We start from the raw sequence: 70,156 nt of genomic DNA, 5'->3' as shown, positions 1-70,156 counted from the left end.
ATGTATGGTGCTATAGCTCCACCTAGACCCTTCTCTGGGGATTCTATCAAGAACTTTTCCACCTTCTATGGGTGCTAACAGGAGCATTTTTATTCCAAGAGTTTTATCTAGAACCCGCACACGGAGTTCTACCAAGTACCTTTTTTATGTTATGGTACAAAGAACCCTTGACAAGAACCTCAGGCCTTCAAGAAGAACCTTTTTAAAACCTTTGTTTCTAAGAATGTACTGTAGATGGTCTTTTGTTTTGTTTTATGAATAGGAAAAAAGAAATTTCTAAAAAACTAACAGCATTTGGTGACCCTCCTGCAGTAACTCTGAGGCCCACCTACGGGCCACAGACCCTCTGTTTAAGACCCATGCTGTAAATCAAACAAGCTATTTGACAGAACTTACACTGAATGCAATAAAATGTAGCATCATGCTACTTATTTCTACATTTTCAGACAGCCTTTATGGTGCATTGTCATGAATTGGAAATATGATTACTGATAGTACTTATGAAGCATTTAGCTGACGTGTTTTTCATGCTGTGTTGTAGTATGAGCGGAGAGGTGTTGTATGTCGAGACGCTGTGAACGACTGTGACATCCCAGAGACCTGCACCGGAGACTCCAGTCAGGTAGAGTCAACTCTTTGTAACACTGGAATGATCAAGATCAACCAGAGAATCCAAAACAGGACGATTTTTTTTTTTTCTTCTGTTGCAGTGTCCTCATAATGTCCACAAGCTGGACGGCTACCTGTGTGATAACAGTCAGGTGAGGGATTGTTTGTGGCATGTTTTCTAGTCTGCAGCTCACTCTGGTGTGTACTTAATTATTGTTGTCTCATGTCTTCAGGGCCGCTGTTACGGAGGACGATGCAGGACTCGTGATGGACAGTGTCGGGGACTCTGGGGTTATAGTAAGTATCATTCACTTTGCACCTGGAACTGGTATATTATATAGTCATATTACTGTATATGCATTTTTTTTAAAGATTTTATTGAGAACTCTCATTATATACAAGAAACACTATCTATAACGACAAAACAAAGACCCAAAATCTTAAGGACAACGAGGCAAAAACAGAACAGAAAGAAGACTAAGAACACCGACACACATCTGCTCCACATTAACGCACAAGTACAACATCTGTATCTATCCAACCAACTAAGAATGCGTTAAATATAAATAAACATTAAACATTTATCCCTCCTCACAACAATCTGTCAGACAATAAATCAATAAATAAAATAAAACAAAACATTTATCTTTATTTCTTATGAAATTCCAACAATCAGTCCATCTTAAATTAATAGAATTTCACTTTATATCCTGGTTCCACAAGTGTATTCTAGATTGCAGCAAAGCGTTTAGTGATTGTGATGTCTTTAAACTTTACCTGTTAATATATTATCTGTTTCTGAATCAAATATAATGTCTTCTAAATTGCTCTGCTGTCCAAATGAATGTAAATCAAAAGTTTGTAATAAACTTGTAAGTTGCATATATTTGAAAAATTCTTGATTAGACGGTTCCATATTTTTTTGTCCAAGAAATAAATTAGTTTCAGTTTTATCTGAATTTGTAGTCTCATTCTTTGTGTGACAGTCTAATTTGTGTCTTTGTTTTCCTTCCCAGATTCAGCAGACAGGTTTTGTTATGAGAAGCTGAATGCTGAAGGAACAGAGAAAGGCAACTGTGGTCCAGGTCCTGAAGGCCAGGGCTGGCTGCAGTGCAACAAGCCGTGAGTCACACCATCCTGATTCCCTTTGCTGATATTTTCATAAAAGGATGAGAGTGTGTTGACTTTGCTTTTTTGTGCAAAAAAAATGGCATCTCAACTGCACTTTCCCCGGACATTCTTATCATTTTTTTTTCCTGTATAGGGATGTTCTATGCGGCTTCCTCTTCTGTGCCAATGTGACAATGAAGCCAAAGTTCGGAGACCTGCAGGGTGAGGTGACCAGCTTCACCCTCTACCACCAGAACAAGTACCTGGACTGCAGGTAAGCGGGTCACATCCATCTGACTAACAAGACCATGAAGATTAGAATACTTTGGCCCTAAATGTTCAACTCTGCTCCCTCACATGTCTGACATGTACGGATGCTTCACTCAGGGGTGGCCATGCTCTGCTGGAAGACGGCTCAGACCTGGGCTATGTGGAGGACGGCACTCCCTGTGGTCCCAACATGATGTGTTTGGAGCGACGCTGCCTCCCTGTGGCGGCGTTCAACCTCAGCAGCTGTTCAGGATCCAACTTTGGACGGATCTGTTCTGACCACGGGGTATAAAAATTCCCTGCAAACACTGACTTAGTGATTTGCAGGTTAAAAACCTCTAGACATTTAAAAGTTTTTCAGACACATGGGTTACATGCTCAGTGGACATGTTATTAGGTACACCTGCGCAGCATCCTTGCCATGACATCTATCTTTACGAAGCTCATAGTATTCTGTTTTTGGGAACATTGTCGAATGTGTAAATTCAGTTATATGTTTATTACGGAGGTCATAATTAAAGGAGGTGGTGTACTGGATTGCATTATTCGGTTGGTTGGCAGAAAACCATAGTTTTTGTTTGAAAAATGTCCTTTTTTGTAATCTATGGTGACTAGATCTCAATGTGAAACGGGTGCCTAAATAAAGGTAGACCTTTTGATTTAAATGTGGCCCAGTTTTAACCTGTATTCATAGAGGTCTTTTAACCTGCAAACAACCAAATCCATGCCGGCTACACATTGATTTTAACATCCTTCTCTGCTCGTCTCTTTCTTTTAGCAGCTGTTGCACTTGATTTTCATCTCTCTCTCTTGTAGACCTGCAGTAATGAGGTGAAGTGTATCTGTGACAGGGACTACACAGGCAAGGACTGCAGTGTCTTTGATCCCATCCCTGAGCCAACAGTCCCGACGGGCCCAGAGAAGAAAGGTCCATAGCAGCATCCCTCAGCCTGCCCACGTCTCTCTTTTCTGTCTGCCTCTCATAATCCCCCTCATAGTCTTTACCCATCATCACTGTAGTTTCTGTGTGTACCGAAGTGGAGCACAACATGTTGTCCTCAAACACGGAGAGTAGTTCACCTGATTATTTGATCAAGAACATCAATATTTAAATGGAGTGTTTATTTGTACCCGGGTATGAATAAGTGCACAGCAACAATTAGGTTATTCACACACAACCCTCTTATTTTAGCTATAAGGAGCGACAAATTCACTGTTGATGACTGCAGTTGTTAAATGGGCTAAATGTTTTTTTCTGATGAATACTGGGATTCAAGAGCAAAACTTCTTGGTTAGGTTACAAAACAGAACTACTTAGTTAGGTTTAGGGAATAAAACTACGTGGTTAGGTTTAGAGAAATATCGTGGTTTGTCTCTGCCATGAGGGTGTACATAGCCACATTGACTATTTACACCTTGGGTGCAAATAGCATTGTTGGCTACAGACACCTAGGTGTTAGCCTCTGCCTTGCTAGGCTGTATACACCCGGGTGTACGTAGCCACATTGGCAGATTGGCTATTCTAACCCGGGTGCAAATAGTATCACCTATATTTACACCACAGTGTTTTCCTTCCTGCTGAGTTTGGTGTCAGTGTTGGAAGAGGGTGGGTGTGTGCTGAGACACCTTTATCCATTAGAGCATATGTGCATGTACAGTATGTTGTGTATGTATATGTGTGTGTGTGTGTGTGTGTGTGTGTGTGTGTGTGTGTGTGTGTGTGTGTGTGTATGTATGTATGGTGGTATTGTATGTCTTGCAGACACCGTCATCTTCAAGTGTCTTCCTTACTTTCTTGCAGTCTGCCAATGACACAGAGCAATAGAGCAGCTGCTCTCATAGGGCCAGTAAGCCACCCTGAGCAGGAGGGTGTCCAGCTGAAAGAGCAGGAGAGGGGGAATGAGAACAAAGTAATAAAACTCTCTCTCCTTTGTTTTTTTTTTCTTTTTTTGGTAACTGTTGTCTCCCTGACCTCCCTCGCTCACCTGCCCGTTCTCCCACCTCCACCCCACGTGCTGGTTTCCTCCTCTTTCCCTCCATCTCTCTCTCTGTCCGCAGGTATCTTACCATCTGCCTCTTTCTCTCTGTCTCTCTAGTTGATGTTGTTGTACAGTGTTGATGCTGTCCTCTGACGTGTGTTTTTTAGTGGTGTTGTTTTGTTTCTGCCCCTCCTCCTCCCCTTCCTCCTCCTCCTCCTCCTCCGCACCCTTCCTCCCTCCTCCTTCCTCTGCGCAGGTCCCAGTGGCACCAATATCATAATAGGGTCCATCGCAGGTGCTATTCTCCTGGCAGCTATAGTCCTAGGGGGAACAGGATGGGGATTTAAGTAAGAGTTCTGGCATGCCTTTGTGTACCTGTCTGCTTCTACCTAAAGGAACCCCCGCCCCTGCCACTCTCACCCATCTGAAATAAATGCCCGTTTGCAACTCGGGGGAGGGGAAATGGGCAGTCGAGTCTGTGCTCGACAGTGCTAATGCTCGGACTATTCTTGGCGTTAAAATCAAAACATCAAACAGTTTTCCTTTTTCTTTTTTTTGGATCGAATCATTAACCCTTCTGCACCTTTCCTCCCCCTCCTTCTACCACAAACACAGCCTGTTATGGTACTGACAGGGCAGGACCAAGATGTTTATCTGCCAGGAACCTCTGCACTACAAGTCCACTAGATTAATTGTCTTTTTATAATTATGAGTAATGGTTACAGTGGATTACCATAAACCCTTTTTTAATATGTTCTACCTTTGGTGCTCTTTTAGCCTGCATTATCCTGTTGGCAGCATCCTAACCCCAAATGGCCCTGCTGAAGAGCTTCTTCTGCACTGTTCCACCTGTGCATGCTTGCTATTGTTCACTCCTTATACCCTGACCTAAAAGGACTGCTCCTACTTTTCTCGCAGTTAGATTTGTGAGGTATTTGTGGATGATAAAAAGTGAAAAGCAAGCTTTATAGCATGTGGTGTGTAGTCAGTCCTTTTAGGGCCAGAGGTAAGTGTCTGTGCATGTGTGCATGTGTGCATGAGCTGTGAGCAGGAAGTTTTCTCTTCCTAGCTGGAGTTTCTGATGCAGTGCCTTATGGTGCTGAGAGGGTCAGTGCCATGACTACTGTAGAACTGCTGCATGAGATATCATCACTATAATCTGGCAAGAAAGGTTTTTGCAGAGGACTGTTGGATGAATAATGGATTGAATGATTCATTGTTTGATTAATGTTTTTGTTCTAAAATCTGACAGCATTGTGATTAAATCTCAATCAACAAGTACAGCCAGTCCAACACGAAAGAAAATAATTCAAATATTGATTCAGATGTCCACATTTCACATTAAAGTCTGAAGTGTATGCTAGTTTTTAACAGGTGAACCTTCATTAAGCCCCGCCCACCTCAGTGACTGTTTTTACGTCACAGTGACAACAGTGGAAGATTTTATATCCAAATTTGCAGAGTTTAGGAAAACTAGGTTTAAACTGAGGTTTAAACAGGAAAATGCAACAAAAAAGACTGACAAACACTGACAGTGAGCATCACTGGTTTGCTATGAAGGGGATTTCTTCAGACAGTATCCTCTCAAATTTGGGGTCTGTGGTCTAATTTGCACTATAGTAGGGGTCCTTGGCATGAAAAAGATAGGAAACATACACTTTATTCAACAGCGATGCATCATATTTTATAAGATCATAACATGTTTGCACTATTTGAGAATTCACAGTATGTTATTTTAGCAGAAATTCATATATTTAGATATATATGCTACATTCTGGAATAGCCTTAAAATATTGAGATATTTTTCATAAGCTGTGTCACCCAGGCTTAGTCACTACGTTTTTATGGTGTTACAACCTCAAAACCTGTGTGCTACATTGGCTGGAGGTTCTTTCAGACAGGCAGGAGCTCAGGAACATCCCGAATCGATCAGAACATGAGAAAACAAGAAACTACTACTACAAACACCATCACACACTTCTAGTGGGTCACAAGTGATGATTTAGAGAGATTATGTTTATATGAATCTATGCATAGTTTCTTAGGAAAGTGTTGCATATTATACCTTTATTTAATAACCTTGTGCAGTTATGCTGTTTGTCCTTTAAAGTTCATGCAAGTTCTAATGTGAGAAAAGCAGTTACATAATATGCTTATAAAAATATTGTAAAAGTTAGTCATTAGTTATTTATTGTGCTACTTTTCCTGTTGTGTTTGATATGTCTTAACATGTCGTCTTTTCTCCCGATGCGTGCTCATGGGATGCAGGAACATTCGAAGAGGAAGGTATAACCTCGCAGGACCTCAACTCTGTGATGTGCTGTCTGTGGAGAAGCGTCCCAAAACATGCCATCTCATCCCTGTCCAAATTCCCTCAGCATGGCTGCTTACTCGTCCATCCACCATCTGGAGTTCATCCCCACAGAGCTCCATGCTCACCATGTGTTTCCCTGCTCTTTTTGCTTGAATGCGTCATCCCATTTCAATTCCTGCTAAAAAAGAAAAACTCTGGTGTCCCATAAAATTCCCTTTAAAACTGCAGTGTGGGAATTTTGTCTCCCCCTTCTGGCAGTGAAAGTAATTATACAACACTGTCATTGTGCTTATGAATTAGAAGAAGGCATACGTTTTTAATCCCTCTTTGGGAAATCGTCTGTACTGAACTGCAGTTTTAAAATTGTAACAGCTCCTTCCATTTCTCAAACATCTTCATCTGCAACAGCCTGCATTTGTTTGTTTTTTATTCCTAACAATCTCCGTTTTCACTTCTCTTTCAGATCTGGTGGAGGATAAGATGCCTGTCTGTCTTTCTGTCTCTGTGTCCTGTCTACTCCTCTGTCTTCCTCCTCGCACTGTGTCGTTTCCACATCGGAGAAGAGGGGAACTAAAAAAAAAAAAAAAAAGTCTTCCACTCCCGTCCCAAAATCTCTCCAAACCTCTTCCGATTATCGGTTCCCACTCCACGCACCCGTCTGCCCCTTTTCGTCTGTCCTCCCGCCTGGCTCCGTCCTCCCCATGGGCCTGTGGAGCCCCTCTCACCATACCAGCCAAATCATACTAGTGTTGGCTGCTGCCAGCAGGTCGCTGAGGATTGTGCCCAGGCCACGCCTAGAGCGAGCAGGTGGCTCTCGCTGTGGGAGACACCGGGATCTTCCTCCAGTCTGGTGGCTCTGAGAATGTGCTTTGGTGTCTGTGTACCTCCTTTTCTCACATCTTGGACAGTCTGATGAAGAACATATCACCGGTGGACCAATTTAATAAGAGACACGTCTTTCCAATGCCTGCCTGCCTGCACAGAAAACTAAAGTGGCCACCAGCTGAGTCAGTTATACGTTGGACTAGTGCACAGACTGGCTGAAATCACGTAAAAGGAACTGAATAGCTTCCTTTTTTGAAAGGAGAAGGACCTGAGGCAGTTCCTCTAAGGCTAGGCCTCATCTAGGTGCATTTCAAAGCAGACATTTGTGTATTTTTAATCTACAGTGTTTGGCAACTGAGAAGACACCGCACATAGGACTGTCGATAGCATGTTTTCCAAAGAGAGACTGGGGACGGACCAAGGATTAGATAAAACAACGGCTCAAAAAAAACAAAAAAAAAACAGTTTATGTTCATTGTTATTTCCCCCCAAACACCCCCTCCCCCAACAAGTTTTCAGGTACAACAATGGAAGCTAGGTGTAATGGTTTTGGGATCATTTTAAACCACTGAACTTTGAAGCAGCAGAGACCGTAACTTCGTGTTTTCAAACCACAGACTGACCAACATACATTCCACACTCTCCGTCTGTGTGCGTGCTCACTACTTTCAGGCCCAAAGTTTGTACGCTTAGGAGGTTTAACCCCAACCCCGTGTCTGTTCACGAGTGAATGTATGAGATTTTTAAAGAAAGGACGAATGTATGCGTGTTTACATTAGTGTTAGGGGCAGTTGTGTCCATGTACACCTTAACACTCCTCCTATCACAGGTAGATAGGCAGGTTTTTACCTCTAGAAAATCATCTTTCTACAAACTGTTGTGCACTGCAGCCGTGGTACCATAAAGGCAACACATTAATAAAGAATTCAACAGTTTTTATGTCATGTATCTACAGAAAACGAGCACTAGCCAACTGTATGCACACCTATTTGTAAATATGTGCAAGATATATTGAATGTTAAAATGCACCGTATGAAGATTTATTTAAAAGCTATGTTAAAATAATGATCTGTTTCAGTCTCTTGACACAACCTGCATCTGCAAATCTCTCCTGTAGTCCCGCGCTGTCCATGCATCTTTAAATGTGGTGTAGCAGCTAAGCTAGCTGCCTCGCATCTCTCGTATCATTCCAGCTATCACTTAAATGTCATGAATCTTTTGTACATTTGTTGATAGCCCCGAGCCCTGGGTGAACGCCTCAGCCCAGAGGCTTCGTAATGACCCCCCACCCCCCCCAAGCTGTAAATGAGATTAAAGAGATCTAGTCCGGGGTCTAGGAGGCAGCTTGTCTGAAACTATATGCGTGTATGAGGTCAGTTTGGTTGATTTGAGCTTTGCACTATGGCGGATGCACTATTGTTATTATTACAATATGTACAGAGTTGGTATCAAGTACAATCTGTTTGATTTTGAAGTTTAGGTGAGAAAAAAAAAGAGAAAATAAGATGCATCTTATCCCATATTTTTAAAATCTATCTTTTTGAACTGAGACAAAAAGAAAGAAATGAACTAAAGGCTTGTAGTTGAATTGAAATGGAAGGAAAATAAAATACTAAAACATGAAATCACACCTCCTACTCTCACATCTCACCGCCCTCCTGTTTTGGTTTTTATTATTTTTTATGGTTTTAATAGATGGTTAGACCTGGGAGTTTTATGCTTTGGTTTTCTGTTTCTGACAGAAAACATTCAGCTTCTGACATTTTCTAAATATCAGAGTCGTATGAATAGTATGTTAGCCAGTTAAAAAGAAGCAGGAGGAGATTTTTATTCAGATCATTTTAATTTTGATGTTATTTTGTGGTCATTATGGCAGAAACACCACTGGTTTTTGTCCACAGGGGTCTCCAAAATCAACAAAATATAAAAGTTCATTGTAGTAGCTTTGAGAACATCTGAAACAAAAAGTTTTGGCCTGGATAATCTTTCTAAGTTCCTTATTTTTTTTAACTGTGAAATGAGTAAAACTGTTTCACCAGATGAAAACAAGTTTTGCCAGGATCATTTGTTAAACTTACATTTTGTCATGTGTAGAAAAAGTGAAAAAAGTTTTGCCAGGATAACTTTTATATGTACCTTTGCTTAATTTTTCTTCTTTTTTTCTACTATTTTTGTGCTTTTATTCTTTATTTTACGGGACATCTTGAAAGACAGGAAATGGGGAGAGAGTGGGGGAATAACACACAGCAAAGGGTCGCAGGCTGGAATTAAACACAGCCGAGGACTCTGTCTCTGCACAAGGGCTGCACGTTCTACCAAATGAGCTGCTTTTCTCTATTCATCTGTGAAAACATATGAAAAAAAGTTTCCTTTAATATACATTTCAGCCACAAGGGGCTGAAGTGCAGCCCCCATGATCTAAATGAGACTAAAATCATCCATGTGATCTTCCAGGTGATTTTTAAATTCCCACACACTCTAAATCCAAAGTATTATTTGAAGCAAGTTATGCAACGTTGCTGTCATGTGTTTCTTTTGGCCAGACATGTATTTTAATATGTGCCAAAAAGAAAGATTATCCACGCAAAACCCTTTTTCATCTGCTCTTAACTCACAAACCCCCGGAGAGAAAACAATTTAGATCAGACTTTTGACTTTTTTTTCCCCCCTCTCTTTTTCCTCTCAGGATGTCTGTAAAGACAGGACTTAAGGGCAGAATCTATATCAGCATTGTTACCTTGAATTATGTAGGGGTACTGCAGTCTGAGGTTGTGACTGCTAATTATTTTTATTATCAATTAAGGTATCAGTCTCCTATTAGACGGTGCAGTCAAACGAGCAAAAATGAATCTGTTTCTGTTTCCAAATTAACATCTTCAAATTGATTATTTTGCCTGACCATCAATTTATTGTTACACCTCCTGCATTTTTTAGGATCATGTTGGTATTAAGTGACAAAAAACAAAAAAAGTATATTAAAATATTACTTTAATTTTGAGCAAATTATTGTAACAACAACCCAAGTGGTGGTTGACTAATCTTTCAGCATAAGAAACGCTACATGTCAGCTTCCTTACACCGTGGCACAGAGGCATTCAGCTTTCATTAAATAAAAACTAAACAAAAACTGTAGAAAAGTCATTAACAAGTATTGGCACACAGGCCAATGATCATTAATAAAAAATAACAGTTTTAACAGGCTGATGACAGCCAAGACAGAATATGTCAATCTTTGATGTTGATCAACATGACGGAGATGTTTGTCTGTTTATTCCTCAGCTGGGTGAAAAATACACAGCTGTGTGAGAGTTGTGCTTTTTCTGTTCAATACTGTTGAGGAATGTCTGTCCATAGGGAGGTCAACATCCTTTGGTATGTTGTCATGAGAGGTGGGACAGAACTGGATGGGAGGACGGATGTCAGTCTGCAACCTCGCCGGTGTCCCACTTCGTTTTGGGTTCTTGCCACCACTCGGCCAGGAAGGACTCCTCGTAGTCTCCCATGCCCTCAAACTCGGTGTCAGGATGCTCCAATTTAGAGGAGTCTTCTGGACTTACCACGTCCTTAAAGGTAACACAAAACATGCAGTCAACAGTTAGCAAGCATTTTCTACAACCCCACTTCCAAAAACAGTTGGGACGTTCAAAAGAATATGGGTTGAAGAGGATTTCCAAATCATTGCATTTGGTTTTTATTTACATTTTACACGGCATCCCATCTTTTTTAGAATTGGGGTTTTATCTTTCTTCCACTTCATCTGGCAGAACTGATACTTTTCCCCTCTTACGCCTGTAAATCTGTCACTCGTGCACCCTGTAATTCAGCCTGAACTCTCGCACAGTCCTCCTCCCCACCTCTCAGGTCCAGGCAGTGTGTAGAGGTGGGAGGGGCTGACCTGAGTTAAATAGATGTGGCACAGTCTCAGTGGCCAACACCTCCCAGCCACATACCACACGGTGCTGGCGGAAAACACAGCCCCCTCCTGCTCTCTCTTCCGCAGCCTGCATCCACTCTGTCTCTCCCTTTCATCCTCTGAGACTTTTTCTTGAGCTCCACTTTCCATAACCTCAACGGCAGCTTGCTCTTCGTCTGCTAGTGACTCGTCAAAAGTAAAGATTTATGTCCCCAAACAGAATATTTTGATGAACTGAAGAAAAGAATGAACTAGATCGGCCAATTTAGTTGTTGTTGAGCCAATTTAAAGTGTCAGTTCACAAAAACAGTCGTGTCTGGTCATGCAGGCAGTTTAGCTTTATCTCCTGAGGTTTTGAGATGTCTGTCTCTGAAACCTCTGCCACCACCTCAGCACAATTGAGATTGTGGAATTTTGTTTGTGCAGTTCAAAAAAGATCTCAGGCATGGATATCTGAAAACTTCATCAGATAAAATCAGCATAGCTACTGCAGATACCACTACCTGGAGAAAGTAAAAAAAAAAATGTCTCTAATTTGGGTGAACCAGTCCTTTAATCTGTTCAGAACATGTCATTTCTCTACCTAGAGGATTATAGCAATAATGATGCTATGATCTATTGTTTGTTTAAGGACATCGCTGTGTGCACAGATGATTAAGGTTCAGGGTTAGGTTTACAGTAGAGTAACTCAGTAAGAGTCCTCCACTAACTTTAAGAGAGACGGCAATTTTTGAAAAAGAAGAAATAACAGTCTTCCTTTTTACAAAATAAAAGCATAAATCATAAGAAATAAAATGCACCTTTGCTCAATTTAATGCACAGTTTTGCTGCTGCAGCCTGATTTGGTCTGATGTGACCAGCAGCTAGTAACGGCAGACGTTAGCTGATGCTTGCAGACTTTTGGGGCTTTTCTATTGGTACTTTTTGGCCAAGCCAAGTCAAACTGTGTCAGGCCGATTTGCATTTCCATTACCACTTTTAATGCGCTGAGCTGTGCATGCCCGAGGTGGACCTGCTCTGGAGTGGAGCCACACATTTTCACTCTGCTTCCCAAACAGTAGCGTCTTACCTCATCATCTGTTTGTAGGTAGTTTAGTGCAAACTCCAGCATCTCTTTCTGCTTGGTTGTCTCGTTAAAATACTTCAGAGCCTCCTGAAAAAACAAATGTGACATCAGCTCTTGTGTTGTTGACCCGAGCCACAGGCGAGAACAAACCAACATCTAACCGTTTTACAGCTCTGCGCTAAGCAACAAATTTGGCCAGTTTGTCCTTTTTTGTTTACTGCTTTTTTTTTTTTGCCTCTCACTCTGGAAGTCTTAAAGTATTTACAGCTGTACCTTCAGAAGCCAGAGACGTTTATGGTACAGAGCTGGTACACTTCCGCTGCTGCCAACTCGACACCAAGCAAAAAACACTGGAACACAAGTCTGTCTTCATGACAGTATATGGGTTTCTAATTACCACCCTGAAACTGTGTTAATGTTGACGCCAAGACCGCTTTGTGCTATAGTTTTCCTGCTTTGGTTTAGTACAGCCAGTGTGAACTTTCTGCTGCCTCTAAACCAGAGGTTTTAAAATCATTTTAGGTCATGGGTCACCCCGATTTCATCTCAAGTGGGCCAGATCAATAAAAACATTGCATAAAAATCTATAAATAAGAAGTAAACATTCCGATTTTCAAAAAAGATGATGAACTTCCTTCAATTTTCTTAAGGAAAATAAGTGCAATTGTGAGGAACAGCAGTGCATTTCATTGAAACATTGGAATTAATGACTTCTTTGTGATTTTCACACTTTGTGGAGTTATCCAGTGGGCCAGATGGGACTCTTTGGTGGGACAATTCTGGCCCGTGGGCTGTATGTTTGACACCTCTGCCCTAAACAATACAAACTACATACACTGAGCTCAAGGTTCAACAGCATTTCCCCAGTTCCTTATTTTCGACCTTTCCTTAATTACAAAGTCATTGTTTTGGGCGTCTGTGGGTGGATGTTTAACTGTATGAAGCACTTTGTTCTACATTTTGTTTGGATGAAAAGTGCTCTACAAATAAAATCTGACTGACTGATTGAAAACAGAGGATAACGAAGTAACAAAGGGTCTGTTTCACTCACAGGCCGAGGCTGAAAGTCGTTTTCCTTGAGCCCCCACTGTTCCCGGTAGAAGCGATAGTACGCAACATTTTGCGTCATCACCTGGTCTTTCGGGTCGAACAGCATGTAACTGGCTGCACACGGAGCAGCGTTCTTTACATCATTCACTGTGAGGGATCAAAAAAACATGTTAAAAAAAGTATTAAACACACTGCTGTCACAAGCCTGAATTCAGTGCAGGACAGTCATTATCATAGTTATTACATTTGTAATAGGAAAACTGAAGGTAGTGGTACATGGTGGCTACAAACTTCTCCACGATGAAGCCTCCGACGCTCGGTGTCAGGTTCTCTTCACATTTCACCTTACATTTCAGAACATCAGTGTAGAGATCTGAGGGAGAAAGTGAGCAGAAAAACTATTATTTTCTTATCTAAAACATAACTGAAACTGCTCTTAAAGGGAAAGTTCTTGTTTTTTTTTTGAAGTGGGGTTGAATGAGGTCTTATCCATAGTCAGTGTATCACCTACAGTAGACGGAGGTCGGCACGCCGCCAATTTGGAGAAGCAGCAGGAGTGCCGGAGTGGGAAGCTAAGCAAGGTAATGCTGTGGACAGGGTCAGCAGCAAAACATATTTTGGCCACCTAAAAAAAAGACTCGCCTATGAAAACCAATATCATTTTAAGTGGATGCAATATTTAGAATATTTTCACCACTTTACCTTGGCGTCAAACACGCTTTACAATCAGCACATTGCTTACCTTCCTACACTGGTACTCCTGCTACTTCTTCAAACAGGGAGTGTGCAGACTGTCTAGTTACAGTATAAGTACCTCATACAACCCCACAAAATACAAACTACTCATTTAAATGTCTCTCTTCTTACCTGCCAGCGTGGGATAGAAGTCTTTGAACTCTAAGATCTCGTACGAGCCCTCACAGCCTGCTAAGCAGTTACTGTATATTTCAAAGTACTGTGTGATGGCCTGCTCCATGTTTCGGGCGCTGCTGCTGAAGTCGCCACTGTTGTAAAGTGTCACACTCTTCAGGAAAACACTCTGGAGAACAAACAGATTAGACAGAGTTTAAGCAAAGCAAGTCAAATTTTATCTATACAGCCCAATATCAGAAATTGCTTCAGTGGGCTTTACAACTGTCTATAGATTGTGCACCATCCATTGTCCTCAGAGAGAACCACAGAGGAGCGATCTCCCTCCTGTGGACAGATGTGCAAGCATGCATTTAATCTGCAGACCGGATAACGACAACAGTGTTAATGTACGAACTTCATACGGCTGCTCCTCGTGGTCGACGAGATATTCCTCCACATCAAACAGCGTCTTGTAGTAGTTCATGTTCTTGGTCAGATGGGGATCAGTTGGGTTCTTCTTGAGGAACGTGTGGGCCGCTGCCACAGCCTTCTCCAGGTTGTTGAGCTGAGGAAGGAGAGATAGCTTTACAATGAATATCATCACAGTTTGAAAATATGAAACGCCATCTCTGTCGCTGCCATCAGGGGCTTTTGAAAACAGCAGATCCTGTTAGTGGAGAATGTGACCTTTGACCCCTCCAGCAACTACAAACAGATGTGGATCACTGATGTGAAAAGACCAATTGTTGCTGAGTCAGTGAACGGAAAATGAATGTGATGCTGTACGCAGAAATCAGTGACGGGGTGTAGGTAACTACATGTAGGTCAGTTACTTGTTTAACTACAATTTGCAGTCGTTGATGGTAGTTTAACAACATTCAAATCTCAGTAGCTTTTCAAGTAGTTAAGTACCTTAGGTCATATAATTTAGGTAGTTAATTACAAACTACATTTTCATAGTATTTTCATGAAGTTTTTGCCATACAGGATGGCACAACGCCACAGCTCATCAGCCAGTGTCAGTTCAGTTGTACCTCTTTGTATCTTTGAGGTTTGTCGTGATGTACTTTGATTACTTTTGATGTAGTTGAACTATTTTTTGATAGTAGTTTGACCGGACAAAGTTGCAGCCCTGTGATTGTTTTAAAGTAGTTTCTCCAGCACTTGCATAAATGTTGAAATAATAAAAGGCAAAGGCAGGTATATAAGGAAGTCTGGCCCAAAAAGATGAACTGAATGTAAGAAATACAGTCCACAGTCCATTTCTCTCCTCAAAGGAGGGGACGGATGGTCCGGTGTCCTTAAATGAAACCAGTCAGTAAAATCATTCATAAAGCCTGCTTTAAAGCATGTATGTTGATGAGTCTTTTTTTTCCCTTGTGAGGAACCTCAGTCCTCATCATCCCGTCTGACAGAGAAGAATAAGGGGATTGTTATCTCGGGGAACACTGGAAGAGACGTGGCACATGCTCAACTCCTGCTTAGTCGGCAGGAGGGCGCAACAAAGCAGCAGGGAAATTATACTGCACATGTAGCAGGCTACAAATTTCCTCCTGGTGAGTTAAACAATCTGTGTCGAGGAACAGACGACAGATACTTTTGTTGCGTGATTGCGCCCGTTACGCACAGTTAAGGTAATCCTAAATCTGTTCCCAATGAGATTCCAACGGCCAAATCCCACTTTCATGCCCTGAAATAACTTTGTTTTGCACTTCTACCACGTTCACTTTGAGTCTGTGGTGGGGTTAGAGTGACAATGCTGGATTAAAGTGAGTTGTTTAAGTATATTTGATGTTAAACACATGTAGCCTTCGCTCTCACCTGGTAGTGTGCATACTGAATGTACCGATACGGCACCCTTTTCTCGAACGTTTCCAGTAAATCCCTCCGTGGGTACGCGAGGTTAAACACTGGAAACTCCGCTTTGCACTTTTTAAGGCACGCAGCCCTCAGCAAGATGTGGCGCATGACGCGCAGGCTGTTATCAATGAGCAGGGTGTCGTTGCTGCTGCCCCGGCTCACGGAGCTGCAGTTGCGGCTGCAGAACGCCTCGCTGTCCCGCAGCAGCCGGTGGAGCCGCAGGCTGAGCTCCAGGAACTTGATGCTCTCGGCCCAGTTCTGCGCCGCGTACTGCTCCAGCGCGTAGCTGTACGCGGAGTCCAGCGGCATGATGTCCTTCTGAGGGAAACTTCTGAAGCTGTACTTCTCATACTGAGCCTCCACCAGGGCCGCCGGGAGCAGAAGGGCCAAACACAGGCTGCTCAGGAGCATCATGACGTCCTCCACCGGCTCCTCCAGCGGGAGACTGTCCGTGTTTTGAATGGATCAGGAGGACTTCCTCTTTCTTTACCAGGGAAGGCTCATGTCTGCCCGCACGTAGGCTGTGAAGACCGCATAAAGTTACACGCTGAAAACAAGAACTTCCTGCCAGAACTTGCAAAATAAAAGCCCATGTGCTATGGATTTTTTTAAGGGACATTTATCTTCATCCTAAAATCAAATTTATATATTTTCTCCTAGTCTGCTGCGCTATTTACCCATGTAGATCAGGGCTTTCAACATTTTTCAACAAAAGCACACACTGTGTTGACAGAAGCGGTGGTGTTTTCTCCGCCATATCCACAAAATATAACATCAAACATAAATTAATCTTTACAAAATTCTCCTCCTGTTTCTTTTTTTAGCCAGCTAACATTACTCACTGCATTCCTGCCTAGAAAAATGTAAACACCGACTCTTAATCTGATTTCAACAAGCATCTGACAGCCATTAAGAATAACTAAATAGAAATATTTTCCAATATCGTCTCATTTGCTTATGTAGGCCTTATAAAGGCATCAGTAACAAACTGCTTCATAATCAGTTAAAAGCTCCTTGTAGTATCTTTAATTAGCTCAAGTAAGTTTTTATATGCAAAAAGATTTTTATCCTGGTGTGAAAAATGGCTGTCATGTATGTATGTAGTAGACACAATTGTGTTAAATAAATAAATAAATAAATATACATATAGATAAATAAGCCAAACATTTCCACGTTCCACGTTCAAAATGCCAGATAGGCTTGTTTTTCTTGTTTATAATAATTACTGTTACTGTTATCTGCAGCTGACAAATGCAACTCTCGACAATTACCGTGAAGGAGGAAGTCCGTACTTCCGGTATAAATGGTGGTAACTCTTACTAACTTGGCAGAGACGTCACAGTCTGAGTTTGGACATCAGGAAAGACGAAGAAAGGGTCCAGTAGCTTTCGTCAGAATTTTCCAGGGTCATAACACCCAACAGATCCAGGAGCCAGAATTTAACGCATGAACAGGGAGTTTAGTTTCTTATCATCTAATAATCTCATCAAATCTTCCCCCAGCTTTGAATCTGTAGGCAGATAAAACTTCTGAATAGTTGTCTGAAGGGCTCTTGTATTTTCAGCTGGGTTCTGATTTTTATCTACATTCCAAGGAAACTGACAAGCTGAGACATGAGCTTAAAAATCCATTTGTGTTGTTGACTCACATCAGATCAGAACAGTGTGTGATAACTGACACTTTTCACATTCGTAGCGTTTAAAAACCCTGAATGCTCCTCTGATAGTTCAGGCACATTGTAATTTGCTGCTCATCTTTTACGTGAGTGAAATCATGGGCCCATGCAGGCCTCTGAGCCAGGCAGCATTACACGTTTGCAGAATTCCATTAAAAAGTGGGTGGGGGCCCAGGGACCACTCGTGCTCCTCCTCCTCCTCCTGCTGCTGCTGCACTCTGGAGTGCATGATCCAAAAGATGCGTCAAGTACGACGGAGAGAGACGGAACAGGGCCGGAAGTTTTGTTGAGTTCCTTTTTGAATAGAATAAAAGCACAAAAGAAGTGCACAGAATATTTTCTATTGCATTTTTTTGTTTTCAGTTCATGTAATGTTTTTTTTTCTTTTCTTTTCTTTTCTTTTCTTTTTTTTTAATATTGCTGAATAACATTTAGTCCCACCTACTGGAGGGAAAGCAAACATCTCTGGCTGATATCAAAAATTCAGAAAGACACACCAACACAATCTAGATGGATAAATAGGACAACAGGTAAGAGGAAAATGTGTAGTTTTGATTTTGGAATGAACAGTCCCTTTAAAGTTTCAGTATGATACCTATTCTACAGCTTTAACTTAATTTCATTCCCCAGTTTTGTTTTATTTTTTTTGTCAAAATAATATGGATGAATAGCACTACAGTTATCAGGAAAAAATAAAAAAATATGTATTTTTCTTTATTTTGGGATGAATTGTTCCTTTAAACATCATCCTTGCTATGGTCAGTCTCTTCATTGTCCGTGGTTTATCCCAGATCTCTTATTTGTCGTTTCCTCGATTCTCGCTCGAGTTTTTCTGCTGTTTGCCAGGTTTCTGCTCATCTGCGGATCAGACGTGCCAGATAATAAAAATTGACCTTATGGTTAATAGCGGATGGATCGCGAGTGGAAGCGTCTTTCCCCCAGAAGAGAAGCCGTGCGCAATTGCGCACTTGGCACAGGGGATGCGCGCAGGGAAACGTCTGTGGCAACTTCTTATTCATTAAGGTAAATAAGTAAAACAAACAAACAAAAACAAACAAAACGCACAGATGTGCAGACAACACACAGTAAAGAAACTGCCTGAATGTTCTGTCCGTAAATCTGAGAAAAATAATTTATTCGGGTTGTGGCAGGATGTCTTTGCGTACAGGAATATTCGGATGAAATCGGAGCCGAAAGGACTTATGGATGCAATTTAAGAGAACGGGGTCGTACTCCAAGTTATTTCAGACGGCTTTTGTTTTATTTTGTAATTATAACCGGAAGTAGTCTGTCTCCTTCTCGCAGCCTTGACATGGCTCCACCGTCCCGGACTTGTTGCGGTGCTCCTCTCTCCACTTCAGCCGCATCACCTAGCTGGCAGACGGCTGCGAGCTTTCCGCAGTTCGTGTAACAACTTTCCCAGATGGAGCTGACGTTGCGTTCGGTTTTCTTTCTCCTTCATGTGGTCACGGTGAAGTGCAGTCCGGGGCCGTTGGTGGATGTTGTTGTCGACCGTTACGATGTGCCGAAAGTTTGTCCTCGAGAAGTGCAGACAGAAGATTTTGTCCGTTATCATTTTAACGGCAGCTTCCATGTAGACGGGAAAAAGTTTGACTCCAGGTGAAGTTACGCTTAAATACACCGTTTAATGTCGGTTAAAGTGTTTTTTTTCACAGCTTAAACGATGTGTCTTTGTTTCTACAGTGATGTTTGTCTTTCTGCTTGAAGAGCTAGAGAAACAATACACCTCACGTGCAAACCGCGTAATTATAACTTTAGCATTCAGCCTGTACTTTTAAGCCAGCGGTTGCGGAAATGATGTTTCCAGCGTTGCAAAGTGCAGTAGCAATATTGTGTCTGTACAATAACGTTATTTAATATAATGTAGACACTACAACAAAGTGCAGGAATCCTACAACAGATGGATTCAGGCTCACAGATGATTTAATGCAGCTGAGTTAACATATGGCTCTGCAGACGTGTCAATCATATGGACACTCTTACGTGTTTAACAACGTGCTTTTGCAGTGATTTAGTATCCAAAAATTATTTGCAAGTAGAGAAAAAAGCTGCGTTGTTTTTAGAGAAAAAAGCTGCGTTTTTTCTCTGGTGAGGGTGCATTTTGTTGCCATATTTTCCAAATTACATGTAAACTATAATTCAGGCAAATTCCAGTTTATTTCCATGTTTGTATGAAACATGGAGTGAAGGCTTTGATGTAATTTAATAAAAGGTATTAAGTGGATTTTTTTTAAAATCTCTATGCTGACATGTATAGTTCCAGTGGATAAATTTTGAACCAGAAACAGCTGCCTTCACTCAAAGAATATTTTTTACAGAGGTCTGATAGAGAGCAGAACATTATGATGTCACAGTGAAGTTAACCTTTGACCTTTTGGATACGAAATGTCATCTTATCTTATTGTGTGAAATTCTGTTAAAAATAAGTGTATGGTATGTCCAAAAAATGTGTTTTGTGAGGTCACAGTGATGTTGACTTTTAACCCCCCAAATCTAATTATTTCATCTTTGCGTCCAAGTGGACGATTGTGTCAGGTATAATGAAATTCCTTACAGGCGTTTCTGAGATATCACAAGAATGGGACAGACGTGAGGTCATAGTGACAGTTTGTCTTTTAGTTCAAGTGGACATCTGTACCAAACTTAAAGAAATTCCCTCCAGGCATCCCTGAGATATCACATTCAGCAGTGGGACGGACCTGAGGTCACAGTGACATTGAACTTGGACTGCTAAAATCTAATCAGTTCAGAAACAGGGATCATTGTTCTGTTTTTTTACCACTAAGTCTTTGAACAGCTTCGTCCTTTAAAGTGAGTTATTGTGCTGTAATGTGTTATGTGATTTTCTTTTTGTTGAAACTGATTTGGTCTCGAAAAAAGTATTGTTCAGGAACCCATATGAAGGCCAAGGTATTGGTAGTGATATTAAGAATTTTTAAACGATTCCCAGCCCTGTCCTCACCTCTGATGCGCTGTCATCCACCTCTCCTTCACTGTCTGCAGTCACGATCGAGGCAAAGCCTTCATCAGCCAGGTGGGCCTGGGCAGACTCATCACAGGGATGGACCGCGGTCTTCAGGGCATGTGTGTCAATGAACGCAGGAAGATCACGATCCCTCCACACCTGGCCTACGGAAGCATCGGAACAGGTGCAGATTAACGTGACAGCAAGTGACAGCACTTTGTTGGATACATTACCTGTCCTGGTTTACGCCAATCTGTGCTGTCTGTCCGACAGGTGGCGTGATTCCTCCTGACGCGGTGTTGGTGTATGACGTTCTCCTGCTGGACATATGGAATGCTGAGGACAAGGTCCAGATACGCACGCTCAGCAAATCTGCGAGATGCAACCGCACCACTGTGGCGTCAGATTTTGTCCGTTACCACTACAACGGCACCCTGCTGTCCGGCGTGGCCTTTGACTCCAGGTGAGGCTGCGCCGAGGTGTAGTGAGGTGTTAACATTCAGGTGCGTCCTGTCCATTTTTGTGATTTTAAACAACTTTGAATTGTGCTTCATTTAGCTACTCGAGGAACGCAACCTATGACACCTACCTGGGACAGGGTTACCTCATCAAAGGCATGGAAGAGGGTCTTCTGGGCATGTGTGTTGGGGAGAGAAGGATCGTCATCGTCCCACCATTCCTGGGATACGGAGAGAACGGCTCTGGTAATTACTAGTACTGAAGTATGATTAAGTTCAGTATCAAATTCATTCCCAGCTCTCACACACTTAGTTCATTCAACTTAAGCTTATTGAACTTTAATGTTTTCTTAAGTTTGCTTAACTCAAATGGTTGTACAAGACAAATTTGAAATACTTTTCACTTAACTCAAATTTTTAAGGCAGCAGGGGAACTTGCATTTTAAAGTTATCCAGCTTAAAATGATTCACAGAATGAGCATATTATATAAACATGACGTATAGAAAAGTAATGTCATGTCATACCTGACTCTGTCTCTGCAAGTCATTGCACGTTGAAAACTCCATACCACACTATTCTGAATGAAAAAAGCTCTGCCTGGCAGGTAGGAAACTAATCCCAAAGGTCAGAGTAGGCTTTGAAAAATGCTCCACATTAATGTAAAGAAAATTTGACTGGTGTGGACCTGAAACTACAAGTCTTCTTTTCTTTCCTAACAGGGACTAAGGTCCCTCCTCAGGCTACACTGGTGTTTGAGGTTCTGCTGGTGGATGTGTTCAACCCTAAAGATGATCTGATTGTGGAGGTGAAGGAGGTGCCTGAAGGTTGCACCCGCAGGACGGTGACCGGAGATTACATCCGCTATCACTACAACGGTACCTTCCAGGATGGCACGGCCTTTGACTCGAGGTAAACCTGCGATTTCTCCGTTCTCAGAAAGCAATAAAATGTAAGCTAAATTAACTTTGAGGCCCAGTTCACACCTGGTGTTAACAGATCCTGAGTGATCAGATCAGAAGTGGACAGCTCTGAACACGGGTGTGAACATACTCAGGATGTATTTGAGCTCTGATTGCTCAGACCACATTCATGATGGTTTGGGCTGCATGTGACCACATTCTTTTTGCGGCGCATGCGCAATATAGCCTGACATTGAAGGACCGCCTACACAGCTGATGCCCTTTAAGTCCAAGATTTGGTTCACTAAAATGCAAATTACGTGTCTGGGCACTCTTAAACCACTCTTTCACACATGCACTGCAACCCTGCAATTATCCACATACTACCCAGAAGAGCTGTATGTGTGAACACAAATGTCTTCATTTTTTGACCCAGATTGAACCCTGCCAGCTCCCTCGACCTAAATCTGGGTGAGCTGCATGTGTGAATAGAGCAGCTCAGTGTCCGGAGCAACGAGAGGGTGTGTTGATGACGTTGCACGGTTTGCAGCGGCTTGTCTGTATATCAGCTCTTTCATTACTGATCAATATCAGCCTACATTAGTCTAATATTTTGAGGTCTTTTTAATGTATTTGTTCATAATCTTTGATGTAAAAACATCAGATTACAGTCAGAGAAAGTGAGTGTGCGTCCTGCAAAGCAGCGCACCATGAAGTGTCTCTCCTGCTGCGCAGGCAGACCAGAGTCAGCTGATCTCTGACCATCGCAGTTTATTAAATTTGAGACTTGGTTTGTATTGATGTCCTTCTCCTCCTCCTCCTCGCTCTGCTAGTGCCACCCTTCACCTAAACTATACAAAGTATTTCCAACGTGTGTGAACACATCTGATGCAGACAATCTCTTAATGCGTGCTGCATCTGTGAAAGGTCACATTCGGTCAATATCCTTCCCCGACTTTTCCTGGTATAGTTCAGAGTGCATTTGTGAAAATGGCTTTACATTCAGCGAATGTTTGTGAACACACAGGTGACTACAATATCCTCAGAATCCCTGAGAAGACTGCGCTATTTTGGGAGTTGCTGAGTGAGGAAGAACTTATTTACTTACTTACTTACTCTGGACTTAGTGATAAGTGACTGCCTGCCAGAATCCATTAACATATTGGCCAATTTAACCAGTATAAAGACCTCTACAAGACTGTACATGACTCATAAACAAACACTTATTCAATGAACATTTGGCATTAATTTGAACTCTAAAGTGAAATGGGCAAACAAAAACAGTTATTTCAGCTTAGAATAGAAATTTCAAAGGGGGACACTGTGGCTGTAGTGTTGTCAGAGATGTGAATATTTCAACTTAACATGTTTCCTTGATCTCTGATGACGTATTGTGGAATTACAGATTTCTCTTTTAACACTTCCTACGTCAGCTACCAGCGAAACAGCACCTACAACACGTATATTGGTATGGGATACGTGATCCGAGGGATAGACAAAGCTCTGCAGGGTCTGTGCATGGGAGAGAAGAGAAGGGTTACGGTCCCTCCTCACATGGCGTACGGCGAGGAAGGAGTTGGTGAGTTTGAAGACATGCATTTAGGAACACTCAGATGACTCTTTGAATTTTCCACCAAACCACTACGTCTCGTTTATGTTTACAACACACCCTGTTTATTTTCTTCTCTCCCGCTGTAGGAGACCTCATTCCTGGCTCTGCTGTGCTGGTCTTCGACATTCACGTCATCGATTTCCACAACCCAGAGGACCCCGTCGATATTAAAGTTACCCACAAGCCTCAGGAATGCAACGGGACCAGTGAAGCTGACGATTTGATTCACTATCGTTATAATTGCTCCTTGATGGACGGCACCCTGCTGTACTCCTCGTGAGCACCCTCTGCTGTTCACTTTGCTACACTGCATCCTCCTCCTCCTGGTTCATGCATGTAATCATTGCCGGCTCCTCGTCTGACACACTTCAGGGCTCTTGGAACTGCATACCATTTACTGAGCCATGAGAACAGCACGCATGCCTGCATGGTTTGAACTTTTAATACATGAAAACGTTTTATTTTTTAGGAACTGAAATTAAATGATAACAGGTTACGTGTTGATTTCCAGGGACCAATTTGATTCACCTTCCATCACGACTCTCGGAACAAACAGCGTGATTGAGGGTCTGGAGAAAGGTTTGAGTGGCATGTGTGTGGGCGAGAGGAGAGAGGTGGTCATCCCACCACACTGGGGACACGGTGAAAATGGAGGTCAGTCACTGGAGCAGCTTAGATCACACCCTGCTGTGCACACTTTTTTTTTTTTTCTACCCCGAATCATGAATCATGTTTTCTTCCCTCTGTCTCGGTGTCTCCAGCCGGAATGGTTCCCAAGAGTGCGGTGCTCTTCTTTGAGCTGGAGTTAGTGGAGCTGCAGAAGGGTGTGCCTGAAGGCTACATGTTTATTTGGCTGGGAGATGTCCCGGAACATCTCTTCCCTGCTATGGACCTCAACGGTGACAAAGAGGTCCCTCTAGAGGAGGTAAGCAGACAAGCTAGGGATGTGGACACATATCGCCTTGATGTCAGTTAAGGCCCCTGAAATATCATGTCATTGTCCTTAGAATCGACATAACATCGTATCGTGATGAAACTTGTGATTTACACTACTTTTAGCTCCAGGTGAAGTAGTTTTTCCTATAAGAGATCTCACAGCAATTGCCAGAGGGATGAAAAACAAGATCCTGTAAGTCATAATGAGAAACATTAGCAAAATAATGAGTTATGCCTCTTTTACACCAAAATTAGTATGTACAGTATGTTTTTTTTAAACACGGCTAAACCAACTAAAAATAGGTGATTGACTCATTTCCCGTCATCAGTCTGTATTTCTGTTTTTTTTTCTTAAGTGTCCTGGAAAACCTCATGTCTGTGCAGGAGAGGAGTTTTTATAAGTCTGTGTGTGTTCAGCTCTCAGTATTTTTGTAGCTTGTAACTGAATCTCTGGTTTGAAGTTTAGTTTCTCTCTGTTGTTGCTGTTTGTGCTTTCAGGTATCTGCTTTATTTTACAGTTTCATGTTCGCTTTCTGCTGCATAGGAGTCGTGTTAAGTTACTGCTGATGAAAACCACATTTCCACCAACATGTCTGAATTTTTCTGCTTCATCAACAAAATAACTGGGGACTGTAATTGTGAAGAATTAATGGAAAAGGGTCACAGTAGTTCCAAGCCTTTATTGCCTCCACCGAAAAAGGGGCGAAATCAGAAATTAGTGTCTACCTGTATGTTTTTAACAGTGCAACTATATCTCATATTTTCTCCAGTTTTCAGAATTCATCATGCTCCAAGTTAAAGAGGGCAAAGGTCGTCTTCGGCCGGGGGTGGATGCCGACAGCATCATTAAGGACATGTTTAATAACCAGGACCACAATGCAGATGGGAAGATCACAGAAGATGAACTGAAACTTGAGGCGGACGAGGAGCCTGAACAAGTGAGACGAGACGAGTTGTAAAACGGGACACATGCAGTATTACAGCGATGGTAAGGAATGAGCTGGCAGTGGCTGGGGTTATACCGTCATCTTTGCAACTGTTGTGCAACTATTTTGAAAATGTTTCCCAGAGTGAAACACTGTCGAGCTTTTAGGGAGTCCGTTTGCTTTGTTAGTCTGTTAGAATATAGAAATACCGTCTCACACCTGTAGCGGTAGAGCCAGTCAGTTTAACAACACTGACAGCACAAGAAAACAACTGTACGTTGTGCACACGAAACAGGTGTTTTATAATGTGAAGGGAAGAAAAGTGTTCTGTAGTGAAATTGTGTTCAGTTGGAAAAGGCACATTTTAGCTCAAACATTAACTACCTTAGAAGGCATCTGGGCTGGGCCCTTCTTCCAGAGTGTAACGGTTTATAGAAATTAATAGTCAGTACAGTGCCTCATATAAAATGATGAAAAACCACTGGTTGTACAGTATATTTGGAAGTGAAAATCTATTATAAAAATGATATTTCAACTGTGTTGTGGTATATAAAATAAACTGTTTTAGAATAAAATTAAACACCTACTTTATTTCCTCTACACTGTCCATGTACAGACCTGTTCCTGAATACGAATGAAACATGATGATCAGACAGAGATGAAACCGCATTTTATTTCAGACAAGTTGGAACATATGAAGAGGTAATGAGTTTGCACAAAAGACGACAAAAAAAATGCATGACTGACTGTATCTGGCACATTGTTTTTTTTTTGGAAACTTTTGTTTGTTGCAGTGTAGGATCTTTGAGACTTTTTCTTTTTCAAAATCACACAGGTCAAATAACCACGTTGTAAAACTTGTGAGGTAGCAGTACTTAGAAATCATTGGACCTCTGCCATACTTTAAAAAATGTATGTATGTATTTTTAATTTTTGTTTTTTTTTATTTTGTGTGCCTATTTATTTTATTTTAAAGCTACTAAATTATATTTTGCATCTTTTTAACTGTCTAACCTGTTACTCACTGTAACATTGCCTGGGAAAATTCAAACATAGGCTCATTTTTATCTGATTTAGAAGAGAATCCGACATGGTGGTGGATATTTAAAACTTCTATATACAGATAGCTGATCTTCTCGCTGCTGGTCTCGTTTGTTTATGTATGTATGAATGTAAAGGCATCAGAGTGAAACAGTTAGTATCATAATCAGTTAAAAACATCTTATAGTAGCTTTAAAATCAGGTGTGGCTATCATGTCATAACTTAGTAGCACTGTCGTGTTACGCAAGAAAAACAATAGTTTCCATAAAAAATAACGCATATAGTTTGATTTACAGTATGACTACAAACTGGAAGACTTGACACTGTAATAAAATGTTAAACATTTTAAAAAATCTTCAAGTTAAAAAGTAGCTGGATATTAGTTTTATTGTAAGAGGCTGGACATCAGTTTGAGACTAAATGCAGAGTCAAGTGCTGTTTATATTGTGCGTTTTTTTTTTTCCCTTTATCATTACATCCTATATGAAGACCAAAACTGTCTGACAACACCAATCTTCCTCCCTAACAAACACCCACTTTACATGCTGCACAGTGCAAATCTGGCTTCCCTCACATACAGTAAAAGGTCCAAAAGTAAAAGTTTAACCACGAACAGCAGAGGAAGGCCGATGGACAAAGATATAAAAGTGTGACGAGGTGTCGTGAGCTGCGACTGTCCACTGGACTTGTGAGAGGTTATCTTAAAATAAAAAATGCTGACACATTCTTAGTTGGTTGTCAAAAAGCCTTTAACTGGCTATTTTCTGAGCAGGGGCCGCCTCAGCTGAAGCACCGGAGTGTCCGAAACCGAACGGCCAGTGGAATCATCCAGTCTCAGTTCACTTGTTGCCAGTGAGGTAGAGCAGTACGGCGTTAGGGACGTCCAACGTCTCATCTTTTATCAACACTATGTCATACGAGTCCAAGTAAGATTGCTTCCTCTCCTCCACCTGAGAAGAAAAGCAGATGAAAAGTGAAATTAAAACATGAGTATTTAATGGTAAAAACTATGAGCATACTATTCTCCTCCTCAGGTTTCTTAAATGTGAATATTTTTGGTTTCTTTCCTCCTTTATGACAGTAAACTGAAGCTCTTTGGGCTGTGAGCAAAACAAGACATTTGAAGATGTTGCCTTGGGTTTTGGGAAACACTGATTGGCATTTTATACACCAAACAACTAATCTATTAATCAAGAAAATGATCAAAAGATTATGTGTTAATTATTGTTAATTGCAGGCCTATTCAAGATACCTACAACTATGACTGTACTAGTGAAAACTAAATTTAAAATGTCTAAAAATGTATCCATAATGTAATTTTGTTTATCCAAACATACACTGTGACCAGGAAAAATGTCATTACAGGTATCCAGAAATTGTATTATGTAAAAAGAAAAATGCAATTTCAGATCTCCACAAATGTATCGAGGTTATCTGTTGGAATGTTTTTTCATTTGAATTTAGTAAAAACTGGGTTGTAGATATGTTTTTCCATGGTTAGAATACTGCAGATATCCAGAAAGTGTCATAATTTGTTGAAGAAAGAATGATGCTGTGTATATCTTAAAGGTTCTTTTTGACAATGAAGAACTGAATTACAGATATTGGCTCTCTGACTGAATAGCTTTTCTGATGAAAAAATAATAAGTCAGAGAGAACGTGATTTCTTTTGTCTTTCGCACAAAATGAAGACAACTCAGGTGAAGCCCGTGGCCAACAGTTTCAATGAGCGTCGACTTGAAAACGATAAATTGATGAAAAAAATGAAAAGGATTTTTATTGAAATTAAAGTTATTGGTCTTGTAATTGAGTGTTATATTGGCTCGGCCAGTTGTGTACCAAGTCGATCTGATTTAATGTGATGAAGTAATGAACTTGTCATTTACCACAGCCTTGAAAGTGCTTGAAAAGGTACCTGTATTTGATTTTGGAAAAGTTGTGGGAACCTTGAATATATAGCCAGTCTAGATGCTTGCCACATGAATTCAGGTTCTTACACTCATCTCAGGGCAGCAGGTACTGAATATTGTTACCCAGTCATGTTGATGAACATGAGAATGTGTGTATTTTCTTTACCTTGTCATTGAGGAACCCAATCTTGAGGATATTCTCCATGTCCTGCACCCCGTCAGCCATGGTCAGATCTCCTAGAGAGTCTCCCAGCAGAAGCACGTTAGGCCGTGTCCGTAGCTCCTGGAAATGGCCGGTGTTGAGCAGCGCTCCTTCCCTCTTGTTGTAGATGTGGATCAGCTCTCCTTTGAAAGCCTTCAGCACGCCCTGCACCAGCAAATCAAGAGACAAACATTATTTCCATCCCTGCAGAGGGGATCAAATCATAGTTCTGGGTGTGGCTACTCACAGACTCATCGAAGTCCATGTAGTTGGAGAAGACTTTGACGTTGGGGTGGAAGACGCCTGCCTGGCGAATAACCTCTTCTAAGATGTCTCCTATTCCAGCAGAGAAAATGAGCAGGGGGATGCTGTGCTCATGCAGGTGGTTAAAGAAGAGCTGGTAACCTTCCCTGTTAAAACATCAAAACCCCATGTTATCAAAATATTTTAATATTTAAATTATTAAACGGATTTTCTGGTCTTTAGAGGGATCGGGTTTTCTCACCTCAGCATGGCATCAGACTCCCGCACCACCGTGGCCAGCAAGTCTTTCCTGATCTTCTGCTCTACCAGTAGCTCATGGGCTTTAGTCCACCTGTGAGATGTCGGCGCATCACAATGAACAGATTAACGTTAAGAATATAGATTTTAGGTGAATTAAGGTGAATTAGATACTCACCACTCCACCATGAGGGGCAGCTTTTCCTCTATTGGTCGTGAAGAGTCGATCTCTATGGGGTAGTATGTGTTGAGCAGCTCCTTCAGCTGACAGAGACAAGACACGACAACGCTCAGAAAACTGTAACTGGCTGAAAACTTCTGGATTTCACAAAATTAGACCTTCAGATGATCTTCATTTTACAGCTTTTTGTCAGATTATACCCCAGGGATTCAGAGGGAAATCATAAGGGTGCATTTTGTGAACAATGTGTTTCTGTCCCTGATTACAATACTGGCAAAATCTAGACAATCTCTTAAAATTTGATTTTTCCCCTAAATAACACTTAAGGGACCAGTATGAAGGATTAAGTGGTATCTAGTGGTAAGCCATATCCAGAGCCAGTATTTAGTTTATCTCTTCTGGCCTACTGTGCAACATGGTGGCCTCTGTGAAAAGGGACCTGTACTGTAGATATAAATGGTTTGTTCAAAGGACACGAAAACACAACTTATTTTCCAGTGATCATACTCCAAGGAAAACACAATTGTAAATATTATATTCCATTTACGTCATAATTTGCCAATAAATTGTTGCAAGTCTTACACACTGGACCTTTAAGCAATATGTGGTCTCATTTTTTTTTTAAATGCCACACTGCAGATACAAGACTTAACAGCAGAAAGACTGCAGAAAGGAGCACTCATGTCTCTGCATTACTGCTGAACAGAATCAAGTCACAGACCATGATTCAGTTTGTTTTAATTCCTCCTATTGCCCACTAGATGGCAGACAAACTGAATATGAGTGATAGAATGAATGAACCAATGAATGAATAAAAAATGATTAATCAACATGAAATTATAAGTTAAATACTGTGTTTGTTTGTTTGTAGGCAGTCTACTGCATAAGATTTGAACATTTCTAACTTTCCAAAAGAAAACAACACATGAAGCTCAGTCCTAAAATCTAACAAGCTGAAAATGCATTATCTTTATGATGTCTCTGCTGTGGCTTAGATGTGGAGAAAAATACAATAAAAGGGACAGTTAACCCCAAAGTCAAAAATACCAATTTTTCCTCTGGCCTGTAGTGCTGTTTATCCATCAAGATAGTTTTTGTGTGAGTTGCAGGTTTTGTTTAGGTATCAGCCACAGAGATGTCTGCCTTCTCTCAAATTTAATGGAACTAGATGGCAGTAATGTGGTGCTCAGTGGCAAAAAATTACATTTGAAAGAGTCAAATTCAGTCTCTTTTTCCAGAAATCTTGATCCAGTTTCTCAAAATAATCCAAAGACCTTGTTGTGAGCCATTTCATGTAGCAACCATTTTCTTTTTATGGTATTTTCTCTAAAATAACACACTATCAATGCCTAAATAAACCAAACATATCATGATCTTATGGGTGATATGAAAAAAATCTAATGTCATTGTATTTTTGCTCAAATACCTTGATGCTGATACAGTGACAATATTGTTGGGATTACTATTGGAACTTTCACAAAACATTAACACAATGTGGACTAAATAATTAAGTGGGTAAAGGCAAATAATAGAACAGCTAGAACAGTCAATCACTTTTACTGTAAATGCAGCTGTTAAAACCAGGAACGGACAACACTTATGTTATATCACGATATCCAAAATCTAAGGCAATTTCCTAGTCTCATGATCATTACCATTGTGATATCAAAATTGCAGTAATATTGCAATGATACAGTTGGTGGGTGTAGTTAAGTAGGTAGGTAGAAAGAAAAAATCTTTGTCAACTGACAGCAAAATAATTTAGCTTGATAAACAGCACTACAGGTAAGAGGAATGAATGAGGAGGAAGAGGATGTATTTTTGCTTTGAAATAAACTGTTCCTTTAATGGTATAGAGCTTGTCAATAGAAAACTTGCTTTTTTGCCCTAAAGCCTCATTCCTACCTTTTCTTTGCAGTCCTCAGAGATAAGTTTGCTGTTGTCCAGAATATCTGCAAGTAAAGTACGCAGACAGCGATTAAGTAGGAGTAAAAACAACCTTTATAAGCATGATAACCTCAAATTACATCTTGCTTGTCAGTGAACCTACTGTGACAGGTAGGGCATCTTTTTCCATTGTATGCAAATCTTGTCAGGGTCATGTCGAAATCGGAGATCACCTGAATGAAAAATCGAAAATAGTTTTAAAAACCACACTATTCATTATTATCATGTAAAACAAATTCTACGTGGAAGAAGTGAATCATACTGTATACCTGCACGGTGTTGGAGCCAGCCCTCACCATGGACTGTAGGATCTTCTCTACCCTCTGAGGGTCCCTAATACACACTGACGGGTTGGACAACTCTGGAATCTAAGCATGGAGAGAACAGAGAAGTCATATCTTTAATGAGACAGACCGTGATTGCACAAAACGTCAAAACGCATTGTCACTATAGGCATCAAACATCCAGTCCACCTGGACAGAGAGTAAGCTAGCCAGTCAGGTGCTAGTGCCAATTTGAATCACGCACTTCCTCTCTGCCTATACAATATTTGCCACGCTGGCGCTACAGCCATGATAATAATACGTTTCGTGTACTATATTTTACTGAAACGCTCAAGCTAAGAAAGTACAATCGGTGTAACGTTAACCAAAAGTTAGCTAACTAGGTTAATGTCAGCACAATAGTACAATGCTGAGACAGAAACGCTTAGCCAGCTAGCTAGCTAGTATGCAAGTTCGCTGGTGGAGGGTGCATCCTTTTTGGTGCTTGGTATTTCCCTCAAAACCTGCTGAATAACATTACCATTTTTCTTGATATCTCTCGTCAAGCTGTTATGGTTATTTAGATAAAAGACGTGTCATCAGTCGTTTGACTGTTGATGAGCAGCTAACGTTCGTGTTGCTATGATGGGTCGCATCTAGAAGGGAACTACTATTGGCGAAACTCTCGCGAGATTTGTACGCGTCGTTTCTCACATGTGCATGCTGTACGGCCTAATAATGTTTTACAACGCGATAACGCTATGGCTGTGATCTAAGATCAAGGTTTGACAACAAAACGCCTATTTGGGTTACGGAAAGAACATGGTTTGGGTTAAATGATCGCTCTCGCGAGATCTTTCTCGGGTCTAGGGTTCCCTTCTAGGCCCCTGCGGAAGACGTTTGGTAGAGCGGTTCCGCTGCTTTCAGGTACTGTCGAAGGTGTCGGGATTTAACAGTCACACTGTAATGACAAAATATAGAGATAAAAAGTTATATTTTGTATGATTTGACCGAGAAGTGACGTCAGCTATAAAACATGGATGGAAACAGTCGAGACAGGTTACGATAAAAGTGAAGATACTTTGATGTCATGCATTCTCTGGCCGAAAGCGACATTTCTTTTCGTCTGATGTAAACTCAAAAGTTCGAACCTATAAGAAACACGTGAATGCATCACTACTACTTGTATAACTTGTGGTGGGACGGTATGTACTCTTCCCCCAAAGGCAAAGGCACTGACAAAAGGTTCCGTCTCCTCCGGGACCCTCTTCTAAATAACACTAGAGGGAACAAAAACAGGGAATTTACAAAGGTGAACCATGCAGTGAACATAAATTTAGAAATGTCTGTTTGATTTTCACAAAGTGAATCTGCCTCTGCACATATTCTTGATGCAAATAAAGTTGGGGGAAAACAGAAAGAAAATAGCTGCTACATGAAACTGCTCACAACAAGGTCTGTGGATTATCTTCAGTAACTGGGTCATGATTTCTAACTCACACCACAACAGGATAAACAGTACTATAGGCAAGTGGAAAATTATATATTTTTGATTTTGGGGTGAACTATCCCTTTAACTGTAATTTAAAAGTAGATGTAAGTTGCATCAAGGCTTCTGTCCTAAAACAAGTAAAGGGCAACAAAGCAATAATACACTATGTGGGCAACCGTCTGTCTTACAAAACAACTTTAATTGCAAGTGATGACATTAGCATTTCTTACATCCAGTATAAGGACACAATGTCAAACTATCACATGCAAAGCAAATCACATAGCTTATTCCACTTAATATTTGCAGTGCTATTTATGTTGGTCATAAAGTGGAAATGAATATCATTTCTACGCTCTGTAACCTTTATGCTGCAATAGGTGTTGCATGGACAGTGGGAATTTCTTAATGCCAGTCACAACACATTCATGTAACAATCCCTTTTCCAATAAGTCTGATTCCTTTTCATCTCATTTGTCAGTCTCTTTGGAGGGCGAAAGGAGACCACAGAACAACATGGCCGATCTCTAATACACATCCAGCTGGAAGTGAAGTACAGTAACACAAGCTTTTACGAGACATTTAATGTTGGAAACAAATCCACAAATAATGATAACATGTTATTTTTTTTCAAGGAAGATCAAATCTTACTGGCTGGAAGCTGGTTAAAACAAAGCATTTCCAAAATACAATCACCTTGTCAGATATGAAACAAATGAAATAAAGTCAAAGTGCACTGGCAAATTAAATCCCTATATGCTTATGTAAGACTTTGCAAACAATTAGATGTCAAAAGGTGCAGCTGTAGAGAAGCTCTGCTCTGCAAACAAATCATACACGCTTCTGCACTCACACATATACACATTTTCTCAGTCTTCTTAGATTAGTGGGAACACACTGAGCAATAGACTGCCAAAGTGCAAAAGAAAGGAATGATTTAGCCATTGCCAATGATTAGACAGACAGTTCACCCAAAAAAAAAATCACAAATACATATTTTCCTCTGGTCTGTAGTGCTTTTTATCCATCTAGATAGTTTTAGTGTGAATTGCAGAGTTTTGGAGATATCAGTTGTAGAGATGTCTGCTTTCTCTCCAACACGGTGGGACTAAGTGGCACTCAGCTTGTTCAAAGTGCCAAAAACTACATTTGAAATATTCAACACCCATGTCTCTTTCCAGAAATTATGACCTGGTTACTCATGATAATTTACAAACCTTGCTGTGAGCAGTTTAACGTAGGGTCTACTTTCTTTCTAGTAGAAAAAAAACTAGTTCTGGTAGATTCTACCATAGAAATTTCCAGCAAAAAAAAACTGCTCACAACAACGTCTGTGGATTATCTTGAGTAACAGGGTTAGGATTTCTGAACGGAGACACTGGTGTTGAATTTTTCAAAATGTATTTTTTGGTGCTTTGTGCATCACAAGCCGAGTGCCACTGAGGCCCATTGTATTTGACAGAAGGCAGATACCTCTATGGCCAATATCTCCCAAACTCTTAAACTCACAAAAAAAAACTATCTAGATGGATAAATATCACTACAGGTAAGAGGTAAAATATTTAGTCTGATTTTGCGGTGAACTGTACCTTTAATGCAATAGCCAAATAGAATGTTTTAATGCAAAGATAAAGATTTTAATGCAAAGGAATGATTTCATCACATATAATCACGTTTTTTTTTCTCTCATCATTTCACCTCTTCAGAAACCCGGAGTAAGATTTCAGTTTTCAAGTATTACATTAGCAACAAAAATGACAGAAATATACTCGGTACGACTGTCGAAGGGAAACTGCAATCTAAAAGCAAAACTAGTCTACAGGATTTTAAGATTAGCAGCCTCTCTGAATTCATTTATTTTTTGTTGAGGCTGCAAAGGTAACAAGGAGAGCCATTCTAATAGAGCGATTATGAGACAGGTTTCTTGTAAGTGAGTAACGTTTGATCCGATGTTCATGAGGAGATTGTCACAGTGTTACAATGAAATGAGACTTCATTAAAGGGATAGTTCAGATTATTTGAAGTGAGGTTGCATGAAGTACTTGGAGTCAATGCTGGTCAGCACGCCCCCCAGTTTGGAGAAGCAGAGACGGGCACCAGCACTGAAGCTGTGGGCAGCAACAAAATGTATTTTAGCTGCTTAAAAAAGGTTCACCTAAAAAAATAAAATAAATGAGTTCAAGTGCACGCTTCATTTAGAATATTTTCACAGCTCTACTTTGACATCAAATGGTCTCTCTTTTTTTGACAGGAAACAGCCGTTATATAAGCCAAATATCACTCTCTCCAAATCAACCAAACTCCACAGGGGAAATCTGTCAATTTTATCTTGCAGAACACAGGGGCTGCTGGACTACTTTTGTCTCGATCTGTTAAGTTTGTTTGTGTTACTGTGTGATTTCCATGTTTTGATAGTTCAGATTCACCGAAGTCACACAATAACACAAACAGACTGACAGACTGAGGCAATAGTAGACCAGCAACTTCTGTGTTCTGCAAGGTAAAATGACTGATTTCGCCTATGGAGTTTGGTTGATTTGGAGAGAGCGATATTTAGATTATATAACAGCAGTTTCCCATCAAAAAAGGCTGTCTGAAGGCAAAGTAAAGCTGTGAAAATATTCTAAATGAAGTGTACACTTTAACTTATTAGATTTTTTTTTTTTTTTTAGGTGAACCTTTTTTAAGTGGCTAAACTATCTTTTGTTGCTGACCCGGCCACAGCAGTTCATTACTTAGCTTCTGTGCTGGTGCTCCTCTCTGCTTCTCCAAACTGAGGGTGTGCCGACCACCATCTACTGTAGCTAATATCCTGACCATCGATAAGAACCTCATACAACCCCACTTCAAATAATCCAAACTTTCCCTTTAAGTGAGTTGGATTGAATGTAGGAATGCAGTTATTAATAATGCCTCATAGCCTTCCCAGTATGGGCACACAGTAAAGGAATGTAAAATATCCATATAAATGTTTACATATACAGCTTTTATACTATTTATGTACAAACAGATAAACAGCATCTTTACCAACATACTTGACAAAAGGATATCCAGTCATTGGCTGCTATATAACACTCTTATTCACATGTTTACATTCATCACATCCCTCCTCGCAGACCACCAGCTGGTCGGCACACACCTGCTTACACTTCTCATGGCTTTCAACGAATCAACCGTCAGCACAACACAGCATGAGAGGCGATGGCACAGGGTTCAGTCTGATGAAATCTAGTATGAGAGCAACACAAGACCCGCTGCATCATGTCATGAATGAGTGGGGGGGTCGATGACGATGGCTACAATGAAACGGCGGCTTGCAGTCTTGGATGGAGCCGACGCCGACCTGCTCAGCACTCTATCTGCGACTGGAGCTGCCGGCGCAGGGTGAGCGTGCGGCGGTGGAGCTGCTGCATCTGCTGCATGCGGTCTCGCTGGCGGGCCAGGTTCTGGGGCATGGGGTAGCGCTGGCAGCCGTACAGGAAACGGTAGGGGATGCGGACGTGGCAGGCGGTGGCTCGGCAGCGAGGCTGAGGCATGGGTGGCAGCAGCATCCAGCGCTTCCTCTCGGCACAGTAGCGGTAAGCCTCCTTGCGGTACTGCTTGTCCACATCGTCGCTGTTCTTCCAGCCTCCGATGATGAAGACATCCTCATCGAAGTGGCAGATGGCGGCGCCCTCGATGCTGGTGACCTCGGGTGGCAGACTCTCCAGGATCTCGTCAGAGATGCGCACGCTGATCTTCTGCTTAGCGACCTCATCCCTCACGGTGTAGCTCTTGGGGCAGCAGGAGGCCGTGTGGTAGAAGTTAGTCGACGCCACCGCCATTTGAAAGATGCAATAGTTGTCAATAAGTGGCAGGGAGTCAACATCTTGCCACTGGCGGCTCTCTGTGTCATAGCGAGTCGTCACCGTCTTCAGTCCATCCTCATTATCTGTATCAACAGGTGTGCGTGCTGTGACGTACACATAGCGGTCCTCCACGCTAACCGCCTTCACATCCCGCAGGATTTTGGGCGCAGATTCAAGATTGTGCCACTTGTCCTGCTCGGGTTCATAGACGCTGACATCTTTGAAGCCTGGGCTGAAGTTGCCGTGGCCACCGATGCTGTACAGTATATCCTTAATGCAGGTGAGGCCAAAGGAGTGCTTCCGTGTGGTCAGGTTGCTCACCTGCTCCCAGGTGTTGCGATTGGGATTGTAACGTTCCACCGTCTTAGCGAAGCCTGGCTCCATAGAGCCAGCTACGTAGACGTGGGACTCTGTGGCGGCGATGGCGTGGCCGTCCAGATGGTTGTGGATGTGCGGCAGGTTGACCCAGCGGTCCTCGTAAATGAAGTAGCCCACACACTCACTCAGGTAGTCCCCTCCCTCGGACACGCCGCCTACCACCATGATAACGTCCATGTTCTGGCCAAAGCGAGGCTGAAAGGAGGCCATGTGGGAGGACCAGAACTCCATATCAGCCGACTTGAGGTTCTCAAAGCGGATGGCGTGGCCCTCCACCGCCTCCGACACCAGCCGCAGGCAGGCCTCATTGGCAGCCACCAGCCGCTCGTTTTTCACCACCCGGGTCAGGTAGGTGGGCTTAATTTGGGGCAGTCTCAGGAGACGGAACAGCTCCTCGAAGTAGCGGTTTCGCTCCTCTGAGTTCTTCTGCACCCACTTCACCACAGCCTCAAACAGAACCTCCTCAGAATCCACCGTGATCTCCGCGTCGGACAGCCAGTCGCGGACCAGGTGAAAGGGCAGCGTGTAGAACTCGTCGTCCTGGATGACCTTGTGGAAGTTGCGGCGGATCATGTCTGCAGCCCGTAGAGCCAGTTGGTCCAGCGTGTACATGTGGGCCAGACTGTGCACCGCCACGCAGTTGGTCAGGCTCAGCTTCTTCTTCAGGAACTCACCACAGAAATCCTTCAGCTGCAGCAGGAGAAACCTAACAGAGCCAAGAGAGAAAACACAGCATGTTAGAGAGAGTGAGCTGTTCTGGATAAGTAGATAATACCAAACTGTTTGACTGGTGAGGCTGGGTCAGCATTGTTTTCTGCAAGCAGAGCACAAAATACCACTTTGGTTACACTTAATAGTAAGGGTACATAAATTCTCATGAGTTCATACATGATCAAATGCATGAAAAAGCATGTAATACTTCATGAACTATCAGGAATGTACAAGAATTAACTGCATGCCTGATTTCAAGCGAGAACAACACATTAAGTGATGCAAAAACTACAGTATTTCTGAGTTATTAATGATGTTTATGGCTTCTTTATAGGTAAGTCTTCTGTTAAAGGGACAGACCAAAGAAACTGACCTGCCACAACGGTGCACTTCAGAGTGTTGTGATCATGATTAAACTGAGCATTAATTTCTCATGTTTGTGAACAGGTCTGAAAAGGAGACTGAGGTCATGTCCTCAGTGTTTTTCTGAATCCTTTTACATATTTTCTCTGGCCAATATTATTTTTTAAATGACAAATTCAAGTGACAAATTGCTAAAATGTCTGTGTTGTATCATGATGCTTTGTGAACAAGGGTTGACATCATCTCTCCCACAGAGCTGAACAGGAACAGACAGATAGTTGTGCATTCAGCGATTACAAGCAAAATGTTTCAGTGATACCTTGTTTATTTGTAATTTGTTGATTAATAATGAGAAATACCTCCACTTTTTATTTAGTTGTAATTAAGAATTACATTACAGTGTTATATTTCTTATTTTAAAGAGCACATCAGGTTTATGCTTGGTATGTGTCGAATTTAAAGGTAACTTTTCAACAGTTCAATACAACTCCCATGAATCTGCGAAACAACTTTGTAATTTTCTTAACTTTGCTCACCTGCTGTCGCCTGGCATTAGACTTATTATGGCTGATTGTTTGTATGAACTTGAGTACGAGTGTCAGATCACCTGTCAGGTAAATTAGGGGAAACCCTGCTCTGCTCAATTTGTTTGTGTGATTTCAATAAGAAAATGAACTATGAAGAGTCATAAATCGGCCACATTTGTGACTTTGTGTTTAATTCTAATTTGGTTTTGATCCATGTGTTGGCACAGGTGTGATTTACTTAATGATTATTGTTGGTGGCATCCCTGAACCCACAGAGTTAGGAGTCATGACTTCAGTATTTCTAAAATTCAATTTACGGCCCCGTTTGTGGCCCTTCAAGTGCTAACCTGTCTGTGTTTCACACTGATGAGTAACAATGATGAATGGTGCCATAATTGTGAAATTGCACGTATTAACCATTTGTTGCTAATGCATACACGTTTACAAATTCTCTTTCCCTTAATAAATAATTTATAAATGAAATGAAGTCCAAAATTCTAATAATCTGATTTGCATTTGTATCCGAATAAATAATGCCTAAATATACAGAAGGGCTGACTCTATTTGAAGGGCCGCAAACATGATGAAGTCATGTAGAAGTAATGCTTTGGTTAATCATGATGCACTTGGAATTCAACAGAAAACATGAATACTGCTGTAACAGGTCAGTTTTTGCCCTGCAGACTTACCTATGAAGAGCAGCATTAAAGGGACAGTTTGGATTTCTGATGGCAACTAAAGCAGGGAAAATATTATAAATATAATGCACACTTAAAAAAGGTCAATCTACCTTGTCCAAACTGTCAACCAGCAGAAACACAGATCATATGTACCTCTTAAAACCCTACATCGAGTAATCTGACCTATCCCTTTAATAATTTAGGAATAAATTAAATACATTGCTCTTGCATTAAGTCATGCATGAGACACTGTTATTCTTGTGCATGATAGTTCATGAATGAATTCATGTCTGAAGTCATGCATTAATTCATGATAATTCATGTGTCCATACTATAAAGTGTTGCAAATACTTTTTATGCAACAGAGCAGCTGCTGACGACTCGTGCTTTGACTGTCAAAATCACTGCCTCGCCCCGACACACACAAACACAAACGTGACTGTAAACCAGGGATACTCAACTTGTTTGACCTGGGAGCCACTTCTGCAAAATGACAGGAGGCCAGGGGCCAATTAATAAACAAACATTAATATAACCTTATATATCTTTGTGTTTAACTTGGTTCAAGGATTCACAGGTAGATTTAGTGTTATTTCTACATTTAGGCCTAAGAGCTGCAACTGCATCGATTCAGATTTCCCAAAATGATACGAGTCAATTCACAAGGTCCCAATTATTTTGACTAAAATTGTGATATGTGACATGATTAGTGGAAACTATCAGGTTTGCATTAAAATTTTCATGTTCACTGAAAAAAAAAGATTGTGCTGATGTAATATTTATTGAGGTCTGGACCAAATAAACACGATTTTTAGGCCAAATCATCTATGCAACACTACAGTGCCTCATTATAATGCTGTTTTCTTTCTGTCTTTTGATTCTGGTTCTGCGATTTGGATATTGCAATTGGCCACACTGCTATTTTATTGCAACTGTGATTAACTGTGCAGCCGTAGATCAAAATGATCCTAATTTCTGTCCAACTTTTGCTCCTCTTCAGCTGATAGTTGTCCTCTCCTGCAGAGCTCGGTGTCTGATCCTCCTGCTGTTTGCACAGCATGCAAGGCCACAACACAAAGATCAATTATCCTCTTGTATGAATCAGACAAAACTGGTATATCTACCCCTCCTTCCTGGGAAAAACAGTGTGAATCCATGTATTTTCATTGTGAATTAGGAAACAGTCGGAGGGCCACCAGGCAACATACTGGGGGGCCATACTTTGACCCCAGGGCCGCAGGTTGAGTATCACAGCTGTAAACACATCATACCTGTCTGCTAGCTCCAGCACTTCATGCACATTGCAGGTGCTGACGCGTATTTCTCCGGTGTACATGTACTGGATAACACTCTCCACCGTATCTGGGTCTGGCCCCAGCTCGGAGCTCCACTCCTTCATCTCCACCCGTCCGGACAGGGACTCGGAGAACTGTCCTCCCAGCAGAGGGGTGAAATAATCGGTGGCCGCAGCCAGGACCGACCTGTGGGCGGAAAACTCGCAGCTCTGGACGCTCCCGGCTGCCACTCCGCTGCTGAAGGCCAGCGTCACGTCGCAGAACAAGCCCTGCTTCCTCTGCTCGTTCTGCCGCCGAGACAGCTCCGAGCAGTGCGAGGACGACGTGAAGTCCTCGGTCTCTTCCGCGTCCCCGTCCCCGGCGAGGGCGCTGGGTGTGCCGGTGCCGCCGCTCCCGCTGCTCCTGGCGGAGTCCTCCGGGTTGGGGACCGCCGTTGCCATTCTGCTGGAGGTGAGCAGTGGTGGGAAATGAAGTAAACTAGAGAAGGAAAGCAGGCGACATACGCAGCCACACATACATGGAGTCTGACCAGAGGACCACAGCGAAGTGCGTTTCGTGTTGGAAGCTCCACATTTAAAGGGACAGTACACCCGAAAATCAAAATGACATATTTTAGATATCGGTCATTCAAATTAGATGAAACTTGATGACACTCGCTTTGTGATAAATCAAATAAAATGAATAAAACTGCTCACCAGCCAGGGTGTGATTAACTTTTTCATAAGTTTTTTGTAAATGTATTTGTTTGTTTGTTTGTTTGGCGTCCAAGCACCAGCATGCAAGTGGAATTTAGTCCCATTATACTGGAAAGAAGGCAGACATTTCTTTGGCTGATATCTCCAAAACTCGTCAACTCACACCAAAACTATACATGGATAAATAGGACAGGCCAGAGGAAAATATGTATTATATGTATTTTTGATTTTTGGGTGAATTGTCCCTTTAAAGAGAAACAAAGTAATCTCAAAGTACCCACTCTATTGTATTAAATATTTTAGAGGAAAATATTTAGTATGAAATTAGTCAAAGGTTTATATAATAATAATCATCATCATCAGCAGCAGCAGCAGCAGCAGCAGCAGCAGCAGCAGCAGCAACAACAACAACAACAACAACAACAACAACAGATGAATAGCTACAAATACATAATAATAATAATGTCATCACGATGCATACTAATAAAAATGAACTATTGTTTATAGACAAGCTAAAAATGTACCTTTGTCGCTGCTTCTTATATTTTTTTTATTAACAAGATAAATTTAGTGTACAGGAGACAGAACACAAATCAGACACAGAAGAGCCAGGGGTGCATTACATTACATGACATAAATCATTAAAAGATATTAGATGTTTTATAGCCTTTTTATCGGTGGAAAAGTAAAAAAAAAGTTTTTTAATATTGTTCAATGTCTTTCAAGAAAACAACAAAAACTTACTTTTGTGAATGGAAAATGTTGCCATTATTGTTAACAGATTTATTATGAAATATGATCAATATGATCAATGACAAATCAGGGTCTTGCCTGAATTTCTTGGCGTGAGAGCAATGCCAAAACAGGCATTATTTTAAAGGACACCTCCGTAATCTTATTTGTGATTAAATATTTATAGGGAAACATCCAGGCGTTTCTCCATGCTGTTGACAGAGTGACTGAAGCGTCAGGAAACGACGAATGCGGAACCAACTTCAGTTTGGTAAACAGTCAATCACTGACATGCGCAGTGGATGAAAGGCGTCACCGCGTCGTTGACGTAGGTCGGTGGCAGTCCCCACTGCTGAGCTCTGCACATGGGAAGAAACTTGCACTGACATGTATGTGTTTTGCTCTGCAGGCTCAGAGAAGGTCGAACTGCTCAAGCCTGCAATAACTGCGCAGCCTTTGTGTGCATGTTTACAGACCGTGTATAATTACAGTGGATCTCAAAGAGGTCTATAAATCTAAACCACAGCTATTCTGCACATTTTCTGTGCTTTAATGCATTGTGGCTTGAAATAACACCCCACTGATTCATTTTACTACAAGACATTTGACTAGAAAATCACAGGCATAATGTTGTTGGCTTTGTGATTAGGAGTGCCATTAAGACATTTTATAATCCTGCATAACCTATACTGTGCAGTTATCCTGTGCAATATATAAAAATATTTATTTCAGACAAGATAGAACATGATATTAAAAGTAATATTGTGCATGATAATGAACATAATGTTGCACATGATTATGAACCTAATATTGCAAATTATAATTAACATAATATTGCACATGCTAATGAACATCATATTGCACACGATAATAAAAAAGTAATATTGCAGATAATAATGAATATAATAATCCACATGACAATAATAAGGTAATGTTGCATTGACAATGAGAAGTCATATTGCACATATTAATGAAAAGTACATGATATTAAAACAATGACATGATGAAAAGTAATATTGTAAATGATGTTGAAAAAGTTACCGAATATTGTTCTCATTCTGATGCCTCAGTGTTTGTTACTGCAGGAGGGGGAGGACTTAAGTCCTCCCCCTCCTGCAGTAACAAACTGGCCACTGATAGTAAAGACCTCCTCCTGTGGTGGTCTGTGGTGCTCCTCGATGGTCTCAGTCTACGGCTGGAGGTGTTCTGATGTGACTCCAGTGAGGTGTGCAAAGGGTGAGAGGCGTTATCCATAATAATAAGCAGTTTCCTCACCATCCTCCTCTCTGACGCCTCCACCAAAGGCTGCAGTTCCGCTACCAGGACAGAACCAGCTTTCCTGATGAGATTACTGAGTGTGTTGGCATCAGCAGCCTTCAGCCTGCTGCCCCAGCACACTACAGCGTAGTAGATGATGCTGGCCACCACTGAGTGATAGAACATCTGCAGCATGGTTCTGCAGATATGAAAAGATCTCAGTCTCACAGTCTCAGTATGACATCGAGCATGATCCTGCACAATCTGTACTGTGCAACTATCCTGTAAATGCTACACGCTGTGTATTACATGTGTGCAATTTAAGTTAAAAGTGTATATAGAGATATCAAAAGTGTTAAAAGTCCTTAAATGTAGGAGGTAAACCCAAACACGAGCACTTGCTTAACAGTTTAATCTGGGCTGAGGTTAACAGAAATAACATTGCACACACTCTGAATTCTTAGATTACATTAATTACATTTTATTTCACTCAATTAACACAGTTGTTAACTTACAACAAATCCATACAGAGGCACGTCGAGTTCACACTGAAACAGTTAAAAACACAAACATTGTGACAACACCGGTGAGGTTTGTGGTTGTCCACAGAATTATTCTACTTTTGTAACATTCACAGAAAAGATGACACTGATGATGGCTGCCATACCTTTTCTTTCAGACCTCATTAATTGTGGGGAACATTTATAATTTTCTTTCATTTCGAGAAGATCATTTTCTCCTGCTCTCGGAGTCTAATGATTATGAGCAGACTGTCAAGACACAATTTCCCTCCACTGGATACAAACACAGCCGTCTGACAGGTGTGTGTCAAAGTTAAACCTGCGTCATCTTAATTGGTTTTATTCAAATAAAAAAGTCAGCATGTAATTATGGAGCAACATGTTCGACATTTGGTCTGTCATGATCTTTAAAATCCTACAAAGAAATGAAACAATAGGATAGAACAATCTTCATTAATTCAAAAAAATACGAAGACCTAATGTATTAATCGTGAAAATATAAAACAATGGCATTTAACTGCTGTAATTAGTTGCTGCTGATGCAGAATATTCCAATAATGACTCAGTTTGTTGTTATGGGATTAGTGCAATTATCTTATCAAAAACTGTGAATATTTAATCTTTTCACAGAAGACAGTACTATAACTGCAGTCTGGGACCTATGGCAAAAGATACCCTAATCCATTTAAATAACGGGGGAAAAAGACATTCAAGTTATATATTTAATTTTTGTTCTTATGACTAACAACACTCACTTTCCATTGAGACCCCTTTAGAAAATACTCCTGTGTTTTCCATCAGCTGAAAAAGAGCAACACCTGCCAGGAAAATGGTCCCGATTGCCACAGAATTAAGCAGACTCATGTTTCACTTGTGTCAAAAACATTCGAGAAAATCAAAACTATAACCGTACCATTGAATTTTCACTATTTATACACCTATACATAAATAAAGCTCTGATCTACAGGATGTTCAGGCATTATTGCACTACATGTTCACCCCTTGGGAGCAATGAATAGAGCTGCACAGAGACACAACAGTCTGTGGTACAGACACACACATGCTTGGTTAATACAACAATGATGTAATATTTGGGGTAAATAACAGTAACATGAGAGCGGTGGTGGTCAGTCGTCGAATAATCCACCTTTAATCCCTCACCTGTACAGTCAGTCCCTGACTTTGTTTGTCTGGAGTTTCACAGTTTTAGCAGGTTTCACGTCACAGAACTGCAGCACTAACAGGTTTGCAAAACTAAAAACATACTCTCTTCTTCAATTTACAGCTATATTAACAGTAACATCTTCCCTATGTTATGCCACTGTTTTCGGGGTGACATATCACAGTATGGGCGGGTGGAGAACTGTCAGCCGGGGGCGAGGGGATTTTGGGGACGCTCTCTGGTTTAGTCCCTCCGGTTACATGGACATGTGTTCTGGGAGCACGTAGGAGATGTCATCCCAGGGGTGGCGATACAGACCCTGCCTCAGCCTCTTCTGGTCCAGGTAGTGTCCTGAGGAGATACGACAAGGAAGGTTTGACTGTCATCAGGGATGTAACCGTGCAAGAAAAAGTCATAAATCATCAATTAATTGGTTTGAGTAATTGAGTAATATTGGCATGAACTGTCTTTGGCAATGCATGTTTGTACAACTGCTAAACAAACAATGCAGTAGTCAGTAGCAGCGCTTTTATAAAAATAAAATAAAAATAATGGATTAACTGACCATGTAACATCACAGTAGATATCTTCACAGTCCAGTATGATTGAGACACTTTTTTATTGCATTATCACAATATTCAATATATTGTTACATCCCTCATTGTCCTGCATGGTATTGGTGTACACCGTAGCGATGTGTGTGTACACAGAAATGACTCACCAATAAATCCCATGCTGCGTCCCAGGACAAAGATGCCATTCAGAGCTCCAATTTCCACAAACTCATCAGCTTCGTCCCTGTGGTGGGTACAATTGACAACAACGATAAGAGTGGCTGCACACAGTGTCACCATGATACTGCTTATTTTGTACATAAACTCAAACACATTGACAGTAAGTGAAGGGCAGGCTGATGCTTTTAATTTGAAGAGGTAACGGTGCACCAGAGCAGGGCTCCAAATCAACTTTTTTCCCCTCAGTGCCCCGGAACTATCCCGAATAATTAAGTTGGCCAGTATTTTTTTTCTCACCGTGTAAAACCACCACAGGTCCTGAGCAGGTCCACAAAGGCCACGCCAATGAAGCCGTCCACGTTCAGGATCAAGTTGGGTTTCTAATATGATAAAATAAATACACAGGGGGAAAAAAAGATCACGTTATTTAAAAATGGACGGTGTCACTATTTAGTAAAGGCTGTGAAGGACAGGATGAAGTGATAAATCTTACCTTGGACGTGGTGATCTTCTCTACATCCAGAGCGTAGTCCAGCAGCTGAGTGGAGGGGAAGTGCTGCTTCACAAAGTCCTTCAAGATCTGGACTCTCATGTCTGGATTGTTGATCTGGGGAAGCATAAAAAAACTTTTCATTCAAAATCTTCCACTTCCATTCAGTCTCGTTTTCCTCCATCTCTAGTACTTTACATGACATTTCTAGCTCCAAAGCAATATTGACAACTCTTCTCCCTGTGTTATTTAATATCAGGGTTTAACAAAAGTAGCTAAACTCTGATTTACAGATCATTCTGCTGCTGTTCACACTGGATACACACATGCTAAGGAGCCACGACACTCACCGACTTGACTCTGTGTCCGATGCCCATGATCAGCTTGCCTTCCTTCTTCATCTTGTTGACAAACTCCATGGGCAGCATGCCGCTGTCAAACGCCTTGCTGAACTGCTTTGCTGCAGCATCCAGAGCGCCTCCAAAGCGGTCACCCTGAAAAGGGACAAAAAGGAAACTAGTCAAGCAGCAGTTTACACCCATGTCTGTCCAGACTTGAACAATATATACAGTCAAGACTTTGAAGGAATTTATTAGAAGGTATTAGGGTTTTTTGTTTTTTTCACCACATTGAATTATTCACTGAAATCACACATGTCAAAGTGAGAAACATGTTGTTTTCACTTAGAGCAGAGGTGTCAAATGAAACCACATGAAGCCCAAGTTGATCTCAAGTGGGTCGGACAAAGGAGACCAATGCAAAATAATCTACAGATAATGAAGACTCTGTTTTCACTGTTTTAGTGATGATGACCAGCCTGACATGAAGCGTAATTTGTTCAACATTTTAAAATGTGACACAATGTGAATTTTTTTTTTCTAGACTGTATACTGTTCTCCAAAGCATACATGCCTCCTCTGCTGTTCCCAAGTCAGAGGTGTCAAATATAAGAAGACCAGAGGAGTACAGAGGACTGATGGCAAGATGGACATTATGATGCAACAGTGAAGTTGACCTTTGACCTTTTTGATATGACACATCATCACTTCATCATCACACTACTTATGACAAAATTTCACATCACGTCTAGGAGTTCTTGAGATATGGTGAAACACATGATTTACAAGGTCACAGTGACCTTTGACCTCCAATTTCTAATCAGTACATCTTTGAGTCCAAATGGAAATTTGTGCCAAATTTTAACTTATTGCATCAAGGCATTCTTAAAATCTCAAGAATGACTGACTACTGACTGACCACAGCTTTCACCAGCAGGGAGGCATAAAAAACACTTGTGGTGAACTTTTGCAGGTTGGTAAATGAGGTGCATGGATCGCAGGTTTAAGTGTCTTACGATGGTGAGGAGGCCGGAGGTGAGGCTGGAGATGAGATCTTTGCCAGCTCGAGCGCAGACGATGGTGTTGTGGGCACCAGAGACAGCAGGGCCGTGATCAGCCGTCACCATCAGGCACATCTCAATGAACTGACAGGCGTACCTCGGCAACCTGCGCTCACAAAATGAAATCCGGTGGTTACGTGGTCATTGATTTCTCAAGAGCTTCTTAATCATAACCGCTGGATTAAAGAATGCTGACCTCCTCTGGAACCAGAGAAGCCCTAGGGTTCCTCCCAGGCCGATTTCCGACTTGAAGACCTCAGTGATGGGCATGCCGGCGTAGATGAGCTCCTGACCCCTCTCGTCACAGATGCTGGTCATGAAGGACGCAGGTTTACGGATCAGACCCAGCTCCTGCAGGGCAAAAAGATGCGAGAAGGAAAGACTTCACTCCATGTGCTTGTTCATTTTGAAACAACAATTGTTTTGTATTGCCCTCATCCGATTAGTTCAACACCTGATGCATGAAGATATTGCTCAGAGGCATACTCACTCGTGCCCAAGAGTAATCCATTGGCACAGTGGGAGGAGGCATCTCTTCGGCTGGCTGGATGACTCCTTTGGCAACAAGGTCATCATACACAGATCTGCACGCATGAAAAAGACACAAACCTGTGAGATGAGCTCAGGAATCATTATAAAAAGTGTTGTTATATTAGGAAAAATACACTAAACTTCTTAGTTTTTATCTTCTGCAGCGAGCATTAAGACTCATACATAAAACTGGTTCATCTCAACCATTATTTTTTCAGTCAGGCATCATCAGTGTTTATCAAGTCAGCGAACTACAAATTGCCTTTTTGTGCACGACTCTTCCTTCACATTTTCATGACCTGAATTTCTAAAATTAATGCCATCATTATTTCACTCAAATTAACTATAAACGCAGGCCTTCCATCCTTAAAATATTTATTTCTTCTCATTAATGGATTAAGATATGCACTGGAGAACATTTTACTTTAAAATAATTTTCCTCCAAGGGCAGAATTATTATGGGCTGATATGAATCTGTGTATATAGATGTTCATTTGTTTATTTGTATTTGTTTTTCATTTTTTCATTATTGCTTTACAAATTATTTTGTATTTTATTCTCCTAGAAGTGTATCTTTTTTTCATTATTATTTTACAATTTATTTTGTATTTTATTCTGTTTAAAGTGTGTGTTTTGTGCCCAGTTGGCACATATGTATGACTTTGGTTATTTGTGTTCTTCAAAACAAAACTTAATAGAATGTATTTGAATGGACCAACAAATTTCTGTACAGTGTACCATAAAACACAAAAGTATTGTAAGTTTAAAAAAAGAAAAATTGAAGATCAGATTGTTATTTTCATGTAAACTAACATGCTGATGACCCCGTTTAAGACGCTTAGCTTATTGTTACACACTTGGACAAGAGACAGCGAGGCAGGTCATGTTACATTGCATGCTTGATTACATCCAGTGTGTTTTACTTCCAGGCTTAAATAAATGTGATATCTGAGGATTAATTTACAGTTTTCTTATTGTATCATGGCACACAATCTAATGTTAACGTTAGCTGGGAGCTGGTTGAATGCTCACAGATGTCTGATGGTAGTTTCTGGATTATCACACATGGTGATTTAGCTTGAAATATGGCTTGATATCACCCCAGACAGTCACTTTCCATTGTTTTTTAAGTTGCTGATCAATCAGCACACGCTAAAATGAAAACGTATCAGATTCTTTACATTTACACGACTCGTAACCTGGAACACAGCAATTTAACATTTGAGCTTCCAACCCTGCGTGTGACTTCAAAGGAAAATGGCCGCTGTGGGAATATGATGAGGAACATTTATGTTGACATGATGAATTGAAGGACTGAATATGACAGCGTGCACTGACTTGATAATCTCTCCCAGCTCATCAAAGCTCTTGGGGACGAAGGCACCGGCGTCCTTCAGAGCCTTGTTCTTAGCTACTGCGGTCTCAGAAGCCTGGTTGGCACAAGCTCCTGCATGGCCGAACTGAACCTGAGGGGGGGAAAAAGGTTCAACACGGGTCAGAAACGTCATTAAAACCACAGTGATCCACTGAATATCTCATTATGCAGTGCCTGACATGCAGCCCTCTCACCTCTGAGGAGAACATGGTGGCACAGGTGCCGATACACCAGCACACCACTGGCTTTGTGATCCTGCCCTGTTTAATCGCCTCACAGATCTTGTACTCCTCTGTGCCTCCAATCTGTGGAAGGCAGAAGCAGATAAGACATGTATCAAATAAATATTTTCTGTCTCTTGGAGGATACAGTCATCTGACAGGTTGTGGGAAAGGGGGCATTAGGGGTGTAAACTTTATATCATGAGAAACACTGAAGGGGAAGAAGGACAAGTACTCAAGTCATGTGACTTCATGCCAACATTCAAAAATATGCTCATAATTTGTATTTTAAAAAATCCAAAATGGTGGTGCATGTAGAAAAAGATTCTGGCCATGACAGAAGTGTTGCTTTAAAAATAGTTTTTAAGTAGGATTTTTATATTCTTGTTGAAAAATAATTAAGTTTTCACAACTTTGATATGCAGGCATTCTATGTCTGTATCCCAGAGGACATATTGTCCAGATAAGGGTATAAACCAGGGATAATCACTCACAGATATGCTTATGTTTAAAGGTCTAAACTCTGCAGACAGTTTTGTTGATTGATTCAGCAGTGTATACATGTTTTTTGCATGATTGTCAATGCTTGTAATTTTTTCCAGTTTGCTCAGTTTCCATTGCTAATAGGATATTGCTTGCTCAGTTAAGGGTTAAATCTGCAGGCAGCAGTGTGTGTAGATTTGTTCCTCACCTCTCCCAGCACAACAATCATCTTCACTCCCGGAGTGTCCTGGTAGCGCAGCACGTGGTCAGTGAACACGGAGCCTGGGTATCTGCAGAGCAGTGTTAAATTACACACCGATTCAAACCCACATGTATACATACTGCAGATTAAAGATAAGATACAAACCTGTCCCCGCCGATGGCCACACCTTCAAAAACGCCATCAGTGGTGCGGGAGATTATGTTGTTGAGCTCATTGGACATGCCGCCCGAGCGGGACACGTAGGCCACGCTGCCTGGACGATAGAGCTTAGAGGCGAGGATGTTATCCAGCATGCCTCCTGTGTTCCCAATCTTAAAACAGCCTGGCTTGATTCCTCCAACCTGCATAAGAAAACACACAGATTTGCTTATTTGCTCAGATAAAAGAGAGTGAAATCATGATAAATCTAATAAGAAGTGACTAACAGTTGCGGGTCCAATGATTGTAACACCCTTCTCATCCGCGGCCTTGATGATCTTCCTGGTGTGAGCTTCAGGGATTCCCTCAGCGATGATGGCAATGGTGTGAATCTGAAAGCAATCAAATAAAAAGCCTTTAGTGTTTTTTTTTCCCCAGCTGTTAAGTACCTTCCATATGGTGCAGGATGAGGGTGCGCTCACCTGTGGGTACTGCATGGTCTCCATAGTGCTATCGAAGGCCGAACGCAAAGATGCAAAGCTGATGAGCACGTCCACATCTGGGTGCTTCTTCATGGCGTCACTCATGTTCTTATACACAGGGAGGAGGATCTCTTTATGGCCCCAGTAGAACTTCTGTTTGTGGTCTCCGCTGAAAGACAGAGGGAGAGTAATTATAAGCACATCATCCTATGATAGCATTTGTCATACTGTAAAAGGACACCATTTACTTAAGAGATTCTTATTACATTAAATGTGCAATTAAGTTCCATTACACTAACAGCAGGACAAAGAAAACAGGAGCTCAGGAGGAAGGGCAGAGTGTGCTTACGTGAAGGGGTAGACCATGGCTGCGACAGACGGCTCGTCTCTGGAGCAGACGTAGTCGAAGTCCAGCATGCCCTGCACCGCCCGAGTCTGCATACCCCACACGATGGACTTGGTGTGTTTGGTGAAGAGGGTAGTCGCCTTGGCTGCAGGAAAATGAAAACTGTTACAGTTACAATTACAGTTACTGTTACAGAAACTAAACACCAGGTCACTGAAATGTATTATTTCCTCCGTTTCCTGTGCATGTCAAAAAAAAAAAAAAAAAAAATCCTCAATTTTATATATTTTATTGATTGTATTCTTTCATTTGCTTACGTGTGGCACCTCTGGTTTCAGACAATTTTCTTGTTATTGAAGTGCTACTCTTAAAATTCAAAAAACATATTTACCAAACCATTGAGAAAGTGGCTGGGGCCCCGAGCAGTTTTTACTTGGTAGAGCACCACAAATGGAGTGTGCACTTAAAAATGTTATTTATAGCTTTGCTTATTTCAGCCAAATGTTGCTGCAAAACTGGACAGAAAAAGAATATATGAGTGCAGTTGGCTCTCATAAATATCCTCTTGAATATCCTTTGTTTTTTAGACTTTGCTCTGAGCACTTATTGTATTTTTTATCCACGTATTGTAAGATTTTCTCCTGCCTTTAATAGTCATTTTATCAGATATGTACATGTTCCAATACTTGGCCATTTGGTCATTTCCATTTCCATTTCTTTTCACTTTGCTGATGAACAGTTTCATAACCAAACAGTGACTGGTTTAATTAAAGCAGCATAGTGGCAGTTGATTAAATTTGATAAAACCAGCCCACCATAAGGTTTAGTTAATTTAATTGTATTAAGTTTTATACAAGGTTTCCTTTCCCCCCAAATAAAGTGATCAAATTTAACTGAATAAAGTTAAAAGAGAAATTATGATGCCACTGAAATGAAGATTAAAGAAAATCAATGAGGCCATTAGGGTCTTTAGTGAGATCAATAAGATAGACTGCAAAGTGTTTCAATGCCCAAAAAGCTTCACGTCTGGGATTGTAAACCTCGTTTAATGGCCTTCTGATTTTTTTTAATATAATTTCAGATGTCCTAGATTAAGTGTGAGTGTCTCTGATCATGTTGCACTACAATGAACTTCTATTTTAGTGTGTGTGGACTGCAGGGTCCTCCTGCTGTCCAAAGGGGGAGCTATAATACCTAAACTAATCCATGCATGATCTCAAGGCGTCTCCCTAAGACGCTGCCCAGCAGTGGACCCATGCATGAACACACGTCAAAGCCTCAGCAGTCACAGAGCAAAGATTTCCCAGTGCGTGTCTGTGTGTGTGTGCGTGTTCTCACCGATAGGAGCTCCAGTTTTGACTTTCTTGGCTGGTGAGCCCTCAACTCTGGCTCTGTTTTCAGAGAAAGAGGCAGTTCTGCTGGATGCTGGGGTCTGGAAATGACAAAAAAAAATAAGATTACTCATCCATTTTTTATCTGTCATGCATATTTGAAGAATTGTTTCTGTTAATGAGGACAGCTCTGTTGAGAACTGATCTGCTTAAACTGTAAAAACTGCCAAACCAGCAGTCCTTAAGCTTCATAAAAGGGCAGGGTTAGACATGCACCTGCACAGATGTTACATAGTGAGTTGTATGCTGTGTCTGTTCCCTCGTGTCATTTTTCCTCCTCATATATCAACCAGCCAAATGCATGCATGTATGTGCACACATGTGCAGGCCCACGCTCACTGTGCAGAAAGCCCACGCACTGCACAGACTTAATGGACGCCTCGGGGCAGTCGCAGTGTGTTAGTGACTGTGGTCTCACAACTATTTGAGTGCAAGCAGCACACAATGCCCTGCGATGCTCTTACACAAAAGAGCCATCGGGCTTCTGATAATCTGGTTCACTAAAAGGACAAGACAGTAATAACTGAAACAGAGGCTGTGGCATGCAGGTCTTCTGCTCGCTCTGCCGCTAAACTGCACCGCGCTATTGGTGGAGCTGATGATGTAAATTCACTGCACAGTGAGCCGACGCCACATCATGACAGCCTATTTGTCTCCGTGGAGTCAGTAAGTGTCATACCGATGTGCTGCCGCTGGAGTTGAGGAGGAAGTTGGCAGTGTGGGCAGCAACAGGAGGCTGGTTGGGGATTGGCCGGTGGCCCAGTGCCATGCCAACAATGGCAGTCATGTGAGTTTCTGTGCCAAAGACGTGGATGGGAATCCCAGTGGTCTTGCCTGAGGAAAGTAGACAGATCCAAATTAAATGTAGGAAAACAAGCAGGTGCTTGCAGATGAAATACGCATTAAAGACATGCATTCACACTTAAAAGATAGAAGTATAAATCAGTGTTAAGTTAGAATGTGCAACACACCAACTTCTCCCATCACTCTGAGACCCTCCTGGTAGTTGGGGCCTCCACGGCGGACAAAAATGGTGACCTCATGCTCCTTTAGTGGCTCCTGATAGTCTCTGATAGCTCGAACAATCCCCTAACAGAGACAAGGACATGCTCAGTGAATAATCTGATATTAAGTATGTAATATTAAGGCTACTACATAAACACAAACTGTACTGTACCTTAAATGTTGCTGCAACATTTGTGAAGTTTGCAATGCTCCCCCCGATGATCAAAACTTTTCCTGGAAAAAAACATCATGATGGAAACATCAGTCTGAAAAAAGGAAGAGTGCTTTGCGTACATACACAGACAGTTTGGACAGAGGAGCTTTCCTACCATCTTGGTGCTTCTCTCTGGTCATCAGAGACAGGATGGTCTTGGCGTAGTCGTAAGTCTGCTGTTCGCTTGGAGCTCCTGAATACTCCCCATAGTTGGCAAGTTCATCGACGCCACCCAGGTCACAGATTGTGTCACTAGGAGAGTTTTACATCAGGGATGGCAACAACAAATGCTTTGACAGTCATATCTGGTTGCAGACCGGATTTCCAGCTCCAACAATGCTCCACAGTTTTAAGAAAAATCAGATGATCAGAGCTAAACTTTGGTATCCATTCAAACACTAAGACTGGTTTGTTTTGCATCAAAGATTAATTTAATCTAAGATTATTTTCAATAAGAGTTTAGTTAGAGTTTAATGAGAGTTTAGTTTACTCATGATGGCTCAGCAGAGAAGCTGTAAGTCTAAAGTTAATACTGGATTTTGGTGCAACAGAATTAAATGTAATCTGGGATCAATGTAAAAACTAAACTGAGGGTTAAAGAGTAGTTAAAACTGAACCCTTTCTAATTTTAAGATAGATTGGTGCAACCTAATTTAAAGTTAAATAATGATTTAATTGGGTATAAACATGAATAGAGCCCTGCCTAAATGCACCTTTTCTCACTTTTCTGAATTAGAAGTACATCGTGAACAGACACAGTAACTTAACAGTACACAGAGGGAATAATTAGTCATGGCTGATGTGCCCGCACGTCACGCTTTTACACCCCCGACAGACGGCGGGCATGAGGGAGACGCCGCTCATTCCTCCAGACTCTCACTAAAATGGCACCATCTAAGAATCTTATGTATCAGGCAGCTGAACGGGCAGAGTCTGAGCTGCTGCACCATCAGTCTCACAAATGCATCAGCGGCGGACTCTCCTAATGCTAAATCTGATTATGTGCAGTGTAATGAGGATAACGTCAAGGAATGATTCAAGCAACCAAAGTAAAACATCCAATTGGATTATTTCAGATACATGGCCGCTAAGGTCTTATTTATTTTACATAGTTTGGTTCTGCTGGGTACCTGTACACCACTGAGGCACCTCCTCCTGCCACCATGGTCCAGATCCTGCCTCTGGGGTTGAGCAGGGTCAGTTTGAGACTGGCACCACTCTTGGCATCGAGGTCGGCAATATAGGCTTCCTGCAAAATCAAAAACAAAAGGTCAAAGAACGGTTTTACAAATGCTACAGAGGCAGGGGGAGGCGCGTGTGTGAGTGCATGTGTGATTGCAGCCTTAATCAGAACAGAAGTCAAGCACCTCTCCATATGGCCACAATCCATAACCTGTGCCTGTGTTGATTTTAAAGAGCTATTAATTGGAAATATTGTCTAAATATTAAGAGTCATGGCGGATGTGATGTGCATCAGTGCTTGTTTGTGACAGTCGGGGCCACAGCTGGTGGCTGAGAGTAAAAAAGCTCCCAATCAAAGGCACCCGCTGTCCCTCAACTCCACTCTAGACTCACAGCAGCCCAATTAGAGCCCTTCTGGTGCACAGACAGTCTGTCTCAAACAAGCCCCTGCGTGCATCTGCCAAAAATAGAAAAAATTAGAGGAGTGCACTCAGTAGGATGCACATCTCTGCCAGGTAGACCGAAAAGAACATTCAGATTCAACCCCTCCGGGTAACACTTTATATTAATCATCATTAATAAATTGTAAGTTTATAGTTAATTAACCTTTAGTTAATAGTCATTTCACTGTTATTACATGGTTTTGTTAAATACTTGATTCTGATACAATCTAGGGTCTATTATTTCTGTATGACAGACCGTTGCTATGGACACATCTGATCATAGAGTCTGAAGGAACAATAAAATCATTGTTAAAATCACTTTAAAATAAATATTTTGTGTCAAATAATTATTTTTTGGGTACAAAACCATGTAAGAAGCAGGATAATGTACAGTGAGCAGGTCATGAAATAAATCCATAAAATCATTTTAAAATACATATAAATGTGTGCAGGACCCCAACGCCAGTTCTATTTTCACAGTAATGACCTACTCACTGTACATTATCCCTTACTTAAAAAACAATACCATGATAACCATGTTTACTGATTATTAGTGATGCTATAATGTCTGTTATTTTATCATTAGTTTGAAATCATATCAAGGGACCAAGTTGGGAGAATTTTAGAGTTTGGTTCTTTGATTATGACTAGTGCATCTGTATGGATCTTTCCTTTATTCTATAGACATTTTATTCCTATTTGTATTATTGTCAGGTGAGAACAACACAAGTCAGTGCCATGAAGCAAAAATCAAGTCTGACAGGACGTAGGTGCCTACAGGCAGTGCAAGTGGCAATGCATATGGAGTGCACAAGATGCACTAGATTTTTAAGGATATCTGGTGCAGTCAATCAAGTGCAAAGGTCTCCAGTCATTTCTTTAAAGGCTGAGAGGGACTGATCGAGCAGAGTTAGATTCCACCATCGGGGAGCCACAGATGGAGGAGTCTAGCTAGTGACACTGAGCAGTGTTGTGGTGGTTGAATCGGGCATCTTTCATGGTTAGAGAGAAGTGAACAGAGCTCTAAGATTGGCCTTTTCCATCCTGCTTAACACCTGCAGTCAGCTTTTTCCTCTTTGGAGAGCAAGAGCAGCTTTTTGAAGCTGACAGACTGAAATGTGATGCTTTGCTACAGCACTGCCTCACCTCAGGATAAGCCTCCCTGCCGAAGGGTGGAGGAAACTCCACATCGCCCCACTTGGCCTTGCAGATGTAGTCCGCTGTGGCATCGATCTTGGCTGCCATATCCAGCACGTAAACTCCATCTTTTGTGACCACTGCAAGAAAAAAAAAAGAGTGTTACAATCACCCACCTACTGAGATTCAGCTTTAAATAGGTCATGGGAGGACAACGCTCAAGTACTGGTGACCACAACCACCCTGCCGTTCCTGTAGGAGGTGGAAGGAAAGGAGGATGAAGATGGGGAGGAGGTGGTGTGACATCAAAGCAGGAAGAGCTGGTCTCAGCAGCCATGCTACATCCACAGGAACAGCTGCCAGAGGGCATGTACTGGTGCCCAATTACTCCATTATAAACACATGCTGCCTTCATCAAACAGCGAGTGCATGAATTATTTACTGGTTTCCTCCCTCAGTGTTAAAAATGTGGCAGAAACAACTTCTGCCTCTTGGATTCAAGATCGTGCTTCATTATGCGTCGATGTTTTCACTCCCAATTCCCTTTTGACGTCCCCTTTCTAATTTCATAATCTGATAAGATATTTATGAATCAGTGTTGGAATAAAGTCTATATTGCATCGTGATTGCCTGTTCAGACACAGATCACATCACAGTATTAGGAGACAAAAACAAACAGCCTACCCAGTGGATTGATCTCCAGGTATGTGAAGAACAGGTCCTCATACAGGTTGAATAGTCCGACAATAAAGTTGGCCAGGATCCTGCAGAGAGACGACACAGTCAGCACATCAAGCTCTCAACTTTAAATCTGTTACTGCGTCCCCACACATAACTGCTGAAATAAGTAGTTAATTTCAAGCAAAAAGTGCCGATCATTGATTAAACAAACAAATAAACAAATAAAAAACAGGCATTTCTTTAAGAAGTCTGGGTAGTTTAAGACAAGAGAGGATCGATAATTTAGGATCAACAACTGAGGGAAGGGAATAGGGGATAAGTAGTTCTGATATGTAACATGGGGTCAGTCTATGCAGAGCTTTAAAAACAAATACAAGTATCTTAAAATCAGTTCTGTATTTCACTGGTAGCCAGTGACGAGAGTCCAGCACAGAGCAGATATGGTCTCTCAGCGAGGAGTCTCGCCGCTGCGGTTTGGACCAGCTGTAGGCGAGACAGAGCCGACCGACTGACTGACTCAAACATCAAGGGAAATGCAGCAGTCGAGGTGCCAGGAAATGAAAGCACGGACTATGGTCTCCAAGTCTTTAGCATGGAGAATTTAGTTTAATTTTGCAATGATCTAAGATGGAAGAAACCACTGTTGAAAACTCAACGCCAGAGGCCTGAGGGCAGCGACTGTGGGTGCCGAGTGGTCCGCTGGGCCAAAGACTAGAATCTTAGTTTTATTCTGGTTTATCTGAAGGAAGTTTTTTTTTTTTTTCTGCCATCGAGGCATTTACATCCACAGAGGGATGTATCTCCTGTTGAAATCAACAGAGTCACCTGCTCTGTGATGTGCTCTGGTGAAGTGGCTGCTGCGAGGCATCGGCCACATTTTATTTACCAGCAGGTTTTCTTAGATTTCGCAGATATCAGAACACTTTCTCTTTGTCTGTTTCTGTTGCTCTCCTCCGCTTCCATCACAGTTAGTTACTCAGTTTGTAAAGTTTGCAGCCGGTCATGCTGTTGCATTGCTTTGTGTACAATGACCCACAATGACACAGCTAAAAAAAAAAACAAAAGCTGAAACTTGTTTACCAACCACTGCTTTCACCCTCTCAACAGCGCATGTGACCATTTCTTTTAATAAGCGTGTCAGCTGATATAAAACTATATTTATGATTCCCTTTATCTATAATTCTTCATTGAAATGTCCTCCCTGTCCATTTAACTCTTTAATTTCTGGGTTATGCAATAGATTTACCGCTACAATTAATGCGTGGTGATTAAGAAGACAAAAGACCAGCATGGCCATTATAATTTCCACCTTATTTAAACCATGCTGAAAAACTACAGGCGATATCATTGAAGGACTGTTAAGGCTGATCTGGACAGGAAACAGCCCACCTGTAAATTAGCTGCAGAGAGCCTCGCTGCAGAGAACAAAAAATCTAATTTACATCCTCCTTCACATGTCAAAACAGAGCGGTGAGGAGTGGGGGGTTGCTGGGGGAGGAGGAGGAGGGTCAGTGTTTTGCTTTCCTCCTCTCCTGCCTGTCAGTTGTGCAGGCAGCTCGGAGCCTTTGTAACCACATCAGCCTGTTGTCAGGCCTCTGACTGGCCCGCGGGGGGGGGGGGACTGTGACCGAAACTCCCGAGTGACTCAGCTCCCCGTGTCTGTCTCTGACAGGAGGGCAGGAAAACTGGCCCCTGTGTGCGAGGAGGGTGAGGAGACGAGTGTATGGGGGTGAGCTCGGGGGTTGGCAGAGCGATTTCTGGGGCAAGCTTCTTCAATGTCAGCCAAGACAGTGAGTCTGGCCAGAATCTGCCGTTACGAGAACACCACCACAGAGATGGATGGGAGCGGTTGGAGGGGGCGAGCTGCTGTATCGTACCCATCAAAATAAAGGACGTGCTCTGAATGTGGCCGTAGTGTAAAAGAGGCTGGGGGTGGAGGCTGATCGAAGAAAGGCGAAGCATCGGAGAGAGATTGTCATTTGTCTAATGGAAACCCTCCGCCCGTCTCCGCCTGCTGCTGCTGCTCCCCCCACATTTACAGCCAATATCAAAGTGCTCTCTGACTTCATCTGTGAAACACTTTTGTTTTCCACTGTCGGTCAGGAGTTTAATTATATAATGGAAAATGACCACTTTCTGCCTTTTTTGGTGGTTTAATGTTGAGCTACCTCAATAAATTCATAGTGATAAAATGGATTATTAAAAACAAAAGTCGCAAATCAAGACAGGCTGAGTGGGAAAGCAAACCATTGTTAGTTTGCACATTTCCATGATCTTCAAAATACCAACAGGTGTGTTGTAGTGAGGCTGAGGCATGGCTTTCTTCTTTAGAGCACAGACTGTTTAGTAGCTATGGACTTAACACTTCAAAATAAAACCTTTAAGATGATTTGGTTAAATTCAGAATCCTCAGAATCACAGCACTGAAGCAAATCACGAAAGACTGAAAAACAAAATGCACCTCCAGACTGACTCTGTTTGACCTGAATGGAACAGGACAGGCCTGTTGTGTCCACCACTCACAGTAATTATTTAATCCATATCACTGACAACAAATAGTTTTTCCGTCTAACTCACGCTTTCTTGTCGTTGGGGACGTGGGTCAGCAGCTCTTTCTTCACAGAGTCTTCACTGATCTTTTCATCCACCCCAACCAGCAGCTTCTTCGCCTTGGCGTCTACATCTCCCACGTCCACCCCTCCCTCGTGGTGAAACAGGACATGGTCGCCCTCCCGGGTGGCGTAGATGCACACGTAGAACTCCTCCTCCTGATCAATGGATGTCAGTTTAGTTTTTGCTGTAATTCTGGCTTAAATTCAACTTTTAACTCCAATTTAAAATGTGGTTCAGTATCAACTTTTAACTTACACTTGAGGAAGTTTTAAATGGCTTCCTTTCTTTTTTAGATGGATTGAGCAAAATAATCAAGTTCAGCAGAGCTCTGCTTAACCTTAAAAATCAGTATTTACTTATTCTAAGCCTAGTTTAAAACTCTGAAAAGATCTTATCTTGGATTAAATTAATATCTGTTGTTTAAACCCAGTTTTACTGTAATGAGTGCCTTACCTGCTTATGGGGGACAAATGGCTCGATGAGGAAGTTCTTGAGAACACCTTTGGCTTTTCCCACCTGAGGAACATCAAGAAAATTGTTCTCTTATGGACTGAAATACTTAGCAGATAAAAGAAACAGTTAGGAGCAAAACAACACATAAGGATGAACTCTCATGTGTTAGAAAAACATCTCACTGGTCTTTAGATCGTGGGTGTTTCTGTATTAATGCATACTTCCTGAACTGGTGGGTGAAGACGGCAAAAGGTTTATTAAACTGATAAAATACAAAATAAAAATGACACAGGATGCCACTTGGCACAAGTGAACTGACGTTTCAAAAGAAAAAATGAGACAGGTTGAGAGGACGGAAAAAGAAAATGTCGTCATGCATTACTTCAGGCAGAGGCCCCGTCAACGCAGCCACAGCTCATTTGGCGAGGCTGTCATCGTTCCTCTGTTAAAGGCCAACAGGCACAAAGTAGAGAGCAGCCAGCCGGAGAGCACGGAGCGAAATAATAAAAGGTCGAAAGGGAGTTGCCATTTTGAAGAGTGCCAGAAAAAGGCGGAGATGGATGATGAGGGGTGAGAAAAAAAAAAAAGAGAAAGCCTGTCTGACTGAAAAACCCACAAGGGGCTCCGGTCAATTCAGATAAATGAACAGACACCTACATTCATTCCAAGCCATTCATGTCCTGAATGCAATTTGTGTTTGAATGATTCAGTTTAAGCACTTGCATTAACATGATTACACAAAACATGAAATAATCATTAAATGGAGTGAAAAACTGCAGCCTAGACTATCGGTTAGCAACGTGTGAAAAAAAGGAAGTGAAAGAATTTGCAAAGTGTAAATGTGGTGCTACTAAATGAAATTATTCACACTTACAGCCACTGGTGTCTAAAATGGCCTGTTCCTCATAACACTGTTTCTCTGATGAGTTGTCTTAAACAAGCTCACAGTGAGCTAAAACAAAATCATGCTAGCAGTGAGACGCAGTCAGAAGAGACATTTATGTAAATGGGAAACATGCTAGAAATCGATATGATGAGACAGTATTTTTACCTTTAACACGACCAAGATGGCCGCATTAATTTCTGTTACTGTAATGCACCGTACACATTTTAGGGAACCAAAATTAACATTAAGAGTCTAGAGCCATGCTAGCAGCTCACTGGTAAAAACTCATACTTCAATGGACCTTATACATTTCTAAAGAGCTGTGTGTAGGATTTAGTGGCATCTAGTGGTGATCTTGCAGATTGCAAACACCTCGCCTCATTCTCCCAAGTGTGTAGGACAGGGATACTCAGCATGCTTTGCTCGAGGGCCAGTTCTGCAAAATGACACAGGGCAAGTCAATAAGCAAGCATCAATGATAATAATGTTATTCATCAGATAAAATTGGTGATAAGGTTTTTGGTGAAAAATATTATGATATTTGATTTTGTCCCCATCTCTCAGTGCTATTTTCAGATGATTATACACTCATGAAAACATACTTGTGAATATTATATTCCATTTTTGCCACATTCTGCTGGTAAATCTCTGTAAATATTACAGAATGGACTTTTATTTCTTCAGAGTTAAAAATACGTTCGTCCAAAACATACCTCTCATGGCAATTTATCTGTGCAATTACTTCCTCTCACAAATTACTTCTACGGGTTAAGAGGACAATAAAGACAACAAACAAGCTGAGACTCTGCCCTAAGTGTCCACAACACAGCCGTGTCTTCATTTATTCTTATTTACTGCCACTGGCAGCTGCTGACAGTTTCATCTCATGTGCGAAGAGCTACATCCACACAACACACACACTGACGCTCCTCTTCAGTGCTTTATGAGCCGTCCTCGTCTCTCCATAACTTTATGAGGCAAAGCAGCGCCTCAGCGGCACAGTGATGGATCTTTTATGCTGACTGGAGAGAAGGACTCACTTTTTATTCACTGGGAACGCACGCTTCAGCTGACTAGACTGATTTACTACCAGTGGACCGATGCTGAGCCTCTGATCAATCCAGCCAGCTGTTTAGACAAACGCGTCAGGCAAAAGAAACACACAAACACTGAACGCATCAGTGCAGAGCAGCAGCGGAGGAGGGTGAAGGAGAGGGCAACGGGAGGAGGATCTCACTAAAACACTGGGACAATATTGACTGAGGGTGTGGTCAGCAAAGTGCACACGGTCAAACAGAGAGGAGGGTGGAGGTAACCGGCTGAGAAACATTAGATAGAAAAGGAGAGGGTGGATGACGTACCGCTGTCTCTTTCATGAGGCGGGGCTTCAGCCACTCTCTGACGCCGTTCAGGTCCAGGTTGACGCCGACCAGGCCCAGCTTCCCTCGCCTCTTGATCAGCTGGTCCGGCTTCACCACCAGCCTCTGGAGGAGAAAGATGAATACAATCATAAAAACACATAATAACACATAACTGCCTTAACTGAAATTTATCAAGCTGATATTTTCAAAGCCCACTGTGCATTTTATATATTTTTTTATTCAGAGCACAGATTACCTGAAATCTTACTGAAATACACAACTCAGTGATGTGCAACTGAAAAAATAAAGCTAGACATGCATCTAGGCAGGATTTCCCAAGCTGTTCTGTTGCATTCACATCAAGACAATATAGTTTACATAATGTACTCATTGAAGGAACCCAGCTGGACATGATCAAAGATTTCTGATTATCGATTGATTGCTTACATCATTCTTTAAGGAAAAATGCTCAAAAAAATCATCATGTGCAACTTCTGGACTCTTGGTCCAACAAAACAAGCAATTCGAGGTTGTCAACTCTGGGTTCAGGAAGTCATTATAAAGGGATGCAGGACATACATGTGGGACAATGTGTCTCTTGTGGGAATGTCTCTCAATAACCTAAGAAGAAGAAACTGGGTAACTGCCGTCACTTCTCTTCATGGAGCTTTTGTGTTCACTTAATCTCTGCTGTAATGAGTGTCTTACCAAGACAGGATAACACACAAGGACATTTAATCATGTAGATTACATGAGAACTGGAACATGTGATAACGTCACTGATAAAATACTTACACACCTGAGCACACAGATTGGGTGGAGCAACTTCTATTTAAGATCAATGTTGTCTGAACTGTTTGACACACTCATGACAAACGCTAGTGAGAAAAATAAATTGTAATGTAAAACAGGAGCAGTGTGCAGGATTTTCCTCTCTTTTCATGAAGTACAAAAATGTGAAATTGTCGGTTATCTTATTGCATTGAAAATCAGGCAATTACCAATCATCTGTGTCAAGCTGTTCATGTTGTGCATTGTGCTAATCGTGATGACAATTCATCATAGTTTTTAGGAGCAACTGATTCAGCAATCAATCAAGAAAATGATTTGCAGATTAAAGGAGAGGGATCATTAATTCCACATGAGTTCTATTTGTTTCAATCACAACACATCCAGCACAGATATATGTTCCGTAGTTACATCTGAAGAACTGTAATGACATCAAACTTAAAAAGTTTTAAAATAAAAGCATGACGGTCATTCATTCTGTGCAGGTTCATCCTAAGATTTACAACCTTATAGCTGAGGTGAACCTTATTTAATGGAATCTCTCATGTACGTCACTCCTTTCTGACGCAAAAGCAAAATTATATCCAGCCCCCACCGGCTGAGCCCGCTTCCTCTCACTTGCAAGTCAGATAAAGTGAATGACTTATGACAGTGGACCCATTAGCATCTGGGTGCTCGCCAGTGAGCAAAGAAAGAGGGCGGAGGGTGAAAGTTAATGCAATTTCCTAATCAATTCTACCGCAACACATATCTCCGTGTATCTGCCCTCCACATCCTCCTCGTACCTTCCAGATAAAAATGTCCAGTCGAGGGGGGGTGGGTTGGTGGGGGGGGCACTGAGGAGGAATGATATTTTATCCTGCAGGACGAGTCACAGAGTAATTAAATTAACTTCTATTACGGCCGATCTATCTGCTACTGCTTCGCTATGAAGAGCAGGGAGGGTTGATCTGATAGGAGGGCGATGGAAAACTGCAGCGTACCTGCAGAACTGCTTGTGCAAGAAATCCCACCCGAACTGAACTCTGACCTCCAAGTTACCTATGGAGAATTTTTCTATTGTGTTCGCTTCTGCATTCACACTTCATTCCCGCCAGGAGCTGCAGGATGGCTCTGCTGTCTGTGATGTCAACTAACAGGCGCCAAGAGACCACTCTGCAGCCAGCCTAAGTAATTGTCTCCATAAAGAGGGGATCATTTTTCACAGGCTTAAGGGAGTTACTGTATGGGCTATAAATTTGTGATATAACTACGGTATTTCCATCATTTGACCAAGTGCAAAAAAAATACCTCAGTCCTCAGTGGAACACTATACTTCTGCAACATCCTCACAAAAAATGAGGCATATCAAATAAAAATGATGTTTAACACTGGACTAAACAAAAGCTCAGTCAGATATTTCCAGGAACAGTTTCGTCATGTGAACACTGTGGGTTTGCATCATTGCATCATTAGGTCATATGTTCTGGAGACGCCCAGATATATCAAATTATCAAAAATTTCTCATAGAGTTTGCAGTTCCCAGAGCAGCCATCAAGGGGTCTAAGTCAACATCTAACGTAGCAAAAAAAAACACAGCTGGCATGAACATCGATCATACTTAATTGGAAACAGAGGACTGCACCAACTCATTCAAACCTTATGAGGGATGTAATGAAATATTTGGAGCTAGAGAAAATTAAAGTCACTCTGAAAAAAACCAAGGAGCGAAATTTTAGAGAATTCGCTGATCAATCCTCTGGCAAGAGTTAAAAGTGGTTCCTCAGACCGAGGGAGTTCTGAAGCATCCACTGCCCCTTTTTTTCTTTTCATTTCCCTTTTCTTTTTTCATCATTCATGGAGGGTTATATGTGATCAGCACTGACTGATCTTGAATATTAATATCTAAAGCTGAAGTTTGTTTGACACTTGTAAAGTTAGTAATGCATAAAATGATTAAACACTTGACAGATTACACAGACTATTAAAAATTATAGACAGCTACTAAAAATATGATAGAATCCACATTTTCTTCTCTTTTTTCCTTTTCTTACCATCTCTTAATTTATTTTGCTTTACAGTATTAGTGTCACAGTGCTTTTTTCTGTGGATTTGTCTGGAGGCACTGTACTATGTCACTATATGTGTTCAAAAAGACAATAACTACAGTTTTTAAAAAAAATCACTGTGATATAACAACATAACATCTGGTTCTTTTTGCCTCACCTCTGTGAGGAGCCATGGGTGCTCTTTCGCCAGTCGCTCGAAGTCCGTCTCAGGCGTCACGTTGGCGTATCTGAATCGGTTCTGGACTGCAGCCGAGGTGCAGATGTATTTGTAGAGGAACTCCTTTCCCGTCTGCTCGGAGATGGCTTTGGCCGACATGGCTGCTCGGGCCTGAGAGGAGGGGAGGACGGACAGAGAGAGACGGATTAGGAGACGAACAGGTGAACAGTGAGATGGATGAATACAGAGCAGGTGTAGAGATGGAGAGAGATGTCAGATCTCCGTTATGAATAACAAAAACAACACGTTTGACATCTTCTGCTGTCAGAACAGTCAGGAAACGGTCTGGTAACCTGGTGACTGATAGAAAAACTTTGTGGCTTGTATTTTCTGGAGCCTGACTGAAACTGGGTTTTCATGCAGCCCTAATCAGCACATACTGGACATCATATTCACCAATACTGATATAGACCGATGTAGCTGTATTGGGCCAATATCAGCTGACTGATATATCTGTCTGGCTCTCGTATTTTCTAGGGGTGTTACAATTTCAATATTGAATTGAAAATTGATCAAAAAGACAGAATCTGTAATTCTTCCAGGGCATAAAACCAATGAACTAACAAAAAAAAGACTTGATTCAGTTTAAATGAACAATGTCTGGAAAACTGGAAACGACATTGTCACCAAAGAAATGCAATCCAGCCACAGCTAAAAATAAATTGTAGCAACAAGGAAGGAAAAGTTTAAAAAGAGCCTTTATTACAGAGAAGCAGCCACACCTATACAGTAGCACCGGTCAACGGGAGGCAACCACATGACCCAAATAAAGACAGCAGGTGAAACTGATCAGACACAAACATGAGATAACACAAAAAAAAAAAAAATTAAATCATCATGTAATCATAACCTGTCCTGTAAAGTCATTACAGGATAAAAAATAAATATATATAAGAAAAAAAAGTCTTCATTTAGACCTAGATATTTCGAAAAATCCGGTTGATTTACCCAAAAACCCTCCCCTTGGTTCAGTTTAAAATCTAGTCATATTGAATCATGGATTAAGAGAATTGCACCCCTCGTATTTTCCATGAATTATAGAAAAACTGAGGGAAAACCCTGCCTGAGATAATTAAGAGACCGCAAGAAAACGAGACACTTACTGTAGATTCAGTGCTTATATCCCTTTGCACAGTCAGATTTTTTTAGCTTGTCTCATGCTGAACCCAGCAACACGCAGACAGTGAAGCCAGTGGAGCTAAATCCAACTCGATTAGCCTCGGTTTGCTTGACCTGCACACTAATGAGGTGATGGGCACTTATTTGCCTCTCGAACAATCAGATTCCTACTGGAGCTCCAGCAGAGACTCTGCAGAGTGGACTATAGCCAGCGGGATATAACTGAAGGGAAAAACAATCCACATAAAGGGACAGGTTGATCAATTATTAGACACGCACAGTGACAAGAAAAATATTTTTCTTCCTCCTTTCTGGCAGAATGTGACGGAAGTAAAGGGACAAATTCAATAACCTGTAATAGCATCAATAAATTTTACTGCTGAAGGGAGGAGATGGGACCTTTACACTTCGGCCACAAGCTTCATTCAGTGCAATCAATTCCTACAGACAGCTCACAACAAAACATCAAAAACAGCCATATTCAATAATTTCTTCCAACAGTGGCTTCCCTCCAACAAAGCTAATATGAGTAAAAATATTCAGTAGTGCAGTGATCCCTAAAATGTGCTTATTGTACAAAGACAAAGATTTGTGATGAAGGTAGGATATTTTACAGTTTAACAATAAACTGTATTATCCAAAATGAATGGTATTAAAAAAATCTTTGCAGCTATTTTCTGTCTTTTTACTGTACAGAGGCGACTTTACCTTTCCAGGGAAGTCACATCCATGGAATCATTTTCCTTCAATGACAACATCAAGATCAGGAAAAACGAGAAAATCAGTTACACAGTGATTTTGAATTGCATTACTTGCAAAAATGCGCTGTAGCACGTACTTAACTGAGCCCATCCCTGACGTTTGCTGCTCCCTTTGAGCATGAAAGCGAGCGGAACATTAAACTCAGAGACTGAAATCCGGCAGCTTGTTGATGCCTTGACTGATCTGCGAGAATACACTGCACATCCTGCAGAGACACGGCTTTTGAACTGAGCCAAAGTGTTGAGATTTGAGTTCACTGGCAAGGTTTCCCCCAGCAAAGTCAGTGCCTTTTGTTTGGGGTCTTAACAGGTGTCACTTGTGAGCTACATTGATGTTTCCAACTACAATACATTCGCAGAAAAAAAAGACCCTGATAGTTAGACTTTGTGGGCCTATGCAAGAAGCAGGGCCCCATTTCAGATTGAATATTGGATAGGTGCATGGACTCACACATTCACCAATACCAAAGCTATAAAAATGGCATTTTCAACACTGGTAATGGTAGTGGAACAACCCTCGTCCTGTTGCATTTGTGTATCACTTTTGACGCCTCCTGGATCAACCACCAGTTAGACTGGAGGGGAGTAAATTTATCACTTCATCTACTTCAAACCAAATGTACATCAGTGTTGAGAAAATGTGGCTCATTAAGGCTATAAAATACCAAGACTTAGACACTAAAGCACTAATTACCATTTCTCCAAAATCAAAACTTAAAAACCACTGTGCATCATGTAACCTTGCAGGGACGGTCCACCTGCTCTGTCCATGTCTTCTGTGTGCTTCATTAAGCTGAAAGCCCCGATGTCAGCGCAAACAGGACTCCCTGCTCTACACTGCAGCCCTGGCAGCCATTTCTTAAATGGATTAATGGGACTGTCGTGAACCTTTCTCACTATTGATCATCGATGTCCCTGAGTCACCACGGTGCTGCTTCCAGGCCGGGAGAAAACATGGTTTATCCAAAGCTCATCCAGGTTCCATATATCATCCACCATTTCTGTAAAACTGACCTGTCAGAGGCTTTAAATATCGCCGCTTCACAACAGCAGCAGCACTGGTTCAGATGACGATTAATGACATTTAAAAAACAGGGGATGATGGATGGCTGAGGGGGGAGACAAATTCAGGCACAAGTCAGCCTAAGTACACACAAAATTAAATGAAACAGAGAGGAGTAAGAAAAAAATAGAAAAAGAAAAAATGGTCTGACCGATACTGGATGTTCCTTTCATCTGGAGAACAAGATTTGCAGAGTAGGGCATCTCAGCAGCACTACAGTTTATAATTATAATGCTGTTTTCTCAAACATTTTTCTTTTTTCAAAATAATTGCGATTTGGTTCTGGTTCTGCAACTTGGGTACTGCACTTAGACATAGTGCAATTGCGATAAATTTGTGACCAATTGTGCAGCCCTAATAATATGGCTGGGCAATATATTGATATTATATCAATATCCTGATACAACACTAGATATCAAGGCTGTAGAACTGGGTAGAGATGGCAGGGTCATGTCCTACCAATATCAAGGAATTCCTGAATTTCCCCAGCAATAATTTTATTCAAAATTATGAGATTAAGTATTGTGACAAAGCACCCGTGCTAATTATAGAACAAAACAATACATTTAGCAAAACAATATGTTTTTAAGCTTTGAAAGATTGCATGCTCCCCTCATTATGCCTCACTAGGTTCGGTCCAAAGCCGACCTACAGCTATGGGTCTCCCCTTGCACCATGCGTCAGAGACTTATGGCTTTTACTTTGACCCCCAAACCCTCATGTAGCTCCAGCAGGGACATGGTTACTGTCCCCACCAACCATGGCATGAAATATCTGCGTCTTAGATTTTGGATATGATTATACTGTGACATGACAGACGTGTTTTAAAGTCTGCTCTCTCTCTCTCTTAGTCTTTATATCCACATAACTGATGATTATTTGTCAAAAGTCTTGTAAAAGCAAAAATAGACATCCTTGCAATATTATCACAATACTGGTCAAAAATTTGATTAAAAATATTGTAATGTTTGATTTTGTCTATATTTCTGAGCCCTATTATAAAAGATACTCATGTTTGTACTATTCAAGAATGTACGGTATGTTATTTTATAGAAAATGCATATATGATGATATATTTCAGATATCGTGAAATATATAAACATTTTCTGTAAAGATCCTTCAAAAGTGGTTAACATAAAGTGATAAAGTGATACAGATATGGAATGGAGCCAGGATATTTAACAATTTAAAAATAAAGGTTAATAAAATTATATCAGGGCACTGAAACAGTAAACTTTCACCAGTGTTTTTCAATAATTATTGAATAATTTTAAATGAAAAATAATACACAGATATAGTAAAATATGTGTATATATTAAACCTAAA

At 41.3% G+C, this 70,156-nt stretch overlaps 5 protein-coding genes and 1 pseudogene across 6 annotated transcripts in view; 2 read left to right on the top strand and 4 right to left on the bottom strand.

Annotated features, from left to right (window-relative positions):
* The window catches only part of LOC146309210 (disintegrin and metalloproteinase domain-containing protein 11-like), a 29,908-nt pseudogene extending 21,171 nt beyond the window's left edge, over positions 1-8,737 (top strand). Inside the window, exons 17-25 of the transcript XR_014772487.1 lie at positions 542-622; positions 711-761; positions 843-906; positions 1,626-1,731; positions 1,874-1,993; positions 2,107-2,275; positions 2,806-2,917; positions 6,237-6,254; positions 6,746-8,737. The product of XR_014772487.1 is annotated as a disintegrin and metalloproteinase domain-containing protein 11-like (transcript). The remainder of the gene's footprint in view (positions 1-541; positions 623-710; positions 762-842; positions 907-1,625; positions 1,732-1,873; positions 1,994-2,106; positions 2,276-2,805; positions 2,918-6,236; positions 6,255-6,745) is intronic.
* A 1,341-nt stretch (positions 8,738-10,078) lies between these two features.
* On the bottom strand, positions 10,079-16,361 carry p3h4 (prolyl 3-hydroxylase family member 4 (inactive)). The gene is made up of 7 exons (XM_084744889.1): positions 15,810-16,361; positions 14,404-14,553; positions 14,004-14,175; positions 13,381-13,509; positions 13,138-13,283; positions 12,090-12,173; positions 10,079-10,670 (listed from the first exon to the last, which is right to left on the bottom strand). The coding sequence occupies exons 1-7, from the start codon at positions 16,260-16,262 to the stop codon at positions 10,527-10,529; spliced, it is 1,278 nt and encodes a 425-aa protein (XP_084601015.1). The 5' UTR covers positions 16,263-16,361; the 3' UTR covers positions 10,079-10,526.
* Positions 16,362-18,863: 2,502 nt separating this feature from the next.
* Positions 18,864-25,941, top strand: LOC146309208 (peptidyl-prolyl cis-trans isomerase FKBP10-like). Its single transcript, XM_084744888.1, has 10 exons — positions 18,864-19,143; positions 20,548-20,693; positions 20,783-20,972; positions 21,068-21,213; positions 21,688-21,877; positions 23,301-23,446; positions 23,566-23,755; positions 23,991-24,133; positions 24,241-24,404; positions 25,186-25,941. The coding sequence occupies exons 1-10, from the start codon at positions 18,947-18,949 to the stop codon at positions 25,372-25,374; spliced, it is 1,701 nt and encodes a 566-aa protein (XP_084601014.1). The 5' UTR covers positions 18,864-18,946; the 3' UTR covers positions 25,375-25,941.
* An 811-nt stretch (positions 25,942-26,752) lies between these two features.
* On the bottom strand, positions 26,753-32,076 carry LOC146309207 (cytosolic 5'-nucleotidase 3-like). The gene is made up of 9 exons (XM_084744795.1): positions 31,929-32,076; positions 31,394-31,492; positions 31,228-31,297; positions 31,083-31,129; positions 29,175-29,260; positions 29,001-29,090; positions 28,743-28,905; positions 28,460-28,660; positions 26,753-27,333 (listed from the first exon to the last, which is right to left on the bottom strand). The coding sequence occupies exons 1-9, from the start codon at positions 31,929-31,931 to the stop codon at positions 27,223-27,225; spliced, it is 870 nt and encodes a 289-aa protein (XP_084600921.1). The 5' UTR covers positions 31,932-32,076; the 3' UTR covers positions 26,753-27,222.
* Positions 32,077-35,268: 3,192 nt separating this feature from the next.
* On the bottom strand, positions 35,269-41,311 carry LOC146309206 (kelch-like protein 11). Its single transcript, XM_084744956.1, has 2 exons — positions 40,655-41,311; positions 35,269-37,808 (listed from the first exon to the last, which is right to left on the bottom strand). The coding sequence occupies exons 1-2, from the start codon at positions 41,191-41,193 to the stop codon at positions 36,224-36,226; spliced, it is 2,124 nt and encodes a 707-aa protein (XP_084601082.1). The 5' UTR covers positions 41,194-41,311; the 3' UTR covers positions 35,269-36,223.
* Positions 41,312-44,198: 2,887 nt separating this feature from the next.
* Positions 44,199-67,278, bottom strand: aclya (ATP citrate lyase a). The gene is made up of 28 exons (XM_084743688.1): positions 66,991-67,278; positions 65,828-65,998; positions 62,834-62,956; positions 60,587-60,649; positions 60,098-60,288; positions 57,524-57,603; positions 56,849-56,979; positions 55,208-55,326; positions 54,193-54,329; positions 54,036-54,097; positions 53,830-53,947; positions 53,538-53,692; positions 52,806-52,899; positions 51,471-51,612; positions 51,122-51,290; positions 50,927-51,031; positions 50,646-50,842; positions 50,487-50,568; positions 49,769-49,879; positions 49,538-49,665; positions 48,159-48,252; positions 47,865-48,019; positions 47,624-47,774; positions 46,620-46,763; positions 46,273-46,386; positions 46,077-46,159; positions 45,767-45,843; positions 44,199-45,396 (listed from the first exon to the last, which is right to left on the bottom strand). Exons 2-28 carry the CDS (start codon positions 65,984-65,986, stop codon positions 45,302-45,304), a joined length of 3,279 nt encoding a protein of 1,092 aa, XP_084599814.1. The 5' UTR covers positions 65,987-65,998; positions 66,991-67,278; the 3' UTR covers positions 44,199-45,301.
* Positions 67,279-70,156: the final 2,878 nt, after the last annotated feature.

Source organism: Lutjanus erythropterus, chromosome 19, assembly GCF_056507025.1.
Source record: "Lutjanus erythropterus isolate fLutEry1 chromosome 19, fLutEry1.hap2, whole genome shotgun sequence".
NCBI lineage: Eukaryota > Metazoa > Chordata > Actinopteri > Lutjaniformes > Lutjanidae > Lutjanus > Lutjanus erythropterus.
This window is presented reverse-complemented; position numbering and strand designations above follow the sequence as displayed.

What these genes read in the sequence shown, in the direction of transcription:
- LOC146309207 (XM_084744795.1), bottom strand. An exon ending in ACATGGACTTCGATGAGTCT is followed by an intron (nt 28,661 to 28,742) that starts GTGAGTAGCCAC and finishes TTGCTGGTGCAG; the next exon opens with GGCGTGCTGAAGGCTTTCAA. An exon ending in TTGGGTTCCTCAATGACAAG is followed by an intron (nt 27,334 to 28,459) that starts GTAAAGAAAATA and finishes TTTTCTTCTCAG; the next exon opens with GTGGAGGAGAGGAAGCAATC.
- p3h4 (XM_084744889.1), bottom strand. Translation starts at nt 16,262, where the DNA reads ATGATGCTCCTGAGCAGCCTGTGTTTGGCCCTTCTGCTCCCGGCGGCC. An exon ending in TTCAGTATGCACACTACCAG is followed by an intron (nt 14,554 to 15,809) that starts GTGAGAGCGAAG and finishes CTCCTTCCTCAG; the next exon opens with CTCAACAACCTGGAGAAGGC. An exon ending in TCAGTTTTCCTATTACAAAT is followed by an intron (nt 13,284 to 13,380) that starts GTAATAACTATG and finishes GATCCCTCACAG; the next exon opens with TGAATGATGTAAAGAACGCT.
- aclya (XM_084743688.1), bottom strand. Translation starts at nt 65,986, where the DNA reads ATGTCGGCCAAAGCCATCTCCGAGCAGACGGGAAAGGAGTTCCTCTAC. An exon ending in GTCCCCAACGACAAGAAAGC is followed by an intron (nt 57,604 to 60,097) that starts GTGAGTTAGACG and finishes GTCTCTCTGCAG; the next exon opens with GATCCTGGCCAACTTTATTG. An exon ending in CAGAGTGATGGGAGAAGTTG is followed by an intron (nt 53,693 to 53,829) that starts GTGTGTTGCACA and finishes TACTTTCCTCAG; the next exon opens with GCAAGACCACTGGGATTCCC.
- LOC146309206 (XM_084744956.1), bottom strand. Translation starts at nt 41,193, where the DNA reads ATGTGTGGCTGCGTATGTCGCCTGCTTTCCTTCTCTAGTTTACTTCAT. An exon ending in GTGCTGGAGCTAGCAGACAG is followed by an intron (nt 37,809 to 40,654) that starts GTATGATGTGTT and finishes TGGCTCTGTTAG; the next exon opens with GTTTCTCCTGCTGCAGCTGA.
- LOC146309208 (XM_084744888.1), top strand. Translation starts at nt 18,947, where the DNA reads ATGGAGCTGACGTTGCGTTCGGTTTTCTTTCTCCTTCATGTGGTCACG. An exon ending in GGCACGGCCTTTGACTCGAG is followed by an intron (nt 21,878 to 23,300) that starts GTAAACCTGCGA and finishes TTCCTACGTCAG; the next exon opens with CTACCAGCGAAACAGCACCT. An exon ending in GGGACACGGTGAAAATGGAG is followed by an intron (nt 24,134 to 24,240) that starts GTCAGTCACTGG and finishes CGGTGTCTCCAG; the next exon opens with CCGGAATGGTTCCCAAGAGT.